Raw genomic sequence first — 72,089 nt, 5'->3', positions numbered from 1 at the left:
CAACATGTAAATGGAGTATTGTTAGCGTTTCCTGGTTGGTTTAAAGCATGGTTGGGCAAACCTTTGGTTGGGCCAGCGAGCACGTGATGCATTTCATAATCATAATAAATCTATTTTCAACAATATTATATCAGAACATCAAAGAAACATAAAAATGGTATTAAAGAGTTAACACTTACATTGTCTTTTAGTGGGAGCAGTGTTGTTGATCGCCCTTTTTTTGCCAGTGCGTCAAATTCTACAAACCCCGTTTCCATATGAGTTGGGAAATTGTGTTAGATGTAAATATAAACGGAATACAATGATTTGCAAATCATTTTCAACCCATATTCAATTGAATGCACTACAAAGACAACATATTTGATGTTCAAACTCATAAACTTTATTTTTTTTTTGCAAATAATAATTAACTTAGAATTTCATGGCTGCAACACGTGCCAAAGTAGTTGGGAAAGGGCATGTTCACCACTGTGTTATATCACCTTTTCTTTTAACAACACTCAATAAACGATTGGGAACTGAGGAAACTAATTGTTGAAGCTTTGAAAGTGGAATTCTTTCCCATTCTTGTTTTATGTAGAGCTTCAGTCGTTCAACAGTCCGGGGTCTCCGCTGTCGTATTTTACGCTTCATAATGCGCCACACATTTTCGATGGGGGACAGGTCTGGAAAGTACCCGCACTCTTTTTTTACGAAGCCACGCTGTTGTAACAAGTGCTGAATGTGGCTTGGCATTGTCTTGCTGAAATAAGCAGGGGCGTCCATGAAAAAGACGGCGCTTGGATGGCAGCATATGTTGTTCCAAAACCTGTATGTACCTTTCAGCATTAATGGTGCCTTCACAGATGTGTAAGTTACCCATGCCTTGGGCACTAATGCACCCCCATACCATCACAGATGCTGGCTTTTGAACTTTGCGTCGATTACAGTCTGGATGGTTCGCTTTCCCTTTGGTCCGGATGACACAATGTTGAATATTTCCAAAAACAATTTGAAATGTGGACTCGTCAGACCACAGATTACTTTTCCACTTTGCTTCAGTCCATCTTAGATGATCTTGGGCCCAGAGAAGCCGGCGGCGTTTCTGGATGTTGTTGATAAAATGGCTTTCACTTTGCATAGTAGAGCTTTAACTTGTACTTACAGATGTAGCGACAAACTGTATTTAGTGACGGTGGTTTTCTGAAGTGTTACTGAGCTCATGTGGTGATATCCTTTAGAGATTGATATCGGTTTTTGATAAAGTGCCGTCTGAGGGATCAAAGGTCACGGTCATTCAGTGTTGTTTTCCGGCCATGCTGCTTACGTGCAGTGATTTCTCCAGATTCTCTGAAACTTTTGATGATATTATGGACCGTAGATGTTGAAATCCCTAAATTTCTTGCAAATGCACTTTGAGAAACGTTGTTCTTAAACTGTTTGACTATTTGCTCACGCAGTTGTGGACAAAGGGGTGTACCTCGCCCCATCCTTTCTTGTGAAAGACTGAGCATTTTTTGGGAAGCTGTTTTTATACCCAATCATGGCACCCACCTGTTCTCAATTAGCCTGTTCACCTGTGGGATGTTACAAATAAGTGTTTGATGAGCATTCCTCAACTTTATCAGTATTTATTGCCACCTTTCCCAACTTCTTTGTCACGTGTTGCTGGCATCAAATTTTAAAGTTAATTATTATTTGCAAAAAAAAAGATGTTTATCAGTTTGAACATCAAATATGTTGTCTTTGTAGCATATTCAATTGAATATGGGTTGAAAAGGATTTGCAAATCATTGTATTCCGTTTATATTTACATCTAACACAATTTTCCAACTCATATGGAAACGGGGTTTGTAGTATCAGTTTTGTTGTGGCAATTCTCAAAACAGATCTTTGCTCAATTCTGTTTTAATATTTGGCAAGCCGGATTAAAGGGACCAAGGCTAGAGTTTGCCCACCTCTTTAAACGGTATATGGGCGCAAAAGAGGATCCGTTGACTCAATTGTTAGCTATTTATTTCAATTCAATTTCCTTTATTTAACCATTTAACTCATTGAGATTAAAATGTTACGTCTGCGGGGACACATAGCTGCGCTGGTAGCGTTCCTTCCAATACAGAAGACAAGCAGGAGTATCGTGGAGGTAAGATGAAGTATATTTAATTATTTTAAGACAGGATCAAAAATACAAGACTGAAAACGCTAGCAAGCGTGGAGCTAAACAAAACATAAAATGTCACCAAGGTTGATAAACAAGGAATGCTAGCGTGTACAAACTTACTACAGCGAGGAGAAAAAACAGGAGAACGTAAATGTTGCCTATTGCAAACTTTGACCCAGCAACTACTGCTGGGTGACAGGAAACAATAAAGGGGAGTGATTAACCAAAACACCTGGTGGGAGCACTAATTGCTAAACTAAGACAGGTGAGGAGAATCAGTGCCCATGGAAACCAACAGTAAACAGGGAAAGAGGGTGCACCCAGGAAACAGACTAAAACAGAAACATTACCAACATAAATCATGCCATGATCCGGGTAACGGATCATGACATAAAATCTCTTTTTCAAGAGCGACCTGACAAAGTGGGCGGCACAAACAAAGTTACAATAATAAATACAACAAGACAATACAACAGAACAGCAGCAGTCATACCACAACAGGTCAAAAATAATTAAAAAACGATTAAGTAATAATTCAATTTTAAAGCAAGTACATTGCACAAGAGAACTGGTTTCTAGATCTTTTAAAATCAAATTAAACTCTCCCAAAGTGATCAATTCTGGTAGCCTCAGATCTTTCTGGATGTCATTCCATGACCAGGGAGCAGCATAACTGAAGGCTTTTTTTTTTTTTTTTTATCAAGTTCTGTGTTGGCTCTAGGACCAGCATGTGGAGGACATCCTGTGAGTGTAGGCTGTAATGACTGGAGTCTCTACACACAAATGAACACCAATAGGTGGGGACAAGTCCAAGAAGACAATTATATATAAAAACTATCCATCGAGAAAGGCTTCGGGCAATTAAAGATGGACAGTTTGCCTTTGCATACAAAGTGCAGTGGTGGACAAGATTTCCACAACCAGTAATAAAACGTAAGGCACAGTGATATACTGTATTTTCCGCACTATACGGCGCACCGGATTATAAGGCGCACCTTCAATGAATGACCTACCGTATATTAAAACTTTGTTCATATATAAGGCGCACCGCATTATAAGGCGCACCGCATTATAAGGCGCATAGAATAGACACTACAGTAGAGGCTGGGGTTATGTTATGCATCCCGTAGCTGCGAGACCTGTTGTGGCTCAATATTGGTCCATATATAAGTCAGCTTTTGAGAAAATTGGAGGTTTTTAGGTGCGCCTTATAGTGCGGAAAATATGGTACAGTGTCTAGTTTTTTCAAGTAAGTGCCAGGTGCATTCATAAAAAGCAAGTCTCCATAATCAAGTAAAGGAATAAGGGTGGATGAGATCAGATGTTTCCTAACTTTTAGGGAAAAACAAGATTTATTTCTGAAAAAGAAACCCAATTTAATTTTAAGCTTAGAGACAAGCTATTCTATGTGTGTTTTAAAAAACAATCTCTCATCCATAATAATTCCTAAGTATTTGTATGTTGTAACCAACTCAAGCTCGACCCCATAAGTGGTTAATATTTTAGGGTTGTTCAATGGCAGCCGTTTGCCATTTGAGAATAACATCACCTTAGATTTGTCTGCATTTAGCACTAGCCTAAGTTGGGTCAGCTGGGACTGAACAACATCAAAAGCAGACTGCAAAAGTTTGAGGGTTTGCACTGCAGAGAGGGATGAACAATATATGACCGCATCATCTGCAAATTCGAATGCATAAAAAAAGCAAATCATACGTGTTCTTGTCTTCCATAAGGATTGTGTATGATAAACACAACATCTCTTTCCAATTTTTGCTTATTTCCAGTATGACAGATCTGATAATATGGTCAGAGTGCAGAAGGGTTATTACAGTGACGTAGAATTTATGGAAATTGTCGAATATATTTGGAGCGGAAATGGCTGACTGATTTTGTGGCAATTTGTGATGTTTATAAGATAATTTCCCATACTTCGTGGATTGTAATCACAATTAGAAATGTTAGTAATTGATACAATGAAACATAAACATATGAAGTCAACTTTTTTTTCACTATACTGGTACTTTAACAATGATATGCCAGAGAAAGTTGCAACAACACGTCTCTTTGCGCTAACATGACAAGTAGGAAGACTATTTGTTATGATTTAACCTCTGCAACTACAGTAAGGGTGGGGAAAATGACTGAGTCATAGATGCATCAAAATTTGGACATAGACTGAATCAGGAACGGGTTCAAAATTGCACACGCGCACACACAAACACACACACAATTCTTTCCAGACAGTTGCCTTTGTCTGCTGGTTATAGTGTGCATTTATAGGGTGACTTTATTGTGCAGTCACAGAGACAGCATGCCGATGTGTATGACTATTTTGGTGTGCTTTAAATTTTTGATAACTTTTTTCTCATTTCTAAATCCAGAAGTGATAATAGTGAGCTCTGTGAGTTTGTCCTTGGTAATTGCCTTGCAATAAAAACACAAACCCCCCTTCTGTACTGCATCATAATGAAGCCAAGTAATGAGCCCTCACCTGTTCCTTCGCTCCTGGACTGAATCTTTGGACTAATGTACAAATATGGATACAGTATATACCGGTACTGTGGGCAGGAGGAGAGGAGAAGCCATATGCTAACTGCTAAACCAGATTGAGTGTAAAGTAGTGAAACAAGAAAGTAAGTGCTTTGTACACATAGGTCTAAATAGAAGTGCACATATGTACATCCAATAATAATAGGTAGGTACCCACTGAGTCCTACCCTTAGCTGTAACTGATTAACTTTTAGGGAAAATTAATTGGGAATCCACTCTGACCCATTATGCTTCTCCATAGCGAAACACAAACGAAGTATGGTGGCCTGAAAGGGTTACAAAGGTGAACAAACCGCACACAACTGTTTTAAAGGTCAATTGGCATACATCTTGACTCCATATGTGTATTTAAATTAGGGTTTTCAAAAAAAATGTGTTAACTAATGTTATAAATCACAAAAGACATTGCACTAATAATGTATGTACGCATATTAATCAAACACTTTATTTTGACTGTACATGCTTACATATTGAAGCCTGTTTTAGGTCAAAAAGATATTTTAATTTTTTAAATTTAAATTAATTTAAATTTGAATTATGCAAGCGAGTAATAACCTGTGATTAATGCTGTTATTCCAAATTCAAAAGTGTGAATAATCAGATGAATGGTTTCTCATTTCTCTGTGAAGCACTTTGAGTGTCTAGAGAAGCGCCATGTAAATCTAGTCCATTATTGTTATTATTATTAATCTGATTGTAAAACGGTGTAATTTGTCAGAAATAATTTAAATAGTATGTTTTATGAAAGCAGAGGAAGAGCAAGGCCATTTTGCAGGACACTCATCCTAAGTTTGACTCCACTGCAAACAACTGCATTTTTCCATGACAGTATACACGTCAAAATTTTGCATTCTGTTTTCATAAACACAGAAATGTACAGTAGTTGACAGTGTTTGCAGAAGGTATTGTTGGGGCCATAAAAACAGTAAAGTTACCATAAGTACAACTCTGTCTCTAAAGATTACGAAATCCAAACGTATGCTAAAACTGAGTTCAGAAGGGCAGAGGTTGTGATTATGTAATAAAATCAAATATGACTGTGGCTTACTTACACACCAGACTTTTCGGAAAATAAATCTAAATGATGTGTTTCTAAAAAAAGACAAACTTAGAGCCACTGATTTAAAAAAAAAGCTTTACAGTTGTTCTAAGACAGTTATTAGTAATTTTGCTTTAGAAACATCTGACATGTTTTCCTGTTTAGGTCATGCAGAGACATGTCCGAACTGGAGAGTATTAGAATACAGGGCAAAGAGAAATCTTTGAATGTTAGGAATTATGTTACAATTTTATGGAATACAGTTTTTAAGTGCTTTTATTTCGCGAAAGGTGCAGACGAACACGCCATCTCATGGACTCATCAACGTCATAAATCCAGTTTTACTTTAAGCGATTAGAGATAACATGCACAGTGCATTCTCATAAAGCCACATTGTGTAATTTTCTAAAAAATAAAATGCGGGAATCACATGTTGGACCACTGACCTCTCATCTGACAGCTCATATTTCACTTTAATGTCCTTGTCCTTTACCCTGGGAGACATAAAAATGTGAGCCAAATGCCTGAGGACCACACCCTTTAGACATGTTTCTATCTTGACAGTTATACTCTGAATGTGCATCTTGAATGGTAACATCGGTTACTGAGAATTGTTTATGTAAGGACAATGACAAACACTAGTGTATTTTTGAAAACAACTTCATTCATGTGTGGCGTGCAGTGAAGTTACATACGCCATAACCAACAAAGCAATTTGTTATGGTTTTGAAAATATGCTTTCATCAATAGGCACTTTCTTGTTTTGCATTCAAGCTTTTGATCTGCAGTGGTACTGGAACATTTCTGAGATTATTACATAAAACGCTGCAGGCTGGTAACTTTACAGTGTGTAATGCATGATGCTTCTGCATGACATATAAACTGTGCCAAGGCCATGCTTTTCCTTGAAAAATGTTTGTCTTAAGACAGTTCCAGTCAATGTTTTTAGTAGCCTTGAATCTTCTTTAGCCCATCACCCAATACAATGTAAATTTTAATTGTATGCCAGCCAATGACAAGTTCAAGAATGTCTCAGTCATTACTATCGAAACTTTGAGTCCATGACTGTAATTCCGGCTTATTTATCGGATGGGATAGGATCAAACAAACCAGCCATTGAATATGCCTTCAGGTCTGTCATCATACTTTGAGGGATTCTAGGAACCACAAATGTGTGTGAACTTTGGGAGCAAAGTTGTCATAGTGCGATAAGGTACAACAATCTTCAAAGACACAATTCTCCTTGTGTATTTGGTGCTTTGTAACTACAGAGGATTTTAGATTAGATTGTGAATTCCTACAGGAACCTGTGCAATGAAACTAGAACAGGATAACTATGATCTCTTCAGCACTCGGGCAGCAGCATCTTGCAGTATGCGGGCAGATGGGGAGGATTGTGTGTCAAAAGCTGCTCTAACATCTACGATCACTTGTTAGTCTGCTGTATGTACAATTGTGGAACAGACTGCTCAGATGTGTTTGCAGCTAATGTTGTGTTGTCAGTAGGGTTAGACAAAAATGTACAGAATTTTACAATCATTTCATATCAAGCCCTTTCTTACTCGGTCACCGATGAGAATAAAATACCAGAATTCACAGATATTTCTGTATTAGTAAATTCGACAAACCTCTTGAAAAACTGATAAAAAAAACAAACAAGGAACTTGCACAACAACTCGAATCATTTAAATCATGCGACTGCTGCTCTCGCGAAGATTGACAGCGGCAACCAAAACATCTCTAAACATAAAAAAATATCCACCAGATGTCATGGTCACTTTGTCCAATAAGAAGCCTGAAGAATCAATCACAGATGACGCTGTCACTCATTATAAGGCCTATGTATGTTCATTGTTATATAGTAGACATATTCATACCGACAGCCATCAGACTGTATAATGCAGAGGTCCCCAAACTACGGCCCGCGGGCCGGATCCAGCCCCCCAGCATCCAAAATCCGACAGACGGGAAGTCCCAAGTTACATTTTTTAAATTTTTTTTATTGTTTTTGGATCTTTCCTTTTTAATCCATTTTCTACCGCTTGTTACTCTCGGTGTCTCATAGCCGCTCAGGCAAATCATATTGTCTAAAAATGAATTTTCCCATTGATAACGTGACAATGTTAAATGTCAAAATGGATTAAAAAGACAATGTATATATGTATATACTTTATATATATATATATATATATATATATATATATATATATATATATATATATATATATATATATATATATGACCAAATTTTTTTAACCCAATGCGGCCCACGAGTCAAAAAGTTTGGGGACCCCTGGAATAATGCATATGTTCCTTTTTGACTGTACTTAAATGTATAATAGACTGTATTTATATTATTCACATGTGAATAATGCTGTATAATAGACTGTATTTACTACATATTATTCACATGTAAAAAATACCTAAGTGTTTATTGTTTATTGTGAGCGAATTGTGGTGCTGAATTTCCCCCAGGGATCAATAAAGTACTTTCTATTCTATTCTATTAGAAGTCACTATCTCCATGTTCTGTTGTTATGTATGCTTTAAAAACAGGAGCTAATCTTGTCCCCAGGATGCAGAGACAGGACACGACATGCAGGTAAAAATTAAAATTGTATTATCTTTGCAACAAAAAAAAGCTATGCAAAAATACAAACGATAGCAACACTATGCAAAACAGCAACACAACACATGCACACAACAATGTACCGGCACCGTCTGAGACGCGGCGTTGGCTTATAAAGCACACCGATGGTGACAGTCAATGGGCGCATGTCCTAATCACCAAATGACGGTGGGTGTGTCAATCAGCGCTCCACGCTGGCTGTGACAAGGCAGGTGAAGTGCACAGGAAGTGGAAAAACAGGGGGAAAGGAGTACTTATAAGAAAAAATATATATAGCCAGACAATGATGACATAACCCCAAAAAGCTCCATAAGTTATTGTTTTAAGAACAAAAAACAATGTTAAAAAATATGCAATTTAAACATATGCCTATTGGACTTAGCCTAAGTTGGAGGAATTGCTGTAAGTGAGAGGACGAGCAAACGGGCCCAAAGATGAAAGCTGAATGAGATTGGAATTTTTGTGCGCATCTTTGAAGAAAAACATAAAGTAGGTTCTTAAAAACTATTTTTATGACAGACGTACATGACATAAACTTTGCAGTACATCCATCCATCCATTTCTACCGCTTATTCCCTTTGGGGTCGCTGGAGCCTATCTCAGCTACAATCGGGCGGAAGGCGGGGTACACCCTGGACAAGTCGCCACCTCATCGCAGGAACAACACAGTAGGTGAGAAAATGTTAGTATTACATCCATCCATCCATCCATTTTTTACGGTTTATTTACAATCAAAATTGAATGAATCTTCTAAACAACATAATACATGTGTGACGTGCAGTCAAGTTACACACACCATGTTATGGTTTTGACAATAGGCCTTCATCAATACTTTTGCACTTCTTTATTGCTTTGTAGATACACTGAGATGAAGTCTAAGTTCATTGTGTTCTTCATGGTGTTTTTTTGAAACTGCACCAATTATTTCCTTAGAATTTTCAACTAACTTGAAGTGTTGTGTAAAGAGGATTATTTGTGATATGTACATTTTCAGAATGTGCTTGTTCTGTTTTGGGCCGAAGTAAAACAAAGAAAACAATCTGAAGTTGTCATAGTTGTATTTTTAAGTTATTATGCCATGATTTTACCTGTCCGGCCCACGTGGGAATAGATTTTCCTCCAAGCGGCCCCTGAGATAAAACGAGTTTGACATACCTGATTTAAGCTGTAAGTAAGTTGAGTATAATGATTTAATATGATTAAAATCTATAGTATGAAAACAGCTTTTTGGCCCTGAGGTCAAAAAGGATCAAGAACCTAAGTCACATGCAAACATACCAACAGGCTCACTTAATAACAAACACAGACAGATACACTGAATACACACAAGTTTTTTTTTTTAAGTGACACTAAATCCGTGTTATCTGCAAATGTGTTAACAAACCACGGTTTCCACTCAATTAACCCAGAAATGTTGGAATTTTACCTCCGTTGCCCAATAGGTCAAGTCAAAACCACCTTTTTATATTCTGCAATCTGATAATATAGGACAAGGGAGCATTAAATGCAACGTTTTAACCCTCCCTAAATTTAAAGGCGAAACAAAAAGGATTGGAAATGCTGGGAAAATAACAAACCACTCTATGACAAAACGACAGCAGATGCACCACAGCTGATAAAAAAAAATGCCTCTGGTAAGTTACAAAAACAGTACAAGACGCTGTTGGCATAGATCTGCGATCATTAAAACATCTTGTGTGTGTGTGTGTGTGTGTGTGTGCGTGCGTGTGTGCATGCGTGTGTGTGTGTGTGTGTGTGGCATTTTAGGATAATCATAAAATAAATCAACCAGAATGACAGAATGATTCCTGCTGTAATTAGACGATATCCAAGTATTCACATGTCATGTATCATTTACATGTTCTTTTATGTGATGTGTGCAATAATTAGGGACCGCAATGTTCTTTTGGGACAGAGGACCCTATTGTATTTGTAAGGTTTGATTATTATTATTCCGCCGCCTCTTTGAGCTGTACCTTGAACCCCTTAACGTGCTTCAAAACTCACCAAATTTGACACACAAATCAGGACTGGCAAAAATTGCCATCTAATCAAAAAACAAACTTTAAAACTCAAAATTGCGCTCTAGCGCCCCCTAGGAAGAAAACACAGACAAAACTGCCTGTAACTTCCAGTACAAATGTCGTAGAGACATGAAACAAACACCTATATGTAGGTCTCATTTAGACCTAGATTTCATACATCAATTTCCTTCAGCAAAAATCAATAGGAAGTTTGCAAATCCCCCTTCAAAACAAAAGTTTTGTAAAAACAGTCACCTTTTCCTCTTTGAGCTGTAATTTGACCCCCTTAACATGCTTCAAAACTCACCAAACTGGACACACACATCAGGACTGGCGAAAATTACGATCTAATAAAAAATAAAAAATAAACTCAAAATTGCGCTCTAGCACCCCCTAGGAATAAAACATAGACAAAACTGCCTTTAACTTCCAGTAGGAATGTCGTAGAGACATGAAAAAAAAAACTTTATGTAGGTCTCACTTAGACCTACTTTTCATACATTGACAACGGCCAGCAAAAATCAACAGGAAGTTTGCAATTCCCCCTTCAAAACAACATTTTTGTAAAAACCGGTCACTTTTTTTCAAACATTATCTCCTCTGAGCGCGTTTGTCGTGTCGGCTTCAAACTAGCACAGGAGAGAGATTGAACCCTTCTGATTAAAAGTTGACCAAAGAGTTTTAATTACTGCTCCGGTTTAGATTGTATGTGCCGTCAAAGTCGGTCCCGTCCATCGCTGCTTGCAGCTTTAATTGCTTTTGTCTTTTAATTGCGACTACATTTATTGTCATATTAGCAGACTTGCGCATTTGCAAGTTTTTTTTTCCTCACTTTTAAATTTTTTGTGCAAATACTAATACACACGCCACAATACTAGGTACATATAAACAATCCAATGCCGATCTGCTTTTTAAAGAAGATTATTACTATAAGTGGAGGTGGATCATAGCCTGAAAAGTATCCTCGTTGTGAAGGTGAGTTGAAATATTCCGCCAGAATTACACTGAACAAATGAACACCATTACATCAATCTACAACAGGCGCAGTGGAAGAGTGGCCGTGCGTCATGTCCGTTGTCCTGAGCAAGACACTTCACTCTTGCTCCTGATGGGTGCTGGTTAGCGCCTTGCATGGCAGCTCCCTCCATCAGTGTGTGAATGTGTGTGTGAATGGGTAAATGTGGAAGTAGTGTCAAAGCGCTTTGAGTACCTTGAAGGTAGAAAAGCGCTATACAAGTACAACCCATTTATCATTTATTTATTTAAAACTTGGGAGACACTTGAACATTTTTGCTGTTATGTTGGCCCATGCTGGCTGGCGTCGTGACCCCAAGATGCAGAGATGGCAGATGACGTGCAAGTACAAGGTTCTTGTATTAGGTACAAAAGCAGGACACACCAGCATGACTGTAGCTGTAGGATATCGGTTAGTAAAAACCTAAGGCAGCTTTTTCCGCCCTGATACAGAGCCTTTGATTCTCTGCAAGCATTGCCTTTGAGGTGACGCTTTGTACTTGAAACAAGCTACAACATCACATACCGTACAGCTGTGTTAATAGGTCGTGGTCATCTCACGTGTTCCTGGTAATTTGGGTTGCGGAAGTGTGATACATAGTTGTGCTTGACGATTTGTACTGTAATAAAAAGCTGAGAGTCGGTGTGGCTTCAACGTCTTCATGTGCACGACCTGTTTGGAGCTCAAAAGAGTACTCTGAGGGTAACGTGAACTTTTGTAGGGATTGCAGGGCAGGTTGCTGTGGCCTGGTAGTGTTACGTGTCAGCAGACAAGCGTTTGTGAAAGCTCAAGGAGGCCAATGTCCGTGTGTGACACTGGCGTCCATCCCGGTATGTTTTGTACACAACGTGGGCTTGCTGACGTTAAGACAAACACAGATGAGCAGTGGAGCGCCTCTGACAAACATGCAGGTCAACACATGACTCAGCGCACGTGTTAAGTTTAATGTTTAGACCAGCTCATCATAACATGTAAACATGCATTTTCACGCACTGTAGTGGTGAAAAGGGGAAGAGGGACACTAAAGGGATTGGAGTGAAAATGGTTGTTAAACCACTTTTTCCCCACCAAAAAACTACTTGTATAAGCGGTAGAAAATTAATGGTAGGATCATATTTAATTAGATAAATCAGGATTTTCTGTAAATAAACCATGAACAAATGTGGGTATTGGGTAATGATTTATGTTTTGAGTTTTTTTTTTTAACATGCATACGTTACAACATGGTATATCACAATTTCCAGTTTCTCTTTTCCAACCTGTTCAAAAAGAATTAGGAAGGAGCAGAGCTTATTTAATTTCACCCCTTTTCCATTACATAGTATTACAAGTATAATGCCACAAAGAGTATGGTAATGATATGTAAGACAAATGAGGATCAACATCTTGATTTCCCAGGTTTCTACTTGTCTGGTCAAACCCTCTCTGTGTGCAACAATGTCAAATACTTAGGCCCATACTTGCCAACCCTCCCGAATTTTCCGGGAGACTCACGAATTTCAGTGCCTCTCCCGAAAATCTCCTGGGACAACCATTCTCACGAAATTCTCACGATTTCCAGCCGGACTTAAGGCACGCCCCCTCCAGGTCCGTGCGGACCTGAGTGAGGACAGCCTGTCGTCACGTCCGCTCTTTACTTCATACTTCAGAACCGACTCCCACACTTGCCGTCAGGGTGCGCAATAGAACGTAAACCGTTGGCCAACCAAAAAGTTACTTTTTGATTGGCCAACGGTTTAAAAAGTAACCACAGAACACTATAGTGTTCTGTGGTTACTTTTTGGTTGGCCAACGGTTTACGTTGTATTGCGCACCCTGACGGCAAGTGTGGGAGTCGGTTCTGAAGTATGAAGTAAAGAGACGTAACTTCATCACCTTCCCTGGTTATTGACACCAAACCAGAATGTTACACTGCCCATACCTATGCTCCTTCAAAAGCTGTGCTACTGGCTGCAAAGCATTGCACTTTCAAATACAACAGTGAGTGGAGAGGAGTGTTATAGATAGATAGATAGTACTTTATTGATTCCTTCAGGAGAGTTCCCTCAGGAAAACTAAAATTCCAGCAGCAATGTACAGAATTGAGATCGAATTTAAAAAGTAAAAAAGTAAATAATGGGGGTATAAATGGAAACAAAATAGACAAATATTACAATACAATAGAAATAAAAAGCAACAATGAGAATAAAAATATAACAGTAAAATAAGAATATAACAAGAGAAACTAGGCAGTAGTGACCATGTTATGAAAAAGTATTGCACTGTTATTGTTTCGCATCCCCTGTCATCCTAGTACCCCCCCCCCCATCACCAAAATGATTGACAATTAGGAGGACCAATAGTCAACATGATCCACCCAGAAATAAATAAAACAAATGGCTTATCGATAAACCATTTAAAAAAAAAAATGTTTTAATATTTATTTATATGTATCATTATTCTCCTACTCACCTTTCCAGTAGAGGCCTCTCTCCTCTCACTTTCTGTGCTCCTCTGCCCTGATTCCTACAGGTCAATAGGGGTTGTGGAGTGATTATTATTATTATCTACTGATGATAGTCATACGTGAATGAGCTCAGCTCCTGTTCTCCTCCATGTGTAAAGTGAGAAACACAGCTGATGCTCCAGAAGGAAGTAAGCCCAAAAATAGCAAATGGTAAAAAAGAGTGCACATTTAACTTTATCAATAACCAGGACCTTCATGATGCATTTCAGGCTAACTAGCTAACTATGTAGCAGCATTGTTTTAGAGCGGGAATGTAACTTTTTGTCAAACACAGACCTGGTGTAAAGTGGAGCTAATATATTTTACGACAAGCAGTGATAAATATTTACTTTCTTGAAAAAGTTTCTTATGTCCATTTTGCATCCGTTCACGTTTTTGTTCTGCAGTGCTGTGTGCTAATGTGCTTCGTACACCTTCAGGACCGCAAGGAAGGTCGCAGAGAAAATGCGGACTGGATTTTGAGTGATGTGAGCATTTTCTATATGAACAAGTCCAAGGAACGCAAGCAAGGTCGCAGAGAAAATGCGGACTGGATTTTGAGTGATGTGGGCATTTTCTATATGAACAAGTACAAGGACCGCAAGCAAGGTCGCAGAGAAAATGCGGACTGGAATTTGAGTGATGTGGGCATTTTCTACATGAACAAGTGGAATGTATTGGATACTGACGCACTAAAGGGGCTGTTTACCTTACGCTATGAAGTGAGGGGAAACTGAGTGAATAATGACAGGTTATATGATTATCTATTTAAACTCATATTCGGGCCACTTTATAATGAATATGTCGGCATGCATTTGTAAAAAAAAAATAATAATAATAATTTTTTTTTTTTTTTTTTTTAACACCAAATTATTTAGGGGGGCTTAAGAATATTTTAGGGGGGCTTTAGCCCCCCTAAAATAGGCCAACAACGCCAATGGTTGAACTGTTCTAAAAAGTGCTTTATGTTGTAATTTGCGCACAAGCTTCTGCTATTGAAACAAATAACTGACAGTTTGTTCTACCGCTTATCCCTTTCGGGGTCGCGGGGGGTGCTGTAGCCTATCTCAGCTGCAATCGAGCGAAAGGCGGGGTACACCCTGGACAAGTCGCCACCTCATCATTTAATATTGCTGTTATATTGTTCATCTGTATGATAAAAGCAATTGTTACCAATGTACACACGTTCATGGAGAAGGCACCTTCAAATCTGGTGTGCCCTATGGGCTAAAAAAAACGGTAATATACATTGCAGCGCACGTTTGCGTTCTGTGCCAATGGAGCGTTCAAGTGTACACAAATGTCGGAATTTTAGTTGGAGTTCTAAAGAGTAACTAGTAGCTGTACTTCATACTTCTGTATTTGTGACGACGGGGTCGCATCGTGGTGCGTGGTTGTTCTCCCAAGGCTTCGGACACAGCTTGCAGGTAGGAAAATGATTTATTTAAAATATAAATCATACGGTGAACAAACAAAAGACATGCACGTAGCACAAAAGGCAAAAACAAAAGGGCTAGCGTGGGAGCTATCCATCCATCCATCCATCTTCTTCCGCTTATCCGAGGTCGGGTCGCGGGGGCAGCAGCCTAAGCAGGGAAGCCCAGACTTCCCTCTCCCCAGCCACTTCGTCCAGCTCTTCCTGTGGGACCCCGAGGCGTTCCCAGGCCAGCCGGGAGACATAGTCTTCCCAACGTGTCCTGGGTCTTCCCCGCGGCCTCCTACCGGTCGGACGTGCCCTAAACACCAGGGAGGCGTTCGGGTGGCATCCTGACCAGATGCCCGAACCACCTCATCTGGCTCCTCTCGATGTGGAGGAGCAGCGGCTTTACTTTGAGCTCCTCCCGGATGGCAGAGCTTCTCACCCTATCTCTAAGGGAGAGCCCCGCCACCCGGCGGAGGAAACTCATTTCGGCCGCTTGTACCCGTGATCTTGTCCTTTCGGTCATAACCCAAAGCTCATGACCATAGGTGAGGATGGGAACGTAGATCGACCGGTAAATTGAGAGCTTTGCCTTCCGGCTCAGCTCCTTCTTCACCACAACGGATCGATACAGCGTCCGCATTACTGAAGACGCCGCACCGATCCGCCTGTCGATCTCACGATCCACTCTTCCCTCACTCGTGAACAAGACTCCGAGGTACTTGAACTCCTCCACTTGGGGCAAGATCTCCTCCCCAACCCGGAGATGGCACTCCACCCTTTTCCGGGCGAGAACCATGGACTCGGACTTGGAGGTGCTGATTCTCATCCCAGTCGCTTCACACTCAGCTGCGAACCGATCCAGTGAGAGCTGAAGATCCTGGCCAGATGAAGCCATCAGGACCACATCATCTGCAAAAAGCAGAGACCTAATCCTGCAGCCACCAAACCAGATCCCCTCAACGCCATGACTGCGCCTAGAAATTCTGTCCATAAAAGTTATGAACAGAATCGGTGATAAAGGGCAGCCTTGGCGGAGTCCAACCCTCACTGGAAACGTGTCCGACTTACTACCGGCAATGCGGACCAAGCTCTGGCACTGATCATACAGGGAGCGGACTGCCACAATCAGACAGTCCGATACCCCGTACTCTCTGAGCACTCCCCACAGGACTTCCCGAGGGACACGGTCGAATGCCTTCTCCAAGTCCACAAAACACATGTAGACTGGTTGGGCAAACTCCCATGCACCCTCAAGGACCCTGCCGATAGTATAGAGCTGGTCCACAGTTCCACGACCAGGACGAAAACCACACTGTTCCTCCTGAATCCGAGGTTCGACTATCCGGCGTAGCCTCCTCTCCAGTACACCTGAATAGACCTTACCGGGAAGGCTGAGGAGTGTGATCCCACGATAGTTAGAACACACCCTCCGGTTCCCCTTCTTAAAGAGAGGAACCACCACCCCGGTCTGCCAATCCAGTGGTACCGCCCCCGATGTCCACGCGATGCTGCAGAGTCTTGTCAACCAAGACAGCCCCACAGCATCCAGAGCCTTAAGGAACTCCGGGCGGATCTCATCTATCCCCGGGGCCTTGCCACCGAGGAGCTTTTTAACTACCTCAGCAACCTCAGCCCCAGAAATAGGAGAGCCCACCACAGACTCCCCAGGCACTGCTTCCTCATAGGAAGACATGTTGGTGGGATTGAGGAGGTCTTCGAAGTATTCCCTCCACCGATCCACAACATCCGCAGTCGAGGTCAGCAGAACACCATCCTCGCCATACACGGTGTTGATAGTGCACTGCTTTCCCTTCCTGAGGCGGCGGATGGTGGTCCAGAATTGCTTCGAAGCCGTCCGGAAGTCGTTTTCCATGGCCTCACCGAACTCCTCCCATGTCAGAGTTTTTGCCTCTGCGACCGCTGAAGCCGCACACCGCTTGGCCTGTCGGTACTTGTCCGCTGCCTCAGGAGTCCTATGAGCCAAAAGAACCCGATAGGACTCCTTCTTCAGCTTGACGGCATCCCTCACCGCCGGTGTCCACCAACGGGTTCTAGGATTACCGCCACGACAAGCACCAACTACCTTGCGGCCACAGCTCCAATCAGCCGCCTCGACAATAGAGGCGCGGAACATGGTCCATTCGGACTCAATGTCCAGCACCTCCCTCGTGACATGTTCAAAGTTCTTCCGGAGGTGGGAATTGAAACTCTCTCTGACAGCAGCCGGAGAGTTCTACGACTACGTCTCGGGTGTCGCTGTTGTTTGCGCCACTGGCGTCCATACACAAACCTCCGAGAGCGCCGCTTGCGCAGCCAGACCACTCGAGGTCGCTGAGACGACGATGAGGGCGAGGAAGGTGGCGGCGTCCTGGAAAAGCCCACCGGAGACAAGGAGAGAGCAGACGTCACCGTGGAAGCAGGAGGAGTCGACGTCGCCGTGGAAGCAGGAGGAGCTAGCAACTTGCTAGCGTGGGAGCTAGCAAGCCAAAATAGCCTAGCGTGAAAACTAGCAGCTAAAGAACAGGAAATAATCGTCGTCATCAGTTGTGTAAGAACAAACTAGAAAGCCAGACCGAGTGAGGCCAGGGCAAAGACTAAATAGCCCTCTGATTAGTGCCCGGGCAACAGGTGCGCATCCCGAACACTAACCAGAGGCAGGTGCGTACAATCTGCCGTCATGGCAACAGAAACAAACGAAACTCAAGGTGCTGAAAACACATGTGACTCAAACGTAAACAAACTATGATCCGGGCAGCGGATCATAACAGTATTATTATTTCTATTACTTACTTCTGCTACTTCTGTCATTTATCATGTGAATTTCATGTACGTTACACAGTATACCCCTTTTTTTTTTACATGTATATATATTGTTGTTTACACAACAGACATTATTTCAAAAATTTCAAATACTTTTTATCATAATATTAGTGGAAAATTACCGCATTGAGTTAAAATAATTTGCTGACAGATTGAAATCTCATCTGCGCCCCTGTATTACAAAAACAACAAAAAAAGGTATTATGTTTATATAATCAAATTACATCAAATTAAGATATTTATGTAACAGGACTGCGCTGAGATTGTAACCGACACTCCATCTCAGATGAAATGTCATCAAATATACAGAAAACCTTTTTTGTGGCCTTCTCGTTTGAATGATGCAACTCCTTGTGGCCCATGTGACTGATGGAATGTCCCACATCTTTCAGAGGGAGTAATGTACACTGAACAAAAATGTTAACGCAACACTTTTGTTATTGCTCCCATTTTTCATGAGTTGAACTCAAAGATGTAAAACTTTTACCATATACACAAAACACCTATTCCTCTTAAATATTGTTCACAAATCTGTCTAAATCTATGTTAGTGAGCATTTCTTCTTTGCCAAGATAATCCATCCCACCTCACAGGTGTGGCATATCAAGATGCTGATTAAACAGCATGATTATTGCACAGGTGTGCCTTAGGCTGCCCACAATAAAAGGTCAGACTGAAATGTGCAGAATGTCCACCAGAGCTGTTGCCCGCGAATTGAGTGTTCCTTTCACTACCATAAGCGGTCTCCAAAGGCGTTTAAGAGAATTTGGCAGTACATCCAACAGGCCTCACAACTGCTGACCACATGTAACCACACCAGCCCAGGAACTACACATTTCGCAAGATCACCTCCATGATCGTCTGAGACCAGCCAACAATTGGTTTGCATAACCAAAACATTTCTGCACAAGCTGTAAGAAACTGTCTCAGGGAAGCTCATCTGCATGCTCGTCATCCTTATCGGGGTCTCGACCTGACTGCAGTTGGTCGTTGTAACCGACTTGATTGGGCAAATGCTTACATTCGATGGTGTCTGGCCTGTTGGAGATGTGTTCTCACGAATGAATTGCGGTGTCCACTGTTCAGGGCATATGGCAGACAGCATGTGTGACGTCATTTGGGAGAGTGGTTTGCTGATGTCAATGATGTGAATCGAGTGGCCCATGGTGGGGGTGGGGTTATGGTTTTGGGCAGGTGTATGTTATGGACAACAAACGCAAATGCATTGTATTGATGGCATTTTGAATGCACAGAGATACCGTGACAAGATCCTGAGGCCCATTGTTGTGCCATTCTCTGGAGACCATCACTTAATGTTGCAGCATGACAATGCACGGCCCCATGTTGCAAGGATCTATACACAATTCCTGGAAGCTGAAAACATCCCGGTTCTTGCATGGCCAGCATACTCACCGGGCATGTCACCCATTGACCATGTTTGGGATGCTGTGGATCGGCGTGTACAACAGTGTGTTCCAGTTCCTGCAAATATACAGTAACTTCACACAGCCATAGAAGAGGAGTAGACCAACATTCATTCCACAGGCCACAATCAACAACCAGATCAACTCTATGCGAAAGAGATGTGTTGCACTGCGTGAGGCAAATGGTGGTCACACCACATACTGACTGCTTTTCTGACACTGGTTGCGTGTAATAGAACAGGATTTTCAGCAAAATTTTGAATAACCAAAGTTTTGTATGCCACATTTGGAGAAAGCTAAGGACCAGGGTGACAGTCTTCTCCTTTCAAAATTAGTCGTATTTTGTATATTCTGGAGAACCAGCATTTTCTACGGTAGACATTTCAAATTTGGACTATTTATTTTGTAGTTACAGTAGTCTTCGCAAGTTTTTTGAACTGAACTCACAGACTCCTAGTTGAGTAGCCCAAACGATGAAGAAGAGAGGACCTTAGATAGAGCCTTTAGGAACACTACCAGTAGAACTAAAGAAGTTAAACAAAGGACTAGTAAACAAGCTACAACAACACCTTAGTGACAAACCACATTACAAAAAAATGTGTAACTGATAAAAGGAAAGGACTTAAAGGGGTGCCTTGAGGAACGCCTCAGTTATGTAACTCACAAGTTTGGACCACAGTGTTCTGTTTACTAGCGAGGTTAAAATGTCAATGCCAGGATCTGTCAATGTGTTTACAGTGGTCCAAGTTCTTCTATACAGCAGGAGCACTTTTGTCTTTTTAGGAATTTGCTGCAAAAATGTTGGTCTCCAAAGTTTTAAACTGAACCTGGGGGTCGGTATAGTGTCATTCCTGGGCTGGATTTGGCCGCCAATTGAATAGACTTGGTTTAGATTATTCACTATTCACATTTTTGGGCATTTTGTTGGTGCGTCTATTAGTCAGAGATTTTTTAACATAACCAAAACGTATTTTAAACAATGGTCCCACAGCTTCAAGGCAACATATATTTTTGTATGTTCCAAACACCCTTGACTGAATGTTTCAAGACATTTGGACATGATTTCTAGTGTCCTAGCATGGAGGTCACACTCTTTTCTGCATTCTGCAATATCAAGAAAACAGGACCAAGAGTTGTAACACTACAATAAGTGTCTTAGTCAAAGCCCCATTATTTTTTCCTAATTTAAGTCAGACATCTGTCTTGGGTTTACTGTTCATTTTTATATGACATTAATGGTAATCTATTCATTTTAGCCTGCAGCCCTCACGCTCTCCTCAGCGGCCTGACTTTGTGGTAACACGCGACACTGCTGCCAGCTCAGCAGCCGCCTGATTGCAGTCATCAGCTGATGCCAGTAAAATAACAGGTTGAAAAAGACTGAGTCAGTGGCTCGGGAGGTTAAGGAGGGTCATTATGCAAACATTAGGAGCGTCAGAGGGAGAGAGAGGTGGAAAATACACACAGATGGCGGAGGCAGAATGTGTGTTTGGTCATCCTATTGGCTCACTAGGCAGAGTTGAGGTCCAATGAGTGGTTGGGTGAGGGACACGCATAAGACAAACAGATCAGTTGACGAACGTGACGGAAGTACACAACTAAAAAGTTTTAAAGAGTGTCAAAATAGTTTCTAGATGGCAGTACACTAGTTGATATTTGGTTCAACCACACAACAGTTTTTCTTCAATCCATCATTTGAATTCTAAAAGTATTATATGTCACACATTTGTCCTTTTTCTTCCTTTTTCTTTAACGGGAGACGATGTTGCAAGTCAATGACTACTGAATGAAAATCACAGCTGAAAATGAGCAGTGGCTCCAAATAGGGATGTCCGGTAATGGCTTTTTTGCCGATATCCGATATTCCGATATTGTCCAACTCTTAATTACCGATACCGATATCAACCGATACCGATATATACAGTCGTGGGATCAACACATTATTATGCCTAATTTGGACAACCAGGTATGGTGAAGATATGGTCCTTTTAAAAAATAAAATAAAATAAGATAAATAAATTATTTGAATAAAAAAGAAAATAAAACAATATAAAAACAGTTACATAGAAACTAGTAATGAATGAAAATGAGTAAAATTAACTGTTAAAGTTTAGTACTATTAGTGGACCAGCAGCACGCACAATCATGTGTGCTTACGGACTGTATCCCTTGCAGACTGTATTGATATATATTGATATATAATGTAGGAACCAGAATATTAATAACAGAAAGAAACAGCCCTTTTGTGTGAATGAGTGTAAATGGGGGAGGGAGTTTTTTTGGGTTGGTGCACTAATTGTAAGTGCACTAACCCAGAAACAACCCTTTTGTGTTTTTTATGTTGATTTAATGAAAAAAACAATAAAAAAAAAACAATACCGATAATAAAAAAAACGGTACCGATAATTTCATATAACATCTCTAGCTCCAAACCTAGAGCTCCCATTCAGCACTTCAGTACACGTTTATGTGGAATGTAGTTACTTTCCATTTATGTATTATTAACACGAATACAATCAAATTAATAATATTTTCTAAAACTGATTAATAATACTTTTAAATTTGGATTAATTGTCACAGTCAATTTCTTGCTTACAAAAAATAAAGTAACCTACAAAAGACCACAATATTTGGACACAGATGTAATTGTATTGTTAGAATGTCATACAGGAAAACTCTTAAAATATTTTATTTGTCATTCACTTGCTCAAAACTTGGTAATGGTTTTGGTTTAAGGACAGTCTGGGTTTATTTTTTATTGAAATGTACCAGCGAGCACACTTGTCACAAATTTTTGCACTGACGTATGCAATGCATTGACCTGATCACTGACAGTATGAAAATCCACGCCGCCTTTCAGGTAGCAATCCACGGTTAAGGTAACGGAACATGTGCGCTCAAAATAAACAGTGATTAGTCTGCAACTGTACATGATTAATGCAATATTTTTTGTGATTAATCCCATGAGTAACTCGTTATTTTTGACGAACCTAAATAATACCTTTACAAGCATGATAGGTATCTCACCTGAGAATAGTTGGACTTTCCGAAGCAGTGGTCTAATACGTCACAATAAAACTGAAGAAAACAAACGCATGGCACAACATAGGAGAGCAGCTTCCTCGGCCATTTGCATCTAATAAAAAAGGAGCGCCCCCTTGAGGACGCTGATGTCTAAATTCTGGATAGGAAGCATCGCTGGTTTGAAAGAGGTGTAGAAGAGGTCATGGACGTCAAACTACAACGACCTCTAACAAGTTGTTTTGCCACCAGCCAGGCGAACAACCTATTACCGTGTTTTTTCGACTATAAACCGCTACTTTTTCCTACGCTTTGAATCCTGCAGCTTATAAAACAGTGCAGCTAATTTTTATGGATTTTTCATTGCTAACGGCCACAATGTTTTGTGTTCAACAAATAGTTGTCATAAAACACCTACAGAGACACTAGCTGCATTTCCATTACCCCTAGAAATACACAAAACCTAAATATTGCATTGAAAAACTGGTAATGGAAATACCCACATTTCAAAAAAACCTCTCAAACATCGCAACATTTTTACGCTGTCATGAGATGGTTTATCAGACGTTTCGATATTGAAGTGTGTCGCAAAAGCAACACTTTTTTTGTATTCCCAGGGCACTTAAAAACCAAACCAGAGGAGCGCGAATGCAGGACAATTAGGGCAGATGGGTCATTTTGGTCTCACTTCCGATCGGTCAGCCGGGGGGAGCAAGGCAGGTCTCTTCCCGCCAATAGAGGTCGACCCGCAGGCTCAGAGAAAAACAAACATTTTCCAAACAATGTCGAGGGTGCCTTTGAATCCACAATTCGTCTGAGAATTCCTTGTTCACAATTCTCTCCCAAAAATCCCTTATGCGTGGCCGCTGCCATACGTAAGGACGTTGTCTTCGAGCGATCAGCCGCTGCCTTAGTCTTCTATTGACGATCACGGCAACAGCAGTGGCTGCAATTGTAATCACAGCTCCAAAACCATGGAATCGCAAAGCGTCCATTTTCTTTAAAGTGGAGTCTCGCGGGACGAGATTTTACAAGAATTACTGCTCATGACGCAAAACACCCTTCAATGAAAACAAATGTACTTTGTTGAAATTTTAGAAATGTCGCTTTTATTTTGCGAAAAACTACAATGGAAACACAGTTAGTGAAAAGGTGTGCTATGGTACCATCTTTCACCGCAGGTGCTGCTGGTTAAAAAATGAACTTCCTGTTTCACGCCTGGAACCTGAAGTATATCCCATACTGTCTACTATTGGTCCATAGCGTTTCTACTTGTATGGATTCTTCATTTATCACTCCAAGCAACGTTTGTAAGTTTTACAATACAACTAAAACTATTCATACCCACTGAACCGTCCAATGTGTGATGTCTGTAGGAGTGTTTTCATGCATGTTTGTACGTGCTATTGTAATGTTATCAAGCTAATGTCGTTAGCATTAGCTAATAGGCTAAAACGTGTCTGCGTTAGTATTATTAACTTACAATGGCATTTTTGTTTATTGTTTCAGTTTCGTAAATTCACCAACACGTCACCATGGAGTTATTGAGTCTGTTTAGCGGATTGGAGAGCTAGCTTCTGCAGCTAGTGGGTCCATGATGATTATTTTCTGTTTTGTTTAATCGGCTGTTTTACTGCCATTTGACAGGCACTGTTTGGAAACAATTAGGGTATGTAAATAAACAATCACAAAATATTTATTTCCAGTATGTAACTACGGCTTATGGTCCAGTGCGGCTAATATATGTCAAACTATTTATTTCTTCTAAAATTTGGTGGGTGCGGCTTAAATACCGGTGTGCTCTATTGCCCGGAAATTACAATAGTGTGCAAAAGTAACTTTTAGAGATGTGTACCAAATTCGCTACTTTTATAGGTAAGCACCTATTTGTACTTACAGACTCACGCTGGCTCAGCACTCAAGCTCTCCCCTGGGAAAGAAGCAGTCAGGCGCTCAGAGCAGACTTTATGTAATGTTACAATTTTCCATGCCAACAAAGCAAGAAGAAGGCGCTCAAAAGTACAGTTAGGCTCCAATTCAGCAAAATGGGCTAGCTCGATTGCTAATTTACATGGGGTTTTCCATAGACATGCCATCGATTAGCATTAGTAATTTTACATGGCAATTCCAGCACCAACAAATTTGGTAATAAAAACTACAACTAACGTTACATTCAAACACTTTGTAGGGCTCAACAAACTAAAAGACTGGCACATTCAACCTAATGGCAAAGACTACTTCCTGCAAGGCGTAGTCTATACACTGCTGCCATCTTATGTCTTGGAATTGCCACTGCATGCAAAGTCTACAATATCAGTATTTCTTTACCATAGGGCTGGGGCCCTTTGTTGTGCCCCTAGAGGGCCGCCAAAAAATAGCTGTTTCTCAGCTGTGGTCCGTGGTAATACACTTTTCCACCACTTGTGGCAGTAATGACAATCTCAAACAAACAGAAGAATGTTGGAGCTAAAGTTATAGAGACGTTTCTTCAGCGCAAAAATTATGACTTTATTATGATGCTGCATTTTTATTTGCTCTCTAATTTTATTGACAGTTTAGCTAAGAAACATATTCATTATTAATTTATTTTATTTGTTTTAGCACAACATAATTGTATGGACATGTTTTTATTCATCAGTTAGATCCTTTCTTATGCAGAATGTTTGGTTATTTTTCTAATTAGCCTGACCTAAGCCTAAGATTTTTGTGTTAAATTACTAATAATCTTTGTGATTAACACATGCTTTTATATCATTTGACAAGGTTGTAAACTGTAAGTAAGTTACATATAATTATTGAATATGATTAAAATCAAGAGAAAGATTACATATTCAGTGTTAATATTTGAGTGAGCTCCGGGCCCCTCCGTAGTGGAGAAATTGGGCCCGAAGTCAAAAAGGTTAAGAGCCTCTGTACTATATAATACAGTATAGTACTTGCAAATGAGACTTAGAAGTATAAGAAAATAAGATAATACAGCACAGCTCTGTGTTAAATGTTAAATGATTTATGTATCAATTTTTTTAAAAAAACAATTGACACATCTGACCACACAAAAAAGTACCAAAAATTGGTAACGGTAAATACCGGTATTGACTCGCAGATACTGGTAATTGGTACAGCATTGATTTACAGTAAATATGAAATGTACCCATCCCTAGTGACTTACAACTAACAAAGGATTGATGATGGCAACAGTTTGACCATGGAATTGATGATTATTTAAAATGATTTCCAATGGGAAAATTGTGTGGCGTTGTGGGTCATGTAACAAAGCAAAATAAAGAACTGTTCAAAGCAGAATCGAACACTCCGTCTCCATCAGAGTAGGCCTATCTGATGTGAGAATATATAAAAATACACTTGCCATGAGAATCATTTAAAAACTTCCCTTCTGTGTACAAGGTTCCATTTCCTGTGTATGCACTAAGGTTCCGTACATTGTTAAGGTCACGACAATTGGAAACAGTTGGTTTACATGTGCTATAATCTAAACACCACAACGAACAGGCTGAGAATAAGGAAGCTTCTCATGGATCCGTCTTATAACATACATTTTCAACAACATAAGATGATTTTTGATGAAGTTTACGAAATGCGGAAATTAGAGGCCAGTCAAGTCGCCACTCTTCTTCACTGAACCGTGGCCTAACAAGCATAAAGTTGTTTTTCTTGTTCAATGGCCACAAGTGGGAGGAAAAAACTGCCTAATTGTGTGTCTTCCTCTGCTCTTTGGACTTTTCCAAGTATATCTCACGTTATTCTTTCCATTGACTTTGGCTTGTTGTCATTTTCCATTCTGTTGCTCCTCCTCACTGACTTGCTGGTAGCTCCACTAACTGTAAGAGATGTTTGTCCCTTGCACTGACCTGTAGGAGCATCCACAATCCTCACAATGCAACATTTTTACTTTCTGCACATGGAACAGAATAAACATCATTGCATGAAAATGTAAGTGGTAATTTTTTCTATTATTATTAAGAAAATGTGTTTAAGTTCAGACTCAGATTTACATTAATAGTCTATGTATGTCTCAACAAGTGATAAACTGTGTGAAAGAACTATTCAATTGTCTTTGCATTGGTTATTATGTGTTTTTAGTGCAATACCACCGCCTAGCGGTTGCATAGCTAATTACATTTTGTATAAACCCATCCATCCATCCATCTATTTTTCCTACCGCTTGTCTGGAGAAATAAAACAGGGAGCGAGCGATGGGGGTGGAATAAATTAAACTATAAACTTTTGAAAAAAAATTACATGTCCGATTAAGTGGAATTTTTTTTCAATGTTAGGATTTTAACGTCAAATAAATAAAGTTGTACATATATGTTTTCATACATTTTACAATAAATATTTTAAAAGACTATAATGTATTTATTGTTAAATAGAAAATAATGAAAAACTTGTATTATTATGTATTTTTTATTAATTGTGTTAATAAATTAAAACCTACATTTTGGAGGATGTGTTGGATTATGCTTTTAAATTGTCGTAGTTTAAAAAAAATAATAATTGGGAAAAAAATTACCTTTTTTTAATCATTTTATATTCCAAACTTTTTCCCCTCCTTCCATTGCATTCATTTGTTTATTTTCAGTGTGGCCTAATTCCACCATTGTAAACAGTCTCCATCTTAACATACACATTATGTTAAAATCAGCTTCTTTTTCCCATAATAGTAAGGCTTAATTTTTTTCTGAATGTATTTTTGTAAAATTTAAAATATCCTTTTTAAGTATTTACTTAATACTCCTAAAACTGTATTCTCACTATTGTAAATATTTTATAACATACATTTTTTGGGGGACTTTATATTGATCACTTTAAAGTTAAACTCTTCTTACTGTGGGTTCTTGATTTTCATTCTGTTATTTTCTATTTTATTTATTGCTACTGTATGATATTATTACTCCCACTATTTTATGTTTTTATTTAATTATTATTCATATTTAATTTTTTACATATATTTAAAAAAAAAAATTTAATTATTTTTTAGTATTCTCCAGTGCGGATGCCTCAAAGGTGGTGTTTTTCCTCAGTTCTTAGTGCTATGCCATGTTTTGTTATTGTCAACAGTGCTGAGTTTGTGTGTGTGTGTGTGTGTGTGTGTGTGTGTGTGTGTGTGTGTGTGTGTGTGTGTGTGTGTGTGTGTGTGTGTGTGTGTGTGTGTGTGTGTGTGTGTGTGTGTGTGTGTGTGTGTGTGTTCTTGTATCTGTACCCTTCTGGAGACATCAACAACGAAAAGTACCTTCCATATGTGGACCAGTGAACAAGGTAAGACCGAAATCATGGTCCCAATACTGAAAACCATTGCATCTAATAAAGAGCCAAATACTAGAGTCCGTGAACATTGCTCCAAGGTCAGGATTTTTTGTTCATTTAATGTGCATACAAAAGTAAACATTGACAGGTGCAAAGGCAGCAATATATGATCAGAATCAGAATCAGAAATACTTTATTAATCCCCGAGGGGAAATAAAACAAGCTAAAGAAGGACTTCCCTATTCATCCCCCTAAAAAAATGCTAAAGTGATTTTACGTCTTCCGGTGCTGACGTAAGACAACCCGCGTCCCATATGTGACCATATGATGAACAAATACACTACGGTACTAAGACTATGGTGGCCATTAACAGTTAGCTTCTACAACTGGGTTGCCCAAAGTGCGGGACAGGGGCCATATGTGGTCCGTGACTCGTTTGTCCTAGGCCTTAAGCACATTACAAAAAAACAAAAAATAGAGATCTCATTTTTCATCCCTGGTGGGGAAATCTATCAAAATTAGGGTGGTCCTAAAGAGGTAGGCATTTTTCAGAGGTCTCAAGAAGGTAACAAATACAAGAATGTGTGTGTGTGTGTGAGTGTGTGTTTGTGTGTTTATGTGTGTGTGTGTATGTTCTTGTATCTCTACCCTTCTGGAGACTTCAACAACGAAAAGTAACTTCCATATGAGGACCAGTGAACAAGTTAGGACCAAAATTATGGTCCCAATACGGAAAACCATTGCATCTAATAAAGAGCCAAATACTAGAGTCTGTGAACATTGCTCCAAAGTCAGGATTTTTTGTTGATTTAATGTGCATACAAAAGTAAACATTGACAGGTGCAAAGGCAGCAATATATGCTAAAACAAGCTACAGAAGGACTTCCCTATTCATCCTCCTAAAAAAATGCTAAAGTGATTTTACGTCTTCCGGTGCTGACGTAAGACAACCCGCGTCCCATATGTGATCATAGGAAGAACAAATACACTACGGTACTAAGACTATGGTGGTGGTCATTAACAGTTAGCTTCTACAGCTGAGTTGCCCAAAGTGCGGCACAGGGGCCATATGTGGTCCGTGACTCGTTTGTCCTCGGCCTTAAGCACATTACAAAAAAAACAAAAAATAGAGATCTCATTTTTCATCTCTGGTGGGGAAATCTATCAAAATTAGGGTGGTCCTAAAGAGGTAGGCTTTTTTCAGAGGTCTCAAGAAGGTAACAAATACAATAATGTGTGTGTGTGTGTGTGTGTGTGTGTGTGTGTGTATGTGTGTGTTTTGTTGGTGGCAATCCCTTGCCTGTGCATGAAAAATGCTACATTTGATTGATTGACACACCCACACAATTCAGGAAGTGAATAAATAAAAAATGTAATGTACAGTATATTTAGTGTGTTTATAATAAATAGCAACAGCAGGTGGTTATGTTCAACTAATATAGCTTTCCAAACTTTAGAAATATCTCAAATCGACTTTTGGCGCACTTTACTGCTTTAAAGGCGGCCGGTTGACCTCTTTTTCCTCCTCCAGCTGTGTGTCAGGGTTGTGGGTCCCCACACAATCTTCCTCCTCCTGCTTGCTGCCCCCCCACCACCGCTTGAGGTGCATGTTGAGGCCCTCCAGCATGTCAATGGAGTGGTTGATGATGAGCGCCAGCCAGGCCAGGCCGAAGAAGATCCATGAGGCCATGAAGATGCTGTACCACTCGGGGTACACTTTGTCCGGGTTGTTGTCTGCAAAGTGACACCCAAAGATGCCCATCAACGATCCTGGTATCAGAGTTTGAATGTGCCAACTGTACCGGCCACAAAGTCTCCGAAGCCGATGGTGCTGAGGGTGATGAAGCAGTAGTAGATAGCCTGTGAGTAGGTCCAACCTTCGCGGAACTGGAACACGATCATGGGGACGATTAAGAAGAAGAGCGTTCCACATAGGTAAGACACCAGGTGGACCAAGAAGCATGTACACGTCTAAATTAAGAGAAATGAAACAAGTAAACAGCAAAGACTACTTCCTGGCCAAAGCAAGTCTATTGCTTGTATTTCGTCATGTGACTTTTTCTGGGAAATGAAAAAAAGTGGTGGTCAACCAAAGTAAGATGGCCGTTGTACAGCAAGCCACGCACACACTATCTGAGTACGCAAGTGGCCTAGATCTTCCTGCAATAAGTAAGTAAAATCTAACTATGCAATGGAATAGATCCCTGTACTTTATAAAAAGATTTTTCGCGTGATATCAAGGATTATACGTCAGTCGTGTTCCCAGACATATGGAACTATTGTGCTCCAGACGCCATTTTGTTGCTGTTGCACATACCGTTTACAAGTACGTTTATCCCCGTCTTTATCAAAATATAACTATAGATGTCAACATTGTGTATGTGCTGAAAGTTTCATTTATGATTGTTGTCTTCGGTAAAAGCTTAACTCTTTTAGGTTTAGCTCACATTTGCTTTTTTTTTTTATTAGGTTGGTGCTTTTTAAAATACAAATAATATCAAGATCATACTGAAATGGGAAATAATAAATGTTAAAAGTATATCAAACAAACCTACTCAGTGGCCTAGTGGTTAGAGAACAACCTACCTGAGATCGGTAGGTTGTGAGTTCAAACTCCGGCCGAGTCATACCAAAGACTATAAAAATGGGACCCATTACATCCCTGCTTGGCACTCAGCATCAAGGGTTGGAATTGGGGGTTAAATCACCAAAAATTATTCCCGGGCGTGGCCACCGCTGTTGCTCACTGCTCCCCTCACCTCCCAGGGGGTGAACAAAGGAATGGGTCAAATGCAGAAGACACATTTCACCACACCAAGTGTGTGTGTGTGACAATCATTGCTACTTTAACTTTAACTTTAACAAAGTGATCATTGCAAACTCATGCATTCTTCGACTCTGCTCCCTCGGACTGGAGTGTGAGCTGCATGCTTTTCTCCCCGTTGTGTCGTAAACTCTTGCACTCTTCCTCCCTTTTTGATTACCTCTTGAGGAACTCTGATGAAACGTTCATCCTTTTTGTGATTTAAACGGTTCGTATAGCCGAAAACAACACAAGCATAGGGCATTTTTTCTTTGAGAAAGGTTAAATGGCGCTTTGTACCCATTGAGAACAGAGCTTGCTTGACCACCACGTATATTTAACGGGAGGAATGTGAGCCGGACGTGACGTCATTTGAATCCAAGCAATACACTACTGCCATCTAAGGTCTTGGAAATGCAACTGCATGCATAGTCTACTACTGTATTTTTCAGACTATAAGCCGCTACTTTTTTACTACGCTTTGAAACCTGTGGCTTATAAAACGATGCAGCTAATTTATGGATTTTTCTTCACTCACAGCCATAATGTTTTATACTCAACAAATAGTTAGAAAAAAACACAGACAGAAGCTGAAACATTCTGTTATTATTTCTGCTATGGCGCCATCTTTTAGACGAGTTCGCTCACTGCAGGTGCTGTGGGTTGAAAATGTACTTCCTGTTTTGTGCCTTGAACAGGAAGTATATTCTGTTTCGTCTACTATTCGTCCATAGCGTTTCTGCTCGAAAGGATTCTTCATTCCATCCATCCATCCATTTTCTACCGCTTATTCCCTTTTGGGGTCGCGGGGGGCGCTGGAGCCTATCTCAGCTACAATCGGGCGGAAGGCGGGGTACACCCTGGACAAGTCGCCATTCATCACTAGCAAACGTTTGCAAGTTTTACAATATAACTAAAACAATTCATACTTACTAAACAGTCCCATGAGTGATGTCTGTAGAAGTGTTTTAATGCATATTTGTACGTGCTATCGTAATGTAACGCGTTCACAAGTTTCTGTGTTAGTATTATTAACTTATAATGGCATTCTGTTTGTACTGTTCCAGATTAGTAAATTCACCAAAACATCACCGTGGACTTATTAAGTCTGTTTAACTGATTGGAGAGCTAGCTTCGCAGCTAGAGGGTCCATGATGATGACTTCTGTTTTGTTTGATCAGCCGTTTTACTGCTGTGTGACCGTTTGGAAACAATTTAGACATGTAAATAAACATTGACCAAATATTTTGTACCGTTATATACACTATCTGCGGCTTATGGTCTGATGCGGCTAATATACTGTATGTAAAAATATTTATTTATTCTAGAATTTAGTGGATGCTGTCACACCGCAGTGAGAGATGTCTTGTCTTGGTTTCTTCTGTCTTGTGAATTGCATGTTTTAGTTTGAAAAGTAACTCCTCTCGTTTCAGGTCACTTGCCCTTCCTTTTGTGTCATCAGTCTGACCTCATCCCTGATCATTGATTGTTTCCACCTGTTCCCCATTACCCTCATGTGTCTTATAAGCCCACGCCTCCCTTTGTTCTGTGCCAGATTGTCTTGTTTATTCGTGCCTCTATTGTCTCGTTTATTTGTGCCTCTATAGCATCCTGTCCATGCCTTGCCTCGTCTCGTGTTTGAATATCTAGATCCTGAATTCCTTCGTTGCTATTTTGAGTTCTCTTCTTCTCCGCCTCAGCAGAGTGACTTTGTGTTATTTTGTTTTACAGCCGAAGTGGTGAGTTTTCCGTTTTTCTTACAGTTCTTCCTTTTCCTCAATTTTTTTGAGTGACATTTTTTGTTAACCTTTATTAGATTGGAGACAGTGTAGAAGTTTCATAGCCATTGTTTTTTCCTCCTGTTGGAGCGTTTTTTTTGTTTATAATAAATTTCATAGAATATACGGCGCCAAGTATAGTTCGTTATTGTTTTTGTGTTTTCCTCCTTTCGGAGTGATTTTCGGTTGTTCCTTTTTTGGAACCTTTTTCGCCGACTAGGTTAGTTATAGCCTATATTGAATTGCCCTGACTCTGGAGGTGAAAGGAAGCTTTCAAAATAAAAGCCTGCCGAATTAATCCCTACTCTGCATCTGAGTCCTATCTTTTGACCAAGCCTGACAGGTGCGGCTAAAATACTGGTGCGCTGTATAGCCCGGAATTTACGGTTAATGATACTTGCAAATGAGACTCAGAAATGTAATAAGTAAACAAGATACACAAACATTTGGTAGACGTGATGACGGGTCTTCCTCACCCGTCTGCCAGTTTTCCCCTCCAGGAAGTTGGAGATGTTCCTCTCCGTAACTAGCATGTATTTGCCCACCCTGTTGAGCACCACCATATTGAGCGGGATGCCAAAAAGGGCAAAGAACACACAGAAGATCTGACCAGCTGTGGAGCTGGGACTCATGTTTCCATAACCTGGAATACACAAATGAGTCACTCCATTTGTTTGAGAAGCAAAACAAGGACATAGTTGTTGCTTCTCAACCAGAACATCTTCCCAAGAACCAGCGTCCTCTACAGTGGACATTTGTCATGTTGTAACTGACCAAAGAAAGACCGAAAACAAACATCCAAATCGAGTGGACGCTGGTTCTCAAAAGGATATTGGCCATGTCAGCATGTTAGATAATGCAAGCGTATTTGTCACGGCGTGACCCAGGATGCAGAGACAGTAGGTGACGTGCAGGCAAAAAAAAGGTGTTTTAATGATGGGACCTGCGTGAACAAGTGAGAAATACACACACGGCATGCAAGCAAAGCAATGAACCAGCAGAGGGTTTACAAGACGACGACGCCGGCAAATAAGGCCTCTCCTGATCACTGATCAGGGGCGGGTGTGGCGATCAGTGCTCAGAATAGGAAGTGGAGAAAGGAAACACGCGTGCTGAACAGGAAATGTACAAACATAATGAACACAAGTACTGTCATGAGTGATCATCACACCTACTACTACTCAGTGGCCTAGTGGTTGGAGGATCCGCCCTGAGATCTGTAGGTTGTGAGTTCAAACCCCGGCCGAGTCATACCAAAGACTATAAAAATGGGACCCATTACCTCCCTGCTTGGCACTCAGCATCAACGGTTTTAATTGGGGGTTAAATCACCAAAAATGATTCCTGGGCGCGGCCACCGCTGCTGCTCACTGCTCCCCTCACCTCCCAGGGGGTGAACAAGGGGATGGGTCAAATGCAGAGGACAAAATTTCACCACACCTAGTGTGTGTGTCACAATCATTGGTACTTTAACTTTAACTTGTATTCATTATTTCTGACATGACCTTGTTCTATTGTTGTTGTTCTGTTGTATTCTTCCAAGATTTTACTTATTGTTTGTATTGAGCGTTAAATCTCTTTAATTATGGGTTAAAGCACACATTTATAAATAAAGTTGGTATGGTATGGTATTTACATCATCCTAGCACTTTCAGCTATTTATGAGGTTCCTTGTATGAAGCACTTCGGGCTGAATTATTATTAGCGATTGTATTTTAACTGGTACAAATTGATAGGGTAGACAAATGGACCTGGACTGAAGGGTATAGAAATGTCAAAAAGGTACATCCCAGCAACAAAAGCATTGTTCCCTTTTAGGTACACGCTGGTACCACTATTTTTGAGAGTGTAGCTTAGTTGATTTGCATGTAAATAGAGCATTGTTTGGATGTTTTGGGATGTTTTTAGTGGGCTATACAGGAAAAAGTTCAACTGCTACTGCAATCTTTACTTGTCTTCTTGTTTACATGCCTCAAATTCTGTTTTGGCATATTTTGGTCCAGTACATCATAACATCTTGAGCTGGAGAGTGTTCTGTTTATATATAATATAAAGGAAGTCCAAACTGTATACTTGCAACCTTCTTGTCCAGATGTGCAGATGCAACGGCAGATTTAATTTAAGGAGACTTGTTCTCCTTAACCGGTTGCCTTTAAAGATGCTGTATGTCACGGACATGTGGCTACCTAGAGGGCGCTTGTGTTTACGTAAATCTTTTTCTCCTCAGAGAGATCTTTTTTGTGTGTATGTGCACGTGTGAGACAGCCTCAATTAAGAACCTGAATGTTCGCCACACCGAGTGTGTGTGTGACAATCATTGGTACTTTACAAACCCTGTTTCCATAGGAGTTGGGAAATTGTGTTAGATGTAAATATAAATGGAATACAATGATTTGCAAATCGTTTTCAACCCATATTCAGTTGAATATGCTACAAAGACAACATATTTGATGTTCAAACTGATAAACATTTTTTTTTTTGCAAATAATCATTAACTTTAGAATTTCATGCCAGCAACACGTGACAAAGAAGTTGGGAAAGGTGGCAATAAATACTGATAAAGTTGAGGAATGCTCATCAAACACTTATTTGGAACATCCCACAGGTGAACAGGCAAATTGGGAACAGGTGGGTGCCATGATTGGGTATAAAAGTAGATTCCATGAAATGCTCAGTCATTCACAAACAAGGATGGGGCGAGGGTCACCACTTTGTCAACAAATGCGTGAGAATATTGTTGAACAGTTTAAGAAAAACCTTTCTCAACCAGCTATTGCAAGGAATTAAGGGATTTCACCAACTACGGTCCGTAATATCATCAAAGGGTTCAGAGAATCTGGAGAAAACACTGCACGTAAGCAGCTAAGCCCGTGACCTTCGATCTCTCAGGCTGTACTGCATCAACAAGCGACATCAGTGTGTAAAGGATATCACCACATGGGCTCAGGAACACTTCAGAAACCCACTGTCAGTAACTACAGTTGGTCGCTACATCTGTAAGTGCAAGTTAAAACTCTCCTATGCAAGGCGAAAACCGTTTATCAACAACACCCAGAAACGCCGTCGGCTTCGTTGGGCCTGAGCTCATCTAAGATGGACTGATACAAAGTGGAAAAGTGTTCTGTGGTCTGACGAGTCCACATTTCAAATTGTTTTTGGAAACTGTGGACGTCGTGTCCTCCGGACCAAAGAGGAAAAGAACCATCCGGATTGTTATAGGCGCAAAGTTGAAAAGCCATCATCTGTGATGGTATGGGGGTGTATTAGTGCCCAAGACATGGGTAACTTACACATCTGTGAAGGCACTATTAATGCTGAAAGGTACATACAGGTTTTGAAGCAACATATGTTGCCATCCAAGCAACGTTACCATGGACGCCCCTGCTTATTTCAGCAAGACAATGCCAAGCCACGTGTTACATCAACATGGCTTCATAGTAAAAGAGTGCGGGTACTAGACTGGCCTGCCTGTAGTCCAGACCTGTCTCCCATTGAAAATGTGTGGCGCATTATGAAGCCTAAAATACCACAACGGAGACCCCCGGACTGTTGAACAACTTAAGCTGTACATCAAGCAAGAATGGGAAAGAATTCCACCTGAGAAGCTTAAAAAATGTGTCTCCTCAGTTCCCAAACGTTTACTGAGTGTTGTTAAAAGGAAAGGCCATGTAACACAGTGGTGAACATGCCCTTTCTCAACTACTTTGGCCATGAAATTCTAAGTTAATTATTATTTGCAAAAAAAAAATCAAGTTTATGAGTTTGAACATCAAATATCTTGTCTTTGTAGTGCATTCAATTGAATATGGGTTGAAAAGGATTTGCAAATCATTGTATTCCGTTTATATTTACATCTAACACAATTTCCCAACTCATATGGAAACAGGGTTTGTAACTTTAAACATGCTGGATTATGCCAGGAAAGTAACTTCCGTCAACACACCTTTAATGATATTTCAATGCTGATTTTTGGTTTATTTTTAACAAGTGTAACGAGGAATTGGTACCAATTTGGGTACGAGGTTACTGCGTCTTTTTTGACATTGTATCTGGTGGCAGACTCGCACGGGCTCCAGCACCGCGCTATTTACATTGCATTTGCCATAGATTAGTATTAGGCATCAAATTTGATGCTTTATTACGTAACGCACCAAACTGTTACATTTCCATCCATCCATTTTCTATTGCGGGGGGTGCTGGAGCCTATCTCAGCTGCATTCGGGCGGAAAGCGGGGTACACCCTGGACAAGTCGCCACCTCATCGCAGGGCCAACACAGATAGACAGACAACATTCACACTCACATTCACACACTAGGGCCAATTTAGTGTTGCCAATCCACCTATCCCCAGGTGCATGTTTTTGGAGGTGGGAGGAAGCCAGAGTACCCGTAGGGAACCCACGCAGTCACGGGGAGAACATGCAAACTCCACTCAGAAAGATCCCGAGCCCGGGATTGAACTCAGGACTACTCAGGACCTTCGTATTGTGAGGCACATTACATTTCATTAAAAAAATAGAAAAATAAATACTGGCAGATTATTACACAGTGAGGCAAAAATGAATCCATGATGACATAATGCGTTGTCACACGCCTACACGTGTGTTACTGACCTATGGTGGTGACCACGGTGGCAGCGAACACAGCTGAGCTGGTGAATTTCCAGAATCCGTCCGTGGAGCTGTTGCCTTTTAAACTCAAACCCACTTTGGACGCGCTGTTAAGCACCTGGCAAACAAAAAGCAGAGGCACTACACACACTTTAGTGCGGACATTGGGGAGTTCGATTGTGTGTGTGTGTGTGTCAGTCTGTTACATAACAGTCAGGAGGTGTGGGAAAGATTTAACAGCGAATATCGATGATGCAAAAAAAACCTCCCTTTTTAAAGCTTACAGGACATGGACTAAAGTCTTAGAACATGCATCATCATTAAATGATGGCTTTTGCTACACTCCTCATTCTTGCTGTGGGAACAGGAACTTTTGACCTTCCAAATTTAAAGATTCCCACGCACACACACACATTTTGCAGAGTCTTCCCAAAAAGTGTAAAAGGGTGGACCAACTACGGTACTTTCTTATTCTAGTTGTTACTGTCTATGAGTGAGTACAGTGGGAATACGGCCCTCCTTCTCGCCTGAGCGGAAGGTGAAGGGTTAATTATTTTGCAATGCAGTCTGCTAAAAATGACGGCTAGTGCCACTCACTCGACATAGCAACTGACATTGTGGTCAAAGTTGGAATTGGCACGAAACACATTTTAAGATATTCAACACTTTACCGCCATCTGGTGGCTAAAGTGATTAGTGCACCCTCTCAATTCGTCATGTTTCATATGTCGAGTAAAGCGTGGTGACAGGGGCCACATGAATCCCCTTCCCATGCAGTACAGGCATGGTGGCTGACAAACGTGCAGAAACAACCATACAAACACCATAAAGCAACGTCATAAATCTATTGTAAAAATGCCTTGCAATCAAAGGACTGCAATCACATTAAGGACATTCCATTTTTTTAACTCTCTCAAAATAAACTTACTTTTTCCCCCTCACTTTTAAATCTGATCATTCACATATCCAACAACTCAAAATGTGTATAGGCCCTTCTCAGGCTATTTTATTTTAATTTTTTTTGTACATGGTTGCCCAAAGCCCAAAAATATTCAGTTGAGTAACAGGATTGAAAGTAACAAGGGTATGGTTTTCAAACATACAATTTGCAAATACATGAAATATACCCATAAGGCTTTTGTGCTAATAACATTTTGACACTAAGCACATTGCAGGGATTCAACAAAATGCTTGGCACTCAGCATCAAGGGTTGGAATTGGGGGTTAAATAACCAAAATGATTCCCGAGCGTGGCCATACTTATATTCATTGAGTCACTTAATTCATTGACTATTACATTTACTATACATTTTCTGCATGAGACTGACACCAAAAACTTTAAGAAGTCGTTTTATTTGTATCTTTTTTTAAACCTAACCTTGTGAATATTCCTTATATGATAACTTTTCCCCAACAGACTGTTGTTTTGGCCAACGGAATCGGATGTGAATGTTAAAATGTCACAATAACATATGATTTGAACTGTTAATTTGTCCACCACTGTCAGTGAAAGCTGCAAATTGACAGTGCAAAAGCATGGCAGGCAGTTATATTTGCCAAAGCACATTTCCTTTGGCGAGGATGTGTGGCTAATAAAAGTTAGGGATGTGGTGCACATTTCGATGTGAATGATGGGTCAAATGTAAACTGAGGGGCCGGAAATAGTCGCACTTTCCATATTAACTTGTCATGAAAATATCATGTATTGCAAATAAATATGCTATCACAGTAACAACGTGCACAAATAAACCTGCTTGTTTCTTGCATATCAAAGCTCCAACACAGTATCATGGCAACAAGGTTGTTGGAGTAGAACATCTGTTGGATTATTTTAGGTATAGGAGACATGCAGTCTGAGAGTCAAGTGAATAAACAGGATACAAGCATGATGATGTGGCAAGATGGAAATCAGATGGTCGTCCATTTAAAACATTTCAAGCCACTAAGTGACACATAAAGTTACTGGCACACTGAAAAATGGGAAATCCTTTGATAAATTTTGCATATTGCAACAGACAAAACATGTCAGTGGAAAAGCAGACAGCAGCTGAAAACAAGAACATTGTTTTAATTAGAAATAATTGTTATGGTAACATGTCATTTTATTTGAATATATGCCTACATAACATTATCATATATTGGAAATACAACACTACTGTAATATCCATCCATCCATTCATTTGTCCCCCTCAGGGTCTGTAATAGTGAAGTATATTGCAGTTTTCAAAGTATCTATATTTTATTTAGTTATTTGTTATTCTTTTTTTGTACCCCTTTCTGGGAAAATACGATTCCCGGGATCAGGGTCTCTTTGTGTGGAGTTTGCATGTTCTCCCCGTGACTGCGTGGGTTCCCTCCGGGTACTCAGGCTTCCTCCCACCTCCAAAGACATGCACCTGGGAATAAGTTGATTGGCAACACTAAATTGGCCCTAGTGTGTGAATGTGAGTGTGAATGTTGTCTGTCTATCTGTGTTGGCCCTGCGATGAGGTGGCGACTTGTCCAGGGTATACCCCGCCTTCCACCCGAATGCAGCTGAGATAGGTTACAGCACCCCCCGCGGACAAGCGGTAGAATATATATATATATATATATATATATATATATATATATATATATATATATATATATATATATATATATATAAACGGCACATACATACATACATACATATATATTATATATATACACACATACACTATATATATATATATATATATATATATATATATATATATATATATATATATATATATATATACATATACATATACATAAATATGCATATATATATATATATAATAAAAAAGAAATATATACATTTATTTAAATCCAATTGATTTATACTTTTTTTTCAAAATGAGTTTTTTTATATATATATATATATATATATTTAAACTTATTTTAAGGGGCGACCACTTTTTGGGGGGAATTTTGTTCACAATCATGGGAGACAAAAAGACAAACGTTTTTTTCTGCATTCTAACATAAAAATCGTCTCGTTCTTGGTGGCTAGCAATGTAGCTAATGGGAACAATCAATTCTATCTCCAAATCACTTTAAAAATGAATTCAAACACCGTCACCAATACTTCATTTACGTTCCGTAACCCGACATTTTTATTGTAGGAGCCAACACTGAGTAACTTTCTTTCCAGCGTAGTAACACATGGGCGTGCTTCGGTAATAGCTGTAAAAGCTGACTACGGCAAGAGATAAGCTAGCTTCTACGTCAGTACGAGACACACTTGAGTTTGTAACGCACAACACAATGCGATAGAACATCAATCTGTACTGACTGAAACACATGAACAATAATATTACACTATCTGTAACCACATTTCATGTTTTGCTTTTACACAGCTAGCCAGACAGTGTATGCTGTCTATCATGATACATGATAGATATGATACATGCATGACGTGCATGTGCAAGTGTGACCCACTTGATGGACAGTTGTGCGTTTGGTCCAGCTGGCTGTGGAATTTTTCCCCGGTTTATTTTGGTTAGGCACTATATTATGTCGAAATAGCATGGCTTCAAATTCCACATTTTGCAGCTTCGAGTCACATTCACATTCACTTCACTCTCTCGGCTTCTGTCTGCTCCAACGTCTCACTCTTCCTTTGTGCTTACTTCTAGAAGCAGTAGGTCATCCCCAGTATATTCAGGTTCAAAAAGATAAGGTCGTGAATCCTCAATTGTCCAAAAATAGTCATCTTTGTTGTTTGTTACCGAATCTACCATGATTAGAAGACACACAAGCCTTTGTTTCCGGAAGTAGGAACACACAGTTGTTGCCCGAAGTGCACTGCTATGGAAAAGGAAATAAATGTGCTGAAAAAATCAGTCCCAGCAATAATTTAAATGATCAAAATACAGTTAATATTGTACATATTGTTATGTTACGTGTCTGTTACTACATTAAATATGTCTATATAAAACGTTGATGGAGGGTTTTGAAGTTGTTTTAGAGGGCTAAGAAGGCTAAAATGGTGACTCCTATTAGCTGTATGTTCCAAAAAATTTTTTTTATCATCTTTAAAATAAAAAATAAAAAAGATCTGTATGTTCTTGTCTTTCATAATAATTGTGAACGATTCCAAAAAAAAGTGCAGTTCCCCTTTAAGAAGAGTCCAATGGATTTGTCAAAACAATAACATTTTATTTATGAAATATTTCAGTGTATTTAAAATAGTTACACTGATATGTGCAAATTATTAAATGTTATTTCATGAATAAATTACGTTGTTTTTTTTCAGAACATTCCCATTAATTTGTGCCAATTATTAAATGTGCTATTTTATTAAATATTGACATTTATTTCAAGAAAGGTCCCATTGATTTGTGAAAAAAATTAAAAATACATTTAAATACTTACGTTTATTTTAAGTCCCCCTAATTTGTGAAACTTAATACATTTTATATTATTAAATATTTAAGCTTACTTTTAGAGTATTCAAATGTATTTGTGAAAATTAATCATTGTTATTTTATGAACTATCCAACTTTATTTCAAGAACAGTCTCATTTACTTGTAACAAAAAAAAAAAAAAACATTTTTAGAAAATATAATACTATTCAAACTAGTAAATGTTACTTTATGAAATATTTCTGTCCGTCAGTTCTGACAGTTTGGTCATGTTTGTGTTTTCCGTTTTATTCCTGTCTAGTGCTCTTATTTCTAGTTTCTATTTCCTGTGTTTTTGAATCACTTCCTGTCAGTGTGCTCTTGTTTTGTCAGTAGTTCTTGTTTGGGCTCTGTGTTATGAAGCAACTTTACTTTCTGTTCCATGTTGGGCCAGCACACCTGATTCTCATTAATTAGTTCTATTTAGTTCCACCTGGGTCCGTCCTTCTGTTCTGGATCATTATAGTTGTTAGCTCCCTGCTGCCAATAAATATACTTTTACCTGCACGACCTCTGCTATTTCTGCAGACAAGCAACACTCACCAAATCCTGACAATTTCAGTTGAATTGATTAGTGAAAATTATCGAAGATTATTTTATGAAATTTATTTTAGAACACATTGATTTGTGGAATTAAAAAAATATATATTTTATAACATGTTATTTTAAGTCACATTGATTTGTGAAACAATAAAACATATCTTATTAAATATTTAAGTTTATTTCAAGGCCCACTAATTTGTGAAAATTATCTAATATTCTTTTATGAAATATTTAAGATTATCTTTAGAACATTCTCAGTCATTTGTGAAAATTATAAGGTTTTATTTTATGAAATATTTAAGTTTATTTACAGAACAGTCCAATAAATTTGTCAAATCTAATACAAATCTAATTAAAAATGTAATTTAATAAAATAGTAAACTATTATTTTGTGTCCCACTGATTTGTAAATGTGTTTATTTTAAGAACACCCATGTTGATTTGTGACTTCCACATCTCCCAAGCAGGTTATGTAAACAATCATTTCATATCTGCTCATACACTGTAAGAGATCATATGTGAATAAACACCTGACTAATGAAAACCGTGCAAAGGGTTTTTCATTTCCTTTTTTTGATGACCCTTTGCTTAACAACAGGAGGGAACCAGTGTGACCTCCTTCTTTATTTGAGACTGTTGACACAAGACAACTATTCCCTCTCTGCATAAGTGAATAAAAAAAAAGATATCCATCATAACAACGGACAGGCGGTCACATGCAAGGAATGCATCATTTGCAGCTTTTGATTAACTGTTAAAAGTTCAGTCTTAATATACATATACATATATATGTATGTATGTCTATAAATACATATATATTTATAGACAATATTACATATATCCGGGCAGCACGGTGGAAGAGGGGTTAGTGCATCTGCCTCACAATACGAAGGTCCTGAGTAGTCTTGGGTTCAATCCTGGGCTCGGGATCTTTCTGTGTGGAGTTTGCATGTTCTCCCCGTGACTGCGTGGGTTCCCTCCGGGTACTCCGGCTTCCTCCCACCTCCAAAGACATGCACCTGGGGATAGGTTGATTGGCAACACTAAATTGGCCCTAGTGTGTGAATGTGAGTGTGAATGTTGTCTGTCTATCTGTGTTGGCCCTGCGATGAGGTGGCGACTTGTCCAGGGTGTACCCCGCCTTCCGCCCGATTGTAGCTGAGATAGGCTCCAGCGCCCCCCGCGACCCCAAAGGGAATAAGCGGTAGAAAATGGATGGATGGATGGATTACATATATCCATCCATCCAACTTCTTCCGCTTGTCCGCAGTAGGGTCGCGGGGGCAGCAGCCTAAGCAGAGAATCCCAGACTTCCCTCTCCCCAGCTACTTAGTCCAAGGTATACTGAGGCATTCCCAAGCCAGCTGGGAGACATAGTCTCCCCAACGTGTCCTGGGTCTTCCCCGTGGCCTCCCACCGGTCGGACGCGCCCTACAAACCGCCCAGGGAGGCGTTTGGGGGGCATCCTGACTAGAGGCCCGAACCACCTCATCTGTCTCCTCCCGATGTGGAAGAGTGGCGGCTTTACTCTGAGTTGCTCAAAAAGGATCATTGTGTCTTATTATTCATATACTTTTTTCAAATTTCCTTGTAATCAGACCATATTTTCGGTATATCAAGAAAATAAATAAAATAAAATAAAATTTACTCTGAGCTCCTCCCAAATGATGAGCTTCTCTCCCTATTTCTAAGGGAGAGCCCCGCCACCCTACGGAGGAAACTAATTTTGGCCGCTTGTACCCGGGATCTTGTCCTTTCGGTCATAACCCCAGGCTCATGACCATAGGTGAGGACAGGGACGTAGATCGACCGGTAAATTGAGAGCTTGGCCTTCCGGCTCAGCATTACCAATAAGACCAAATAGCAGTGGAAACTTGTAGGTATTTGTTAGATACAGAGCTTAAAAATTACTAGCACTAGCTTATTAGCATGTAGACTTCTTTTTCTTCTACTGTATTTACATTCCCACATAGCTAAAGAAGCTGAAATGACTACAATCGCCCCCGGGTATACAAGAGGCACACTGCGTATGGCCAACTGTCACATTAGAGATAAGAGCATGGAAACTAAAACTTCACATGCAGGTGAGAAAATAGAAGAAACTGAATTATTTGACAAATCAGACTAATTCAGTGCTTAGAAACATACTGACTGTAAAAAGTGACAGCACACGTCTTCAATGATTACTTTCAAACTAGTAAAAAGAACATTATATTATGTGCTGTCATCTGTGTCAGTGGAAATGTTCACATTTCAGAGGACAAGAATTCAACTTCCGACTGGAGAAAACATGTTGCAAGAAATTGCATATGACTTTAATGTTTTACAAATGCACGCTCACATCAACTACAATTGTAGTCCAAGAACCATTAAAAAATAGCAACTGAATAGGAAGTTACTCACAAGTTACTCAATACTTGAGTAGTTTTTTTCACGGAATACTTCCTCTTACTCAAGTAATTATTTTGATGACTATTTTCTTCTCTTTCTTCGCGATACACGATATATATCTCGATATTTTGCCTTAGCCTTGAATGAACACTTGATGCATATAATTACAGCAGTATGATGATTGTATGTGTTGTTCTGCTCGTAGCGTGAAAGCAAGACAACTTGAAGTATAGTTGACACACAAAAACGTGTGCGTCGTTTATTCTTCCAAGCACAAGCAAGAATGAACGATATCACACCAAAACTCAAATATCGCGGGAACAACAAACCCCCACCTTTGCGAGAATCTACTGACGGCCACTTAAAGGGGCCGCGCCGAATTACTCGCTCTTAACTGCACACAAAGAACAACATTGTCATATGCACAATAGAACAGTACAGTGAATGATGACAAACTCAAATAACAGGTGTGGTGAATTATGTCCTTAAATCAACCGCTACACACGTCCCCCCAGAATTCGCCACCACAAAGAAAGCAAACCGTCAATGGACAGGGGCACGGACGGGCCGACCAGACCGGGTGCGCCGGACCGGTACCAACGCCGGGGAGTCAGCAGGGGGAACCGGAAGGGCACCTGCACTGTCCAAGGTCCCGGGGGCCTGCGTAGAAGGATGCATAACATTATCATGGGGCCTAGGTAGAGCGGGCGGCCGACCCTGGCGCGGGGGTACGGCCATGGTAACCGACTGACTAAGATCCAAGTGGGCCGCTTTCAGCCGGTCCACCGTGATCTTTTCAGACCGACTCCCGATGTCCAACAGAAAATGCTTGTCACCGCTCTCTAGGATGCGAAATGGCCCATCGTAAGGAGGCTGAAGGGGGCCGCGGTGGGCGTCGTGTCGGACAAAAACAAACGCTGCTCCCTTTAAGGAAGCAGGAACATGAGGCGGCGTAAGGCCGTGTTGAGAAGTGGGGATGGGGGCAAAACTCTTGGCGGCATCGAGGAGAGCAGCTCGCTGCTTACCGGCGGACCAAGGTGTCGTCGTGCTAGGAATAAAGTCGCCTGGCACTCGCAGCGGCTGGCCATACACCAACTCTGCCGAGGAAGATTGCAAGTCTTCCTTGGGGGCAGTCCGAAGCCCCAGCATCACCCAAGGGAGCTTGTCTACCCAAGCGCTGTCCTTCAGGGACGCCCTAAGTGCTGCCTTCATGGACCTGTGAAATCGCTCACACATACCATTGGCCTGCGGGTGATACGCTGTCGTGTGGTGGAGTTTCACACCCAAGCTCTCGGCCACAGCGGCCCAGAGCTCAGAAGTGAACTGAGAGCCCCGGTCGGATGATAGGTCCGATGGGGTACCGAAACGGGCAACCCACGTACCAATGAACGCGCGCGTCACCTCCGCGGAGGTGGCGGACGTCAAAGGTACTGCCTCCGGCCAGCGGGTGGTCCTGTCGACCATCGTGAGGAGGTAAGTGCAGCCGCGTGAGGATGGGAGAGGTCCGACCAGGTCCACATTGACATGGTCAAAACGGCGCTCCGGAACCGTAAACGGTGCCAGTGGGGCCCGCGTGTGGCAGTGCACTTTTGAGCGCTGGCATGCCACACATGTGGAAGCCCAGTCCCTAACGTCTTTTTTCAGTCCACGCCAGACAAATTTTGCAGCAACCAGCCGCTGGGAAGGTTTCCTCCCAGGGTGGGAAAGGCCGTGGATGGAGTCGAACACGCGCCGCCTCCAAATGGCGGGCACAAGGGGCCGTGGCCGACCGTTAGCGACGTCACAAAGGAGTGTAACCCCGGTTTCCTCAAATGGGACCTCAGACAACCGAAGCCCTGTGGCTGCAGCCTTCAGAGCTTGGATGTCTGGGTCGTCGGCCTGGTCAACTGCCATTTGTGCAAAATCGAGTCCCACATGGACAGCGCTCGCGACGGCTCGGGAAAGGCAATCAGCAACGACATTGCTCTTACCAGCAAGGTGCTGGATGTCCGTCGTGAACTCTGAGACGTAGGAGAGGTGCCTCTGTTGCCGAGCTGACCACGGTTCAGCCGTCTTGGCCATCGCGAAAGTGAGGGGTTTGTGGTCCACAAAAGCTGTGAAAGGCCGGCCTTCAAGCAACGAACGGAAATGGCGTATGGCCAGATAGAGGCCAAGGAGCTCACGGTCAAATGTGCTATATTTCCGCTCGCAGGGACGCAACTGCCTGCTAAAGAAAGCCAAAGGCTGCCAAGTGCCACCCGCCCACTGCTCATGCACTGCACCTACAGCATAGTCTGACGCGTCCGTGGTGATTGCAATAGGAGCATCAGGTAATGGGTGTGCCAGCAGGGTAGCTTAAGGGAAACCGCATTCGCCGTCATGGTCGCTAATATTCACCGAATCCGTTCAGTGAAGCGTCGGGGTCACCAGTGTTGTGCTCGTAGCGTGAAAGCAAGACAACTTGAAGTATAGTTGACACACAAAAACGTGTGCGTCGTTTATTCTTCCAAGCACAAGCAAGAATGAACGATATCACACCAAAACTCAAATATCGCGGGAACAACAAACCCCCACCTTTGCGAGAATCTACTGACGGCCACTTAAAGGGGCCGCGCCGAATTACTCGCTCTTAACTGCACACAAAGAACAACATTGTCATATGCACAATAGAACAGTACAGTGAATGATGACAAACTCAAATAACAGGTGTGGTGAATTATGTCCTTAAATCAACCGCTACAGTGTCTACATTAAAACATTCTTCTTCATACTGCATTAATATATGCTACTTTTAAACTTTCATGTAGAGGAGGAAATCACAACTAAAAAAATAACTATTTTTTTCATACGGTGTTGATCTGGAAATGTTTGCCTCGGCATTTTGATGGTGTGGGCGTGTGGCACCGAACGGAGATATTGACGTGCGGAGTAAGCCCTCTTTATTGTCTAGCGGGTGACTTTTCAAATGATGCTACATATTAGCAGTGTAGCCGAGTGTCCTGGGTTCGCCTATACAGTGTACTTATCTAATAAAATAATAAACGGGAGACATTAGAGCAGGTTCGGTAGCCACCGCTTCTTTAATGTCAACATCACACACCTCCTTCCACAACCACACACAATCTACGTCACAGCCCTACGGCAACTCTGGAGGGACAAAACTCCTCCTCCTTACCTAACACACTCCGGTAACTTGGGACACCCTGAACTGTTTGTTACAGCAGTAATGCTACTTTTTATAGCAACGCTTTTACCCCACACTTGACAAATTACGGTTGTCTGTTCGACATATTCCCACTTGAAGCCAAACCACCGCCACACTATGGACCCCCTGCTGTTTTTTGGGGGAATTAATTCTTCCTCCATTTGTTACCAGATTCGCACCTTCTTTCTCTTGTATTAGCGCTCGCACCACTCCGCTAGCATCACAGCTAACGTTGGCCATGCTGCTACCTCTCTGCTCGGGGAGGGCGTATACGTATGTGACGTATGACGTGACAGTATGTGACGTGTGTAAGAAGTTGCGCTTGCTGTCTGTGTGAAGGAGACACAAGAAGGAGTGGGAAGAGCCTCTGGTGTAATGCCAGCAGCTAAAAGCAACTGCGTGAGAACGTATACTCGATATCATGATATAGTCATTTTTTTATATCGCACAGAGACAAACCCGCAATATATCGCGTATATCAATATATCGCCCAGCCCTACTTGACGGATATTCTAAAGTAACAGTACTTTTACTCAAGTACAGTTTTTGGGTACTGTGCCCACCTCTGGTACAAGTGTTTTGAGTTAGGAGCTCAGTCACAGACCCAATTAAGCCCTTTAGTTGAGGTACTACTATATTAACGCTCCAACAGTGAAAAAATGACCACACTTTTAAAAGTGCTCAAATGACACATTGCATAGTGGCTCCCATTGGGACACTTTTAAGTGTGCTGAAATTAACTCCATGTCTATTTATGTCCTTTAAATTTGCTTTGTAAGTCTCTCTGTCAATATTATATAGGTGACAATGGGTTCTCATCAGTGTAGGAATGCTACAATGAATTCCACCGAGGATGATCTAAGCTGATACATAGAAAACAACTAAACAATTAAAGCTGCAAGCAGCGATGGACGGGACCGACTTTGACGGCACATAAAATCCAAACCGAAACAGTAATTAAAACTCTTTGGTCAACTTTTAATCAGAAGGGTTTAATCTCTCTCCTGTGCTAGTTTGAAGCCGACACGACAAACGCGCTCAGAGGAGATAATGTTTGAAAAAAGGTGACCGGTTTTTACAAAACTTTTGTTTTGAAGGGGGAATTGCAAACTTCCTGTTGATTTTTGCTGGGGGTTGTCAGTATATGAAATGTAGGTCTAAGTGAGACCTACATAGAGGTTTTTGTTTCAGGTCTCTAAGACATTCTTACTGGAAGTTACAGGCAGTTGTGTCTGTGTTTTCTTCCAAGGGGGCGCTAGAGCGCAATTTTAAGTTTTGGGGTTGGGGTTTTATTAGATCGCAATTTTTGCCAGTCCTGATGTGTGTGTCCAGTTTAGTGAGTTTTGAAGCATGTTAAGGGGGTCAAATTACAGGTCAAAGAGGCAAAAGTGTCTGTTTTTACTAAAATTGTGTTTTGAAGGGGGAAATGCCAACTTCCTGTTGATTTCTGAAGGATGTCAATGTATGAAATCTAGGTCTAAGTCAGACCTACATAGAGGTTTTTGTTTCATGTCTCTACGACATTCCTACCGGAAGTTACAAGCAGTTTTGTCTGTGTTTTTTCCTAGGGGGCACTAGAGCGCAATTTTGAGTTTTTTTTTTTATTTTTTTATTTTTTTATTAGATGGCAATTTTTGCCAGTCCTGATGTGTGTGTCAAATATGGTGAGTTTTGAAGCATGTTAAGAGGGTCAAATTAGAGCACAAAGAGTCGGCGGAATAATTATAATAATAAAACGTACAAAATACAATAGAGTCCTCTGTCCCAAAGGGACATTGCGGTCCCTAATAAAACCAACATTTTTAGGCAGGCAATTATACAGCTCATTGTAAACATTTTCATTGGAAATTCATAGTAAGTTACCAGCGAATAATTGCATTACTTTTACAGTAACATTTACAGTAATTTACTGTGATGCGAAATATAAGGGTACTGTAATTTTTATAGTAATTTGTTGTAAGATTACAGTAAATGTTGATTACATTATTTTAATTAAATGTTTACAGTGTTTCTTGTCCTATAAGGGCCATTATTTCAATATTGTAACACTCTTTTAACATATTTTCCTCATGTTATTTGTTTTACTACACGCATGTGTGACAATTTAACCTTCCGCTTACTTCTCTTGTTAATGGTGTTCCTCACCTGAGCCACTTTCTCAAGGCTGTCTTGGTCCAGACATGCGTACGTTGACAACAACTTTTGTTTGCGCATCAACAAAACACTGATGTCCTTCTGTTCAAGATCTCCTTCCAGCTTCCAAAACACCACCCCGCCGATAAGCACGTAGAACACATACACCAACCCCAGCAAGATGATGGAGGGCAATCGAGCAAAATGGAAAATTTCCTTTATTCCCATCTGGAAGAGTTTTAGGGTAAGCTCGAGGTTACTGGAGAGTTGACTGGAGAATGTGAAGGCAAATGACCTGCACTACTGCTCCATCACATCAGAGGCCTGCCATGCAAATATGGTGCTGAGAAATGTCACCAGGGAACGATGCAGTTTAAAGAGCAGAATGCAGAAAGGCTCTTTTAAAAAGCCACTTTTCTCCTTTTGTCTCCCCTTCTAATGTGCGCTCAGGCTACCTGGCATCCTGATTAATGTGTTTGCTTTAGATAGCCCAAACATGCTGCGCCCGCTGGAGTTTCCCGTCAGCACACAAACACAGATGTCGACGTCCGGATAGAATGTTACGTACACCTGCTCAACTGTATGAGACACATAAAAAGAGCGCTTCGATTGAACAAAGATAATATTGAGGCATTATTAATATGTGTATTATTGTGCATCCCCACCCCCTGTTTTTCATATGTAAACAAGGTGAGAAACTGTGTCCATAAAATCTTTTTTTTTTTGCACCCAAGGAAGTGTCCAGCAGATGTACATTGTTATTATTGTATACTTTCTAAAAAGAAATGCAGTCACATATTACAATAAACAGTACATGCAGTACACTAGTGTATATAATCAATAAGAATGAGTACAACTATTACACTCTAGTCCAGTGGTTCTCAAATGGGGTACGCGTACTCCTGGGGGTACTTGAAGGTTATGCCAAGGGGTACGTGAGATTTTTTTTAAAATATTCTAAACATAGCAACAATTCAAAAATCCTTTATAAATATATTTATTGAATAATACTTCAACAAAATATGAATGTAAGCTCATAAACTGAACATCAAATCGAGTAGGCTATTCCATTGATTACAATGCAACAATGCAATATTCAGTGTTGACAGCTAGATTTTTTGTGGACATGTTCCATAAATATTGATGTTAAAGATTTATTTTTTTGTGAAGAAATGTTTAGAATTAAGTTCATGAATCCAGGTGGATCTCTATTACAATCCCCAAAGAGGGCACTTTAAGTTGATGATTACTTCTATGTGTAGAAATCTTTATTTATAATTGAATCACTTGTTTATTTTTCAACAAGTTTTTAGTTATTTTTATATCTTTTTTTCCAAATAGTTCAAGAAAGACCACTACAAATGAGCAATATTTTGCACTGTTATACAATTTAATAAATTAGAAACTGATGACATAGTGCTGTATTTTACTTCTTTATCTCTTTTTTTCAACCAAAAATGTTTTGCTCTGATTAGGGGGTACTTGAATTTAAAAAATGTTCACAGGGGGTACATCACTGAAAAAAGGTTGAGAACCACTGCCCTAATCCATCCTTTCGTAAGCTATGATGTTGATACCAGGGTTAGCTTTTTTTTAGTTTCCTTTAAAATATTTAAAAAATAATGTGAATTAATTATTAATGAGATGTATAATAATGTATTATATAAATTTGCCAGGTCGCCTATGACAGAAAAAGCTAAGATGTTTTGTTCAGGTAGCTTAGCATATATTGACCTACCCTGGATGGGTTTTAATTGACAAAATGTGTCAAAATGGCCCAGCATCCTTTAATCTTTTTAAGTATGTGGCCCTCGGTGGATAAAGTTAGGACACCCCTGGTTTATGATATATACTGTATAAGTGTGCGGTGACACTTATTGAGGTAGACTTCTTGCCAAAGTGTCACATAATGAACACATTCATAGAATAAAATGTACAATATTGATGAATCACAAAACACATTTGGACAATCACCTACAGGTAATGAGCGGGAATCCTGCGCTGGCTGTAGTCAGCTGTGTGTCTAATGCCAGTGACCTCAAATGAAAGGATTTGGAATCAGGTGTCAGATCTTTGAAGTGTCGTCCAGTTTATTGGATGACACGTCCTCATCCTCTTGCTTCCTGAAGCCTGGAATTGTCAGACCAATGACATGCTCCATTATCCGCGTGCCCATGCTGAGGATCAGAGCGAGCCAGGCCAAAGCGAATATGATCCAAATACCCGCCAGGCTACGGTACAGAGAAATGTACTCCTTCCCTGGGTCGGTCCCTGCAAGGGAAAATCAGTAGTCAGTAGTAGTGGTGTACTTTATAGATACGTTTGACAATAACAGGAGCTGCTGAGACTTGTATCAGAAGATCACCTACTATATCTTCTCATTACAGAGGTTAGAAAATGCTTAACTGGTTCAAGTCCTGTCTCGATCCCAGAATGTACTTTGTTGAAATGTGTAACTGTGTCTCTGACCAAATGGCAATAACCTGTGGGGTTACTCAGGGGTGAGTCCTGAGACCCCTATTGTTTTAACTTGTACATACTGCCAGTAGGCCAGCTAATACGCAGTTAGCTATGCAGATGACACTCAGATCTTTGCGTTACTCACCCAGGGGAACATTGGCCTGTTGAATCACTTTGTCACTTATTCAGCTAAACTCAGACAAAAATGAAATCATTGATTGCCTTGTGTACAATGTGTATGATCCAAATGTTTTTCTCTCACAAACACTACTGAAACACTCTCATACACACTACTGAAACACTCTTATACACACTACTGAAATGCTCTCACATAATTTCAGTAGTGTGCATTATTCAGATTACCTCTTACCCACACTACGGAAATGCTCTCACATAAACAACTGAAATGTTTTTCTCTCACACACACTACTGAAACACTCTTATACACACTACTGAAATGCTCTCACATAATTTCAGTAGTGTGCATAAGAGTGTTTAAAGTAGTGTGTATGAGAGTGTTTCAGTAGTGTGTGTGAGAGAAAAATATTTCAGTTGTTTATGTGAGAGCATTTCAGTAGTGTAATTAAGAGTTAATCTGAATAATGTCCCTAACGGCCCCTCATAATATATGGTCACCGTTTAATTGTACCTGAATCGGTACTCCGTTGTACTGAGTACCCATAAAAGTACCGAACACAGAACCTATCCTTAATATTAGGTACTCGGTATGATATAGGCAAGGCAAGTTTATTTGTAGAGCAAAATTTGTACACAAGGCAATCAATGATTTCATTTTTGTCTGAGTTTAGCTGAATAAAATTAGTTTGCATCTCCACACTGGTCAGTTTGATGCAGTGACAAAGTGATTCAACAGGCCAATGTTCCCCTGGATCAGTAACGCAAAGATCTGAGTGTCATCTGCACTACGGAAACACTCTTATACACACTACTGAAATCCTCTTACATAATTTCAGTAGTGTGCATAAGAGTGTTTCAGTAGTGTGTATGAGAGTGTTTCAGTAGTGTGTGAGAGAAAAACATTTCAGTTGTTTATGTGAGAGCATTTCAGTAGTGTGTATAAAAGTGTTTCAGTAGTGTATGAGAGTGTTTCAGTGGTGTATGTGAAAGAAAAACATTTCAGTTGTTTATGTGAGAGCATTTCAGTAGTGTATGTAAGAGGTAATTCTGAATAATGTCCCTAATGGTCCCTCAAAGTATATCGATACTCTTGTTGCATATAACATCATGTCAGGTTACGGACTCGGCACCAGCTCAAGCACTTGGCAGGCAAACAGGCGTATTTGTAGAGGACTGCCTCTATGTACTGTTGCAAATGTCCCCGACAACAAAGCAAGCATCTCAAAAGTAAGGCTCCATTTTAAAAATGTGCTAGCTCAATTCTGATTCACATTGGATATGTCGCATACATGCTAATTAGTATTTGCGATTTTACATGGCAATTTCAAACACCTCCGAATTTGGTAATGAAATCAACAACTAAGATGCACGTTACAATCAAACATCTGGTGTGTAATAAGTACAATACTTACAGTACAAACACTGCGTAGGACTCAAAAAAAAGACAAGAATGGCACTACACGCTACAGTTCAGTGTTAAATGATAGCTAATAAAAACATGTTTTTAGTTCTTTAACAAATAAACATTTACTACCACATGAGCACACACAAAAGAAAATTGGTACCGTTGAGTACCGTTATCGATTCTTAAGTACCAGGAATAGTACCGAATCGGTACAAATGTGAAAGGTTTTACCTCCAATATGTACAGGGGGAGGTAAGTTAGTTGCTGTCGGAAAAGACCTGACCTGAAATTTACAGGGAACTTGTTAACCGGCAAAGTATGGTAGTTTCTCAGGGAAAATTGAGAAGAATGGCATTAGCTTACGTTCCTCCACCAAATGGCATTGTTGAGGAACTTTTTATTTAATACAGAGTGGCTGGAGGAGGCACCTCATCGCAGGGCCAGCAGATAGACAGACAACATTCACATTTACATTCACACACGAGAGAGAATTTTAGTGCTGCAAATCAACCTATCCTCAAATGCATGTCTTTGGAGGTGGGAGGAAGTCGGTGTGCCAGGATAGAATCCACGCAGACACGGAGATCATGCAAACTCCACAAAAAATTCTGCCAAGTTGTTGTGACTGGTAAAAAAAACATGTGTCTGTGTTTGCAGTGGTAAGGTTTTTATACCACAGTATGATGAGATAACACAGCATGTCTTTGTTTGGTAACAAACCCAAACCCATCATCACTTTTCTAATGACGGACAGCGTTCACCCTAACCGGGAAGGCGCTATCACTTTTTCTAGAAACATAAATATCTGTCTGAGTCTCACTTGACGACCTGCACTAGATAGGCTCAGACACAGGTGAATAGAGACCCTGTTAGCCCGGGTGAAGTGTCAGTTAAGCCAGAACTAACAAGTGCCAGGCTGGAAAATTCCTGCACACATTGCATTTCTTGTACAAACCCCGTTTCCATATGAGTTGGGAAATTGTGTTGGATGTAAATATAAACGGAATACAATGATTTGCAAATCATTGTATTCCATTTATATTTACATCTAACATAATTTCCCAACTCATATGGAAACGGGGTTTGTAGAATAATACATACTTCATATAATGTTTTCCTCCAGAGACTGTGCCAGAAGTAGATATGCAATCTACTAAGGTAACAAATCAACCGAAGCACCTAGTAAGTAATTTCCAGATTGCAACCGTATCAATTCTTAGATGTGCTCGAAGTTATTTAAAACACGCTGCGCAAGATAGACGTAATCTCAATAATATTACTACTATGGCTACTATTAATAAAAATGCCTCCAAATAGCCTACTGCCTATAGTATGGGCTCTTTAATTATCAGATCATTGTCTACCATAGTGTTATTAGTTAATGAGGTCATTAGAGACAAAAATCTTAGTGTCATCGTCTCAGCGAGACATGGATATAACCAGATGAATGTTTTCCGCTTAAAGCTGAGGTACTTTTTTATTTATTTTTTGTCCTTTTTAAAAAAAAAATTGTATTAATCAAAACAATACACAAAAATACCATAATAATGCAATCCAATTCCAAAACCAAACACAAACATGACACAGAACAATCTAAAAGTGGTGAAACAAAAATGAATATTTTCAACAACAGTATCAATATTAGTAACCATTTCAACATAGCAGTGATTAAAAATCCCTCATTGACATTATCATTACAGACGTTTATTTAAAAAAAAAAATTAAAAAATTAAAAATTAAAAATTTACAAAAGTGTCACAGTGGCTTACACTTGCATCGCATCTCATAAGCTAGACAACACACTGTGTCCAATATTTTCACAAAGATAAAATAAGTCATATTTTTGGTTCATTTAATAGTTAAAACAAATTTAAATAATGGATCCCATATTCCAATATATGACTCATTATTATCTAAACTAAATGCAGTTTATTCTACTGATATCATCTCCATAGCTTGTGTGTACCAGTCAGTATGTGTTGGACTATCAACATTTATCCATTTTTTTTAATATTACCATTTTTGTTATTATGCATATTGAAAGAAATGCATTTTTACTCTTTGATGACACGTTACTAAATTGATGGAGATCCCCAAGAATACAAGTTTGCAGTGTCATTGGGATGTTTATATTAAGGAATGTGATTGCTTCTTTTGTTGTTTTCAACCATAACTCTTTTATTCTCTGAGATTCCCACAATCAATGAACAAGAGTTGCCTCGGCTGCCCGACACTTCATACATAACTTGCTATCTACTACACCAATTTTAAACAGCTAAGAAGATGTCAAATACAATCTATTCAAGATCTTAAATTGAGTCAATGTATCTTTAATGCTTCTAAAGCGCTTATTGGCATTTTTCCAAATATCATATTAGGCGAGGACTAAGATTAAGGTTTACATCAGAGATTAGTGCGACCCCCTCCTTCCCTTTTAAGGGGACGAGCTAGATGGGAACTCGTATAGTTAGGAGGAGAGGGGGTTCCTCAGTTAACTAAAAAAAACTACTAAATTATATTAGCATCATACAGTATATCATAGCAGTAATCACTTCTGAAAAAAATTGTATGGTGCTGTCTTTGCCTAATAATTAAGTATTTTACTAAATAAAACCCCAAAAGACAAAAAAAATATGTCTTCGTTTCGGTCAATCCTTCCAGATCCAACTACAGCATTTAAAGAAAAGAGGGGTGAGCAGAGCCCACAAAGGAGCCTCCTCATTGGCTGACGCAATATACGGTGACAGTGCCAACTTGTTTTGAATAAAGCATAGCTGACGAACACCCACCTGGAAAGATCACAATACCTGCGCTTGCTGTTACAGCATATATTGCTAAAAAAAAAAAAAAAAAAGAAATCAGAGGAAGAAAAGAAAGACGCTGTATGTGTAAAAAAACAAAGAAGAGCCAAAACTCGAATAAATATTGGTCTATTAATAGTTTTACTATGATGTCGGTTGCACCTTTACCACTCCGCCTGGCTGATATCTACTGTGCCCCTGGGCCTTACTAAGACCTTATCAACAAATTCTCAGAATTTGTTCTCAGAATTTGTTGATGACTTACGCGGATAATATAATTATCATGCATGATTTTAATATCCACATAAATACCCCATAAGACACTCCGAGCATGGCGGTCCAAACTATAAATGACAGTTGTGGCATTACACAAATAATACATAAACCTACGCACCGTGACGGTAATACGATAGTTTAGTCCTTGTTAGGGGTATCATCGCCTCTAAACCTTTGGGACTCCCGTACACCAAAGTAATGTCTGATCAATGCTTTATAAAATTTTAAGTTGGGACCCATTGTCAACAAATTCTTAAGAGACATACCCCTTGGTTTACGGAAGAAACCAGAGCTCTTAAATAATCATGTAGAAAGCTGGAACGCAAATGGCCTAAATCTAAACTACTACAAAGTCTTCATTACAAAAATGTATTATTTTTGGGGTTTCCCATGTGCAGCATTATAAGATTACAGTTCAAAATGTGTCTGCTAGACTTTTGATCATATTACTCCTATACTGGCCCACCTGCACTGGCTCCCTGTACACTTAAGATGTGACTTTAAGGTTTAATTACTTACGTACATAATATTAAACGATTTAGCACCATCTTATCTTGCTGACTGTAATGTAGCCCACTTTCCGTCCAGAAACCTACGTTACACTAATGTCAACTTATTTGTGAATTGAAGTGAAGTGAATTTTATTTATATGGCGCTTTTCTCTAGTGAGTCAAAGCGCTTTACATAGTGAAACCCTTTATCTAAGTTACTGGGAGTAAGTGGGTAAAGTATCTTGCCCAAGGACACAACGGCAGTGACTAGGATGGCGGAAGCGGGGATCGAACCTTTAACCCTCAAGTTCCAACCGAACCACGCTGTCCTGGATTAGTGATTCCCAGAGCCCAAAGAAAGTCTGCAGGCTCTAGAGCATTTTCATTTCGGGCTCCAGTACTCTGGAATGCTCTACGGGGAACAGTTAGATGCCATCTCGGTAGAAGCATTTAAGTCGCACCTCAAAACGTAGTTATATACTCTGGGCTTTTAAATTGACCTGCTTCTTCTCTTTTTTGCCCCCTTCTCCTGCAAGTAGAGGTTACTAGAAGGCCATGGTTGATCCCTGAAGAGATACCAGTCTGTAGGACATGCTAGCTCTTCTAAGTCATGACCACTCCTTTATGATCTGGTTGGAGACCAATCCTCTGCTTGCCCCCAATGGACTGGACTGTCACATTACTATGAATAATTTGAAATAACTGTACCCACTTGGCATCCATAGCAGCCGGTCACATAGGCTGTGGGTTCAGATCAGTGATGTCATTATGGTTTTTGCAGCCCTTTGAGGCACCTGTAATTAAGGGCTGTATAACTAATCATAGATTAATTGATTAATGTTTTGGTCAGGGTTGCGTGGAAGCTGTAGTCTATCCCATCTGAATTAGGGCAACACCCAGGACCGTTGGTGGCCATTCAAGTGTAGGGTGATTGTGAATGTCAGCATGTGACCCACATCACTGCCTCCCTTTTCGTACTTATTTGTGCTCTCTACTCACCCACCACATAATCTCCAAACCCAATGGTGCTGAGTGTAATGAAAGCAAAGTAGAAGCCTTCACCAAACGTCCACCCTTCCACGTAACTGAACAGCAGAGGAGGGATGATCAGAAACAGCAGGCTACCCGTGACGAAGAAGGAGCTGACTGCCAAAGCCTCAACTGCTTGCTAAAGAAGAGAACAGGACACACGTTCTAATACAACTTAGCCCAACAGCATATGGCTACTTAATGGATGCATTACCTTGTGTGGAACCACAGACACCATCCCTCTCTCCAGGCGCCCGAGGTGTAGAGTGAGGCATTTGCCCAGTTGTTTGAGGAAGGCCAGGTTTAGTGGGATGCCGCATAGGGCATAGAACACGCAGAACACCTGACCACACACAGTGCTGGGAGATAGGTTGCCATACCCTGGGAAAAAGAGAAGTCATACAGCACAAGCCGGACTTGAAAAAAATCCACCTGGTGCAAAGCGCTCACCTATAGTTGTGACCACAGTGCCGGCAAAAAAGAAAGAGCTGCTGAAATCCCAGTTACTAGGGTTCGTTGAGTTACCCGAGGGATTCACGCCCCTTTCCCAGGCGTCTAAAATCACCTGCAAATACATCACACTGTCATTGAAATAACAATATATCCTTGGAAATCATTTAATGATATGTGCCGGGAAACGATTCACACGTTTAATCAGATGAATTACTGCTAAATATTAATTTGTATTAATTGTGCTTAATTTTTTAAGCGTTAAGAGACTAAAGAAAGGAGGGAACACTTCTTGGACAAACTGCCTGATTGCTAGAGATGTTTCAGGGATTTTGATCATTCTGCCACAAAGATGGGTTACTGGTAATTGGGTAAAATTATTTTTAAATCAGATTACCGTGTTTGTTGGACTATTAGGTGCACTTAAAATCCATTCATCTATAACCCCTTATAACCTTTTGGTTCCTGCTGATGTGTATTTGGGTCTGGGATCTCCATAAGTCCGAAAATGTGTGCGTAGCCCGTGTTGTAGTCGATAAGCTCCTTCTTTTTCTCTAGACTCCTCCTACTTATAGCGCACACAGTCACACATATATAGGACTTTGGGGATTGTCCTGCGGGGAGGCATGGCGGGGGGTTGAGGATGCCTCCAATGGGGCTCCAGTCCTCCTGTCTTGTCCCCTGCTCGTCCATCCCTCAATCTTAGCTGCATATTAGACACTTAGGATTTGGGGGGCTTGGTTTGGTTGGGACCCACCATGACCTTGATGTCCCCCAATTTTAATCGCATTATTAGTTCCCACAAGCATACATATCTCACTCACGCTACAGTACACACATCAATAGGGACTGGAGGTCGGCTGTAACGGCTGACCTCCTAATTTTAACTACACAGTAGACACTCTGGGGGCCTTGTACACATGCATGGGGGGTTTGGGGTTCGGCGCACCCCTCATTGCCTCGTCGGCCGGCGGGGACTGCGGTCTGGTGGCCTGCCAGGCTTTTATTCATTTATTATTGTTATATATTTTTTTTAATTTTTAATGTATTTATTATTTGTATTTTTATTATTTACTTATTTTTATTTTATTTTATTTTTAAAATTTTATTTTTTATTTTATTTTATTTTATTATTTTTAATTTTTTTTAATCTTATTATTTATTTGTGTGTGGCGTCGCGCGGGTCTCACTTCCTGTTGGGTGGGGTCCGTGCCCGTGTGGCCCGACCTTGCGCTGTGGGGTCTCTGTTGGTGACTTGGTGTGGTGGCGGCGCAGCCCCCGTGTCTGGCCTGGATGCTGTGTCTCGGTTGTTTGGGCGGTGGTGTGTTTGTGCGGGTTTGGGTTGGGGTGGGGGGCCTTTTGGTGTCTCTTGTTTGCGTGTTGGCGTTCGGGCTGACTGGCGGGCTGGCGCCGGCTGGTCTCCGTGGTCCTGGTGGCGTGTGGTTGCTGGTCGCAGTTTTTTTTTGATCGCTTTGATTTGATTGGCTGGTGCTGGCTGTCTGGGGTTATTGCGGCTGCTGTTTCTGCTGCCATTTGTTTGTGGTGTGGGCGCCCGTGGCTGCTGGGTCTGGTGCAGGGGTGTGGCTGATGTTGTGACTGGTGGCAGCGCGCGCGCGTGATGGCTGTCGGGGCTGACGAACTGTGTATATGTATGTATATGTGTGTGTATGTATGTATGTTTATATATGTGTATGTGTACATATGTGTATGTATATGTATATATGTGTATGTGTGGGTATGTATACATGTATGTGTGTATGTGTATGTATATATGTATGTATGTATGTATATTTCTGGGGGTACGCTCTGGGCCTGCCTGTCAGACGGGGGTCGACGCCTCAGGCTACTGCATCCGAACTGCGTGTCTGGAGCTCCTGGGTCCCGCTGTCCATCCCTTCCGGGTGCCCGTCTTGGTTGGGGCCTGTTGGGCCTAGTCCCTGCGTCTATTGTGGTAGCTTGGTGCTGCAAGGTATTCCGAGGTGCTGCGAGTCGGCCAGTTGCTGGGGTAGTGACCTTGTTTGTCAGCATGTCTGTGATCTTCTTTTAATTCTTTTTTTTAATTAATTAATTAATTAATTAATTAATTTATTTATTTTTTTATATATTTTATTAATATTATTTTTTAATTTTTCCCCTTCCTCAGGGGGGGGGCTCGGCGGGGCGGTTGCTGGTTGTTCCATCTCCATCGTTGGGGTCCCTGCGGGTGGGGTGGGTGGTTCCCGTGGCCCTGTGCCTGGGTGGTCCTGCGGCGGCCGGTTTGGGTGGGGTGGCCGGGGGCTGGCCTCGCCGCGCTCTCCGGGGGTGGGGGGGTGGGCTCGTGGGGGCCCGGTTGCCGGTGGGGCGGGGGCGGTCTTCCCGTCCGGTTGCGGGGAGTCTCTGGGTCCCTCGGGCGGGGCGTCTCGCCTTTCTGCCCGTGTGGGGTGTGGTCTCTCGCTGGCTTGGGGTCCGGCTGTCCCCTGCTTCTCTCGTGCCCTGTCCTCTGCCGGGTGCGTCTGTCTGCGGCCTGCTGCTGGCCCTTGTGGGCGGTACGGTGGGTCGGGCTCTGGGGTTCCTGTCGCTGGCCGGCTTGGCTGCGTGGGGGCGGTGGTCCCTGGTTCCCTGGGCACCACGCCTCCTGTTTGTGGGTTGGGCTCTCGGGGGTGATGGGGCCGTGCTCTGGCTCCCACGCACTCTGGGAGTCGAATGTATTGTACATGCAAATTCACATATGCTCACATACGTACATAGGTACCTACGCTCCCACATACATACACAAATACAGTACATATTTACCTACCTAATGTTCGTACATCCACACGCACATTCAATATACAAACATACACATACACATACTGTACATATACATTCACTGTACAAACACATATACACATTCTGTACATATACATTCATTGTACAAACACATATACACATTCTGTACATATACAAGTACATATGCATACTTACACTCATGCAGATAATCACGTTTCATCAAACATATATTAACGTTGTTGCCCTAGGGTAAACTGGGTGTAACACATGGCACACTGACAAAGCTTAACCTATTGTGACTATAACAATCTACAAGGTTAATGTAGGTTGCTTCTCATTCTCCCCCTCCATTTTTCTGCATTCTTTCGTATCTCAAGTTATCATTACGTATATGTATTGTTGCATTTAAACAACTGTATTGTTGATAATAAAGGTAAATTATTGGTATTGTTCATTATCAATGGCGCTATTTCTATCGGTATTTGTATTGATCCATTTGTAGTGTAATAATGCTCATTGTCATTTCTGTATTATTTTTCGCTAACTGCTTATTTGCTATTACTTTTACCATCATATTTGTACATGTCATATTTGCTGATGTTGCTCCATTGTTGTTGTTGTTGTTGTTGTTTGCTGTTGTTGTTTTTGTCTCTCTGTCTAATCCCCCTCTTGTCCCCACAATTTCCCCCTCTGTCTTCTTTTTTTTTCTCTTTCTATCCCCTCCTGCTCCGGCCCGGCTGCACTAAATGATTATATAAATACATTTAATAAAGTCAAATACAAATAAGGCAACAAGAGAAGTATCCTACACGTCTCTTTTGTAAAGTAAATCTGAACAGCCGACATGGGCATCTACATCAACTATATGATTTGCCTGAGAAGCTGGACAGGACACACACAAAAAAAAAAAAAAAAAAAAAAAAATCCATTCATCTATAACCCCTTATAACCTTTTGGTTCCTGCTGATGTGTATTTGGGTCTGGGATCTCCATAAGTCCGAAAATGTGTGCGTAGCCCGTGTTGTAGTCGATAAGCTCCTTCTTTTTCTCTAGCCTCTTTTGGGGCATTCATCCTGCACTGTTGCCTTTTCTAACATAAAGTAGCGTACAACTTATATCTGTCAGTAGACTCGCTATGGAAGTGCTAACAACTACCGGTAGACAACGATGACGGGGAGAAGACACTGTCAAAGTGGAGCCACGTTAATAAAAACTGCGCATCCTGAAGCGATGGTCAGAAAGCGGCTTGAAGATGGTTTGTAAAACATAATTTATGCAACATTTTGACCAAAGAACCACCATTACATGTTATGTAGACCACAAGGAAATGTTTTAAATATATATTTAAAAAAATATGACCCCTTTAATGTGCCTTATAATACAGTGTGCCTTTGGTATGAACATAGACCTGAATAGACCCGATCAGCAATGCGCCCAATAATCCGGTTCGCCCAATGGTTGGAAAAATACGGCAATGTTGTTGGATTATGCAAAACCAACTTTTCTTAACTATTGGTAACAGTTTTTGTGTATTTTGGATATGTATACAAATCGAAAATGTTAAATCAAACTTTAGAAGCATGGTGGGGATATTTATACAGCAATCTTGTCTTCCTTCATACATCCCGCAAACAATCCATTTGGAATTGATCACATTTGTGACATTTTTCCCAGTTGTGACTTCAGCAGATATCTCCATATATGGTAAAGTTTCACCTTAAAAGCTTTGCGCGAGTCTGTCATTGTAGTCAAAGAGTTCCTTCTTTTTCTCCATCCTTTTGTTGTGGGGCAGACTGACTCGTACATCCACATGCATCCCCGGCTGTTTCCATTTCTAATACAAAGTAGCATTGAGTTTGAACGTATATCTGTCAGTATACCCCATATGGAAGTGCTAAAAACTACAACATGGCTGACGGGGAGAAAACGCAGTCGAAGTAAAGGCACGTAAATAAGGCTGCCCACAAAACAGCGCATCCTGAAGAGACGGTCAGAAAGCGGCTTAAGAATGGTCTGTAAAACATAATCTATGCAGAATTTTGACCAAATAACCACCATTACATGTTATGTAAACCACAAAGAATTTTTTTTTTTAAATACCAAAAAACATAATACAACCCATATCATATTATGATTTATACGGGTCATGATTTTTTTTCCGTCTACAAAAACAGGTACCAATAGGTAAAAAAAAAAGTTGGTTTTGCAAAATAGGTCACCTTTGAGTGAACATGCTAAAATTAAATTCCAAACAAAGACCAGAACTAATACCTGTAATGTGGGTTATTCACCACAACATATCTTAGCAAGAAGCCCCATACAAACATATGGTTTTAAAGCTGTGAGCTGCATTTAAGAAGCCATCATAAATCATAGCTTTTAATCAAATGAATGAAAAAGCAACAATTAGCACCAATAAAAAGCTTGACTATCAGTATCCCCACACATTAACAATAGGTACATTCTAGAACCTGACAGGCAGTTGACCACTAAACTATTTATTAGTACTGTATGCACTTCTAGTAAAATGTATCTTTTGATGATCCCTATAGCTCTTTTAGCTCAGATATACTTAGTGACATGGTGTCAAGGTTACAACTCTGACTACTACTTCTGTCGATCAACACATTGTTTGCTGTTTATGCTCCATAGCAGTTTTACAGACAGGAACAACAAGAAGAAAATGCCAGACCTGAACAAACTTCTCCAAGGCTGGTCCATCCAAGCAGGTGTAATTAGCCAAGAAATGCAACTTCTCCAGTTGGAAGTGGTTTCGGTTGTTGCTCTCAGCCTCTCGCTCCAGGACCTGGAAGATGATGGCGCCAAATAGCAGGTAGGTGAGGTGGGCCAGAGCCAAAAGTACCGTCCAGCTCACTTTGACGCGGACCAGCTGGAACCTCGCCATTAAAAATGTGCACCAAAGCCACAATGAAACCACAGGCGTGTGCTCAGATCGAGATTTAGTAGTTGAAAAAAGGTTTAATGTTAACTTCCTCGGAAAAATACTCAGATCTTGTTAGGGGTCCAGAATAAAGTGGTGCCATTATTGCTGAAAAAAATTCTAAATTCTTACTTCATATATTTGTCTTTTAGTTTCTACTGTGCAAGTGTTATTCTTTTGCAAAGCCGTGTCTCATAATGACTGAAGGTAGAGCATCCCTACTAGCTGTTATTCCTCTGATTGGTCAACCAGGCCTAGTATCTGACAGACTGTGATTTATGGGTCGCCTGTGTGGCGACTAAACACCTTCTCCATTAGGGCGACATCTGGACACACACACTCGCACACACACACACATGCACACACATTCGCGTGCACGCACACTCAACAGTTTTAACTGTTTCCACTAATAAAGCTGCACCTTGTCTGTTGAACAAAAGTTAATATTTCACCTGACTGCTTTTCAGTTGGTTAAGCGGTCCAGCAGAGTTGTGCTTTGCAACGGCAGCTTTTCTTCAAACCCAAAGAAGCCTGCTTGAACAATCTTACAATCACAAGACCTTTTTACCAGATTGGGAGGCCGTTAATGTTTATGGTCACAGGGGGAGGAAAGAGTTGACTTTTTTGACAAGAGCAATGAGCAAGCTATAAAAAACTTAGTTGAAATATGTCTCAAAAGAATACCTAATGGATTTCTTTGGGTTTTGTGTTTTACAGAAATGTAAAGAATCACAGAGTAGATGCCAACAAAAATAACTGCTTTAATCATCCTGTATTGGTACAGATGTACCAAAGAATCTGATTGCTGTTTTCAGCACAGGCATTTATCAGTTGAGATTGATTGATTGTATAGTAAAAATTCTGAAAACTGCAGTGACTTCTAAGCATTTCAAAATTCTCCACTTACAGACTCAACAACCACAGCTATTTTAACGATTTTCTGTAATGGGATCCAAGCTGTGCACTGTAAAGCAAAATATTATTTTGACAGTAGTGCGTCTGCCTCACAATACGAAGGTCCTGGGTTCGATCCTGCGCTCGGGATCTTTCTGTGTGGAGTTTTGCATGTTCTTCCCGTGACTGTGTGGGTACCCTCCGGGTACTCCGGCTTCCTCCCACCTCCAAAGACATGCACCTGGGGATAGGTTGATTGGCAACACTAAATTGGCCCTAGTGTGTGAATGTGAGTGTGAATGTTGTCTGTCTATTAGAGATGCGCGGATAGGCAATTTATTTCATCCGCAACCGCGGCAGAAAGTCGTCAACCATCCGCCATCCACCCGATGTAACGTTTGATCAGAACTGCACCCGCCCGCCATCCGCCCGTTGTTATAAATCTAATATTAATAAAAAATAAAAAAAAAAGGGTGAAAACTACGCGAATTGCACCTTGTGCAGACAAGATTTTTCGATCGGACACGGAGGAATTAGCGATGTAAAAGACCACGTTGGGACAAAAAAACACAAGTCTAATGCCGTTGCTAGCATACAAGTGGAAAACTTTCAACGTTTTTCGTCGCCCAAACAGATTCTTTGGATGTGATAAATATGCATGCAATAATTGAGCATGGACTTCCAATCGCACTGGCTGATCACATGGGACAGTTAATAATGTAATGCAACCTTTAAAAATCATTACGCGGTGATCGCGATCCCAAAAATAAACTTTTCTTGCATGATAATGTCCAGAAAAATTCGCTTTATATTACTATAGAGTCCTTTTAACGAATGAGTTTGATGGTTTATCACAAACCTTAAATGAAAGAAGTCCTTTGTTCTCCTGCACCATGGCCTTGCTTCGTGTTTGGTGCGCCATCCTGTCGGCTGTATTTCACAGCACGACATACTGTTAAAAGTGTTTATACTATTTATACTTTCAATTAACAAATTGAAGTCTTGTGAAAGGTTGACAGGATAACTGGCATTAACTGTCAAAATAATTTCAAACTATTGAAGTTAGCTTACAGAATAAACATGTCAATCAACCCATATGATTTTTGCTGTAATATTTTTGTTTTGAAAAGTCACTGTGACTGATAGAAAAGTGATGGTTTTAGCAACATTTTAACCTGTCTGAATGCTAATAATCATTTTGCGTCGGGGGGCGAAGCCCTGAACCCTCCACCAGGACTTTGTCCTGGACCTACCGGGGCCTGCGGCCCTTGGACCCTGGCTACTAGGTTTTTCTGATTTAAAAGTTGGCAGGTATGGTGAGGTTATAAAGCTTTTGCCTGTTAAAGAAAGGAGACTGATCCAACGCAGCACAGACTTGCGCGTGCCACGCTGTCACGACCCAGACGCACACCAGTGCGCAATCATATGGGAGCCGCGCTGAGCGCACCTCCAAGCGCGTCTCGCTGCCGGCGACGGCCAGGTATGGGCCCACGCTCCAGCGCCATCCATTTTCAGGGCTAGTTGATTCGGCAGGTGGGTTGTTACACACTCCCTTAGCGGGTTCCGACTTCCATGGCCACCGTCCTGCTCTCTATATCAACCAGGGTGAGCCCCACCCCTTTCGTGAGCGCACTGCGCGCGGAGTGACCCCTGTTACGCGCCCCCGGCAACAGGGGTGGCAAGCAGGTAAGCTGCGCGGGCGGAGCGCGCGGAGTGACCCATGTTACGAGCCCCCGGCCACGGGGGTGGCGGGCAGGTAAGCTGCTTACCTGCTGCGCGTGACGCCGGCCGCGGCGAAAGCGGACGAGGCGGGGTGTCGGTGCGGTGGGCACGGTAGTGACCCTGGACGTGCGTCGGGCCCTTCTCGCGGATCGCCTCAGCTACGGCTCCCGGTGGGGCCCTCTCGGGGGAAGGGGCCTCGGTCCCGGACCCCGGCGAGGCGTCCCTTCTCCGCTCCGTAAAAGTGTCCATCTCTTTTCTTTTTTTTTCTTCTGTTGTGGCATATGCAGCAGGTGCCTGCTCGTTTTTCGTATGTGGGTAACAACATTTAACTATGTATATATATTTCCGAATTGGTTTAACTGCCACCCGCAAAAAAAAAATAAAAAAATAAAAAAATAAAAAATATCTAATTAATCCGCCCGACCCAACCCGCGAGCGGATAAAATCTTATTTTTTTTAATTTCATCCGCCCGATCCGCGGATAATCCGCGGACTCCGCGGTTGTGTCCGCAAACCGCGCATCTCTACTGTCTATCTGTGTTGGCCCTGTGGCGACTTGTCCAGGGTGTACCCCGCCTTCCGCCTGAATGCAGCTGAGATAGGCTCCAGCACCCCCGCGACCCCGAACGGGACAAGCGGTAGATAATGGATGGATGGATTACTTTGACAGACATTCTCAGAGAAGTACATTGGTATCTCAACTTAAGAGAGTTTTGAGATAAGAGCTGTCTCTCAGCTAATTGCTATGCTTTGCGTTACAAGCCAAAATTGGGGGGCATACTGAAGCAGAATCAGTCAACCAAGGATGTTTAAATAAAATATAAATGGCGGACATTGTCAATGAAAATATGGAGAAACTGCTGATGGTGAGTTTGACAGAGAAGCAGTTGGAAGGAGACACCGTAGAAGTCCAGTCTTCAAGGGAAATGTTGTACATTTTTATTACATATTCTAAATTCACTGTAGTTAATAGGAGTATATTCTATTGTATTGTTTTATAAAATATTTATTAGTTAGAAGTTTGTTTTTCTTTTTAAAAGGCACATTATGTTTGAAATTATGCTGCTTTTTGGGGGGAGGAGGCCAAGCACCCAAATTGATTAATTTAAATTAATTGATTTCAATTCATTTCAATGGGAGACGTTGATTTGAGATACAGGTGTTTTGAGATAAGAGCTTTGTCATAAAAGCAATTAAGCTCATTTGTTGAGGTACTACTGTATCAATTTAACAATTCTGTATAAGTCATGGGTCCCCCAAGTGGTCCACCGAGTCATTTCGCGTGGCTTCCCAAGCTTAACACATATTCATACTGAGTTCTTTCAGGCTCACACAATCATTGATGGCATGTCTAAAATACTTTTGAACATAATGATGTCCACTACCTTATAAACGGCGATATGGGGCTAAACGTCTCACTCATGGTGCTGTATGCTTAAAATCGCTGTGTTTGGCCAATGGCCCAGTGGCATATTTCTACTTTGAAAAAGGTTTGGGCACCCCTGTACAGTATAGGTATTATTTTACTGCAGTATTGCAAAACTTCTTTACATAGTGAAAATGTTGATAATAAAATTAATAATAAGGTATAGTGCAAATGTAGAAACATCGCCTGGTATGATGCCACAACAAAAACAGTAAGTTAAAAAGTTAAAGTACCAATGATTGTCACGCACACACTAGGTGTGGTGAAATTATTCTCTGCATTTGACCCATCACCTTTGATCACCCCCTGGGAGGTGAGGGGAGCAGTGGGCGGCAGCGGTGGCCGCACCCAGGAATCATTTTTGGTGATTTAACCCCCAATTCCAACCCTTGATGCCAAGCAGGGAGGTAATGGGTCCCATTTTTATAGTCGTTGGTATGACTCGGCCGGGGTTTGAACTCACAACCTACCGATCTAAGTAAGTAAGTAAGTACATTTTATTTATAAAGCGCTTTTCACAGATAAAATCACAAAGCGCTGTACAAAACATAGGTGAAGTAAAACAACAATTACATTTAAAACAACAGGGGCAACATCATAAAAAGGATACAAAGTGGATTAAACATTATAATTAAAAGGTGCATTAACTAACAGCTTTACTAAAAAGAGAAGTTTTCAAATGTTTCTTAATAGTGTCAACACAGTCAAGATCATGGAGGGACTGGTGCAAATTGTTCCAGAGTCTGGGAGCTATAGCCTGGAATGCCAGGTCTCCACGGGTTTTACAATGAGTTTTTGGGATCTTTAGAAGACCCTGGCCTGAAGACCGGAGGCTGCACCCTGAAGAGTAGGGGCATAGCAAGTCAGTGATGTACTGAGGGGCCCCACAAATGCAACGCATGGAATGTCAGGACTAAAATCTTAAACTCAATGTGGAATATAACTGGAAGCCAGTGAAGACTGGATAAAACGGGGGTGATGCTCACTGCTCCCCTCACCTCCCAGGGGGTGATCAAGGGTGATGGGTCAAATGCAGAGAATAATTTCGCCACATCTCGTGTGTGTGTGACAATCATGGGTACTCTAACTTTAACGATAATATGGGCTGTTCTGGGTGCACCGGTCAAAAGTCTGGCAGCCGCATTTTATACAGTCTGAAGTCTCTTTAAAGTTGACTTGTTGAAGAGAGTGAAAAGAGAATTGCAATAGTCGATGCGAGACGAAATGAGCGCGTGAATTTCTCACTTTAGAAATATTTCTAAGATGGTAAAAACTGTTTTTGGTCAGTTGACGACAGTGACCCTCCAAAGACATGGACTGATCAAGCACAACCCCAAGGTTTCTGAGGCTGCTTTTAACAGATGCACCCAGAGCACCAAGGGAGTTCTTGATCAGGGGGATCTTTTAATCGGGAGTAATTATCAGAGTTTCCGTTTTGTTTGAATTTATCTGGAGGATATTTGAGGACAACCAGTTTTTAATACAGGATACGCACTCCAAGAACTCAGATAAAAAGTGAAACTCTGAATCATTGAAGGAGCATAACAGTTGAATATCATCTGCATAGAAATTATAAGAGCATGTTTTAAAACTACTGATCAACCTCCCAAGCGGCATCAGGTACAACAAAAACAAAACAGGCCCCAGAACAGAACCCTGGGCCACACCACATGACAGGTTGGACGCATCATTAAAAGTTCTCCCATTTATATAAGAAGTGCTTGTGGCTGTCCATCGATTACGATGATGACGTTGCTCCAGTAATGGGTTATTGAGGGGGGTTTCGTATATGCCATTGCATGTGGCTGTGCAGGCCAATGCGTGACCCGCATGGTTTGCCACATGTGGGGCAGATGTAGTCCACGCTTGAGAGGGGGGCCCCTGCAGCGCGTTGATGTCGCTGTAAACGTTGTTGTTTTCTCCTCTTAGTGGTCTGCTCCTGGAGATGAGTAATGCCGGCGTGACTGCAGTTGCGCCAGGTGTGGCGATCAGCAGCCAAGACTTCCAGTGCGGAAGGCTGGATAGCACAGCGCTTCAGGAGGGTTTTTATGTGGTCCTTGTAGCGTTTCCGCTGACCCCCAGGAGACCTACAGCCTTCCTGGAGTTGGCCGTAGAGGATCTGTCGGGGGAGCCTCTGGGTGGGCATGCGGATTACATGCCCCACCCAGCGCAGATGTCTTAGCGCAAGGAACACTTGGATGCTGGGTGTTTGGGTCCGATCATAAATATCCACATGTGGGACTCTGTCCTGCCAGGTCAGACCCAGGATCCGTTGCAGGCAGCGGATGTGGTATCTCTCCAGGATTCTGACGTGCCTTTGGTAAGGGGTCCAGGCTTCCGAGCCGTATAGCAGTGTGGACAGACAAACTGCTTTGTAAACAGCTGCTTTGGTGGAAACGGTCAGGTTTCTGTTCAGGAAGACCCTGGTTTTGAGCCTACCGAAGGCAGAAGACGCTAACCCAACACGAACCTGGATGTCATTATCGATGTTACAGGTGGGGGACAGGACGCTTCCGAGGTAGGTGAAATGTGGAACGATGGTGAGCTGCTGGCCATCAATGTTGAAGACAGGCACTTCTGACTGGTGGGTAGAGTGTTGCGCAATGATCTGTGTTTTTGAAATGTTGACCTTGAGTCCTAGGGCGCTGTATATAAGAAGTAAACCACTTGGGAACTGCACCAGAAAACCCCATCTCAAATTTGAGGCGATTTATCAGTATACTGTGATCCACAGTATCAAAGGCAGATGTCAAATCGAGTAAAACCAAAACTGTGTAGCGACCAGAGTCAGTGACCAGAGTCAGCGGCCATCATCACGTCACTGGAAACTTTCCAAAGAGCAGTTTCGGTGGAGTGAAATGACCTAAAGCCAGATTGGTATTTATCGTAAAAATCATGCTGTTTCAAAAATGAGGTTAGCTGCTTAGCTACCACTTTTTCAATGATTTTTGATATCAAGGGAAGTTTTGATATGGGCCGGTAATTTATAGGCTCCACCGGATCAAGATTAGGTTTTTTAAGGATAGGATTCACCAGAGCATGTGTAAAAAAGCTGGGGATCGAGCCAGACTGAAGCGAAAGGTTTATCAATTTTACCACCCAAGAACCGCATCAACAACATTTAAGAAAAGTGGAGTAGGAACAATGTCCACAGGGCTCGAAGTGGGTTTAATTTTTCCAACTAAAACCTGAACATCCTGTAGGCTGACAGGAGTAAAGTAAGACCATGATGAGCACACAGGGGCTGGAGTAGTGCACAAACCATCCAAGGGAGGACTAATACTGGCCCTTATGCCTTGCACCTTGTTCACAAAAAAGTTCAAAAATCTATTACAGTCATCCTGTGAGTACACAGGCACCTGAGGAGATGGAGGTGCAACATGATTGTCAATAGTGTCAAATAAGACTTTAGGGTTTTTCTTATTACAAATAAACAGTAAGTTAATAGCGTTCCTACAGAGTTAATCAAAATTGAGTGACCAGTGTTTTTTTAAACTAGTTTTCACCAAGGGCTATATTTTGCCAAGCATCCAAATGCCCATTTTGGCCATATTTGAAGGTGTTGATGTTATTACGTTTAGGAGTAGTATTTATTGCAGTAATTATGCATTTTACCTGTAT

The 72,089-nt window shown here is 41.0% G+C and overlaps 2 protein-coding genes across 2 annotated transcripts; both read right to left on the bottom strand.

The window, feature by feature from the left end:
- Nucleotides 1-29,186: 29,186 nt before the first annotated feature.
- kcnk17 (potassium channel, subfamily K, member 17) lies at nucleotides 29,187-49,915 on the bottom strand. The gene is made up of 5 exons (XM_061967956.1): nucleotides 49,700-49,915; nucleotides 37,030-37,144; nucleotides 32,893-33,059; nucleotides 29,638-29,806; nucleotides 29,187-29,569 (listed from the first exon to the last, which is right to left on the bottom strand). Exons 1-5 carry the CDS (start codon nucleotides 49,913-49,915, stop codon nucleotides 29,322-29,324), a joined length of 915 nt encoding a protein of 304 aa, XP_061823940.1. The 3' UTR covers nucleotides 29,187-29,321.
- Nucleotides 49,916-51,533: 1,618 nt separating this feature from the next.
- Nucleotides 51,534-64,415, bottom strand: LOC133611260 (potassium channel, subfamily K, member 16-like). The gene is made up of 5 exons (XM_061967955.1): nucleotides 64,178-64,415; nucleotides 58,738-58,852; nucleotides 58,502-58,668; nucleotides 58,258-58,426; nucleotides 51,534-51,958 (listed from the first exon to the last, which is right to left on the bottom strand). The coding sequence occupies exons 1-5, from the start codon at nucleotides 64,388-64,390 to the stop codon at nucleotides 51,753-51,755; spliced, it is 870 nt and encodes a 289-aa protein (XP_061823939.1). The 5' UTR covers nucleotides 64,391-64,415; the 3' UTR covers nucleotides 51,534-51,752.
- Between the last annotated feature and the right edge of the window lie 7,674 nt (nucleotides 64,416-72,089).

Source organism: Nerophis lumbriciformis, linkage group LG08 (assembly GCF_033978685.3).
Source record: "Nerophis lumbriciformis linkage group LG08, RoL_Nlum_v2.1, whole genome shotgun sequence".
Taxonomy (NCBI): Eukaryota; Metazoa; Chordata; class Actinopteri; order Syngnathiformes; family Syngnathidae; genus Nerophis; species Nerophis lumbriciformis.
Note: the sequence above shows the minus strand (reverse complement) of the source record. Positions and strands in the feature narration are given on the sequence as shown.

Excerpts from the sequence above, each read along its gene's own strand:
- kcnk17 (XM_061967956.1), bottom strand. The coding sequence starts at position 49,915 with ATGGGAATAAAGGAAATTTTCCATTTTGCTCGATTGCCCTCCATCATC. Across the intron at positions 37,145-49,699 it reads GCCTTGAGAAAGTGGCTCAG|GTGCTTAACAGCGCGTCCAA; the intron begins GTGAGGAACACC and ends TTTGTTTGCCAG. Across the intron at positions 29,807-32,892 it reads AGGGGAAAACTGGCAGACGG|ACGTGTACATGCTTCTTGGT; the intron begins GTGAGGAAGACC and ends CTCTTAATTTAG.
- LOC133611260 (XM_061967955.1), bottom strand. The coding sequence starts at position 64,390 with ATGGCGAGGTTCCAGCTGGTCCGCGTCAAAGTGAGCTGGACGGTACTT. Across the intron at positions 58,669-58,737 it reads CACTGTGGTCACAACTATAG|GGTATGGCAACCTATCTCCC; the intron begins GTGAGCGCTTTG and ends TCTTTTTCCCAG. Across the intron at positions 51,959-58,257 it reads GTTTGGAGATTATGTGGTGG|GGACCGACCCAGGGAAGGAG; the intron begins GTGAGTAGAGAG and ends TTTCCCTTGCAG.